Genomic DNA, 72,089 nt, shown 5'->3' on the forward strand with positions numbered 1-72,089 from the left:
GGGTTATGAAGAAAGAATGTTTGATTGTTTACTCTCTAGGAGGTTACTGACAGAACATTCTAGCACAGGATATAAGCAAAGCTTCATAAAACTTCAATCAAAAGTCCTAAAGGTGTGTGTGTGTGTGTGTGGTGTCAACACCATAACTTCTCTCCAATTACAGGCTTCCTTTCCTTAATTTTTGCTTCTGTTTCCCCATTAATTTAGTTACTACTAAAATGTAGACAATCATAATCTCATAATCACAGGCTGACTTTAGAATTTTAATTAATAAATTTTAATTCTAGAAAACTACAAATCAGCCATGGCCAAATGGACACACACACACACACACACACACACACACACACACGTGACCAAACTCTAACAGTTACTTCAGTCTTCCATAAATGAGACTATGCTTGGCTTTCTGATCCGAATCTGGCCTGATATTCTCCTTTCTGCTGCTCTTTTGGCCATCAGAGGGGACGCTCACTCTCAGAGGTGAGCTCCTGCAATGAGTGTGAAACACAAGTGTAGGGCTCTCTCACTCCATGGCCAGATGTCCTTCAAATGAGCTTTTCACAGCATAGCACTGGACTCCATCAGCCAGTATGCACAGCATAGCACACAGCTCCAATCGACTAGGAAGGAGCATCCGCGCCTCATCTGGTGTTCAGCCATATGCTTCCTAACTTCATCATCTGCTCGAGGCATCCAAACTGCCCATTTAGAAAGGAAACGCTGCAGTCTGTCTGGAGTTTGCCCGGTTCACTTACAGGACTTTCCATCCTTTCGCCCACAGACTGATATGAATATCCCAAGGTTCTGATTTTATCAACTACAAGGACTTGGTTTCCAGATCCTTCATGAAAAATGCAACATTGCTTTCAGCGTTTAAGCTTAAAAACCTCACATTCCTCAAATTATCTATGCAAAATGCCTGACTCAAAGCATAAATATTTTAGGGTAAGTGGTTTTTAATAATCCACAACCAAACCTTGGGATTTAGCAGTAACTTCTACTTCTGAACTTCACAATGGAATCAGACAATCATTGCTCTTCTTAAAGAATCCTGTCTTTCAGTCACATGGTGGTGGCGTATGGCCTTTAATCCCAGCACTCAGGAGGCAGAGGCAGGTGAATAGATGTTTGAGCAGAGGTCAAACTTGGTCTACATAGTGAATTCCAGGACAGCCAGAGCTACACAAAGACACCCTGTCTTGAAAACCAAGAAAAGAAAAGAAACAGAAAATTCTCCCTCTCTGTTTCTTTCATTGAGTAATGTCTATGTTAGCATTTTATCTCAGGACTTCAATTTTTCTATTATTATTTTGATTAATTTATGAAAATCAAAATTTTACTTATTTTTATCATCATCATCATCATTTTGGCAGAGTCTCCTGCATCTTAGCATTCTTAAACTTGTTACATAGCTGTGGATGACTCTGAACTTCTGATCTTACTGCCTTCTTCCCCTGAGGGCTGAGGTTACAGTCATACAACCACAGCTAATAAAGACAGAGTTGGGGATCAAAAGCAAGGCTTTGTGAATACTATGCAGAAATGTTGTTTCAATAGAGATTTATTTCCACTGTGTATGGAAAATTATAAGGAAAGAGGATTTTTTTTCTGTATTTATAATTGAAATCTTATATTTTACAATTATAAAAAAATCAATATAGTTGTCTGCCAAAGAAATCATTTGGACCAATTCTCTTTTTTCCATGCTAAGTAGAACATTCACTTCCACAGGATAACCGGAGTCCTTGAAAACCTAGCGTAGGTGAAAGCGTACTGCATTTCTGCTGGCCCTGTACAAGAATCACTAATAGTTAATGCAATGTATGACTTATATTCTGGCATGCCGTTTTTATGAAACAAAGCGAGCAGAGGTGACTCGCTGATTCCCAGAAAATGCTGTCTGAAACCCTCTTTATTGTCACCTTGACACATTCAGCCTTCAGATGTGTTCATCTGCAGTCACTGCAAAGGTGATGAGGAAAGAGGAGCCTTCCTCTCACCGGCAGAACCCAGCCCCCGCCTGCAGACTTGTGGTAGACTTTATAAACTCTAATCCACCAGCCACCGGTTCTAAGAAGTGTTTCTGAGCTATAAATGAGATTCTCCCGTCAACATTGCTTTGGCCACATTTCCATCCCGACTCAGTTGAGATTCGGTTTAGCTCAAGATGAGTCGAAATGGATACATTTCTCATAGTTTGCTGTTGTTTGACCCTTCCCAAATGACCCGAGAGTCATCTTTCTTAACTCTCAATGAAATTATTCCCCTATAAAGATTATAATTCCCTGTAACCTTTTCCTCCACAATCCACATAATAATTTCCTCTCTATTGACCATTTTTAAACCCTGACTTCACGATAATATAATAACTCTGCTACCAGCAGCTTCTAACTTTATGCCAAAAGTAGTAAAAAATAATAATAATCTGAAAATACTGGAATTATGATAAACCCTTGGGTCATAAGGGATTGTAGAGCCATGTAGACTTTCTTCTAAAGTGCTCACTGCACGTGAGTCAGCACACCAAGGTTTATTAAATGCCTGTGGTGCTTTGCTGTTGGGCAGACATTAAAAATAACAGTGATACACAAACAGAACGCAGCTGCTGTATTCAAATTTATGTTTCAAGTCATGGGGAGGGCAACTGAAAAGGAGGAAAACAGAGAAGGTGGTGGGAAGTGAGTAAAGAAGGCAGCGTGCTGCTGTTTTCCCAGGGGCTCTAGAGCAGGCAATCGGGAAGTATTAGCTTCCTAGGACTCGCAAAGCAAATATCTCCCTGGGAGCTTAACCCAGAATAAATGTATTGAGTCATAGCTCCAGGGGTCAAAGTTCAAAGTCAAGTTCCCAGGGAGCTTATGCTCCCCAGAGCCTGACCTTCTACTGGCTTCCTGAGTTTCCTCTGTGCCCTTCATTCATGAATTAAAGGGACATTTGTTAATTTAGAGAAATCACAACATGCCTAATTGTTTCCTCAAACACTTCTGCCAAATAGGGTTAGAGGTACAAATTTCGAAGGTTAGGAAATGGACTTACTTTCTGTAGACCATCAGTGTTTATGGTACAAAAGGACACTCTAGAGAAAATGGAAGAGAGATGGGCACATGACTGAGCAGGTGAAGCCCTTCCTTATAAGCCCGAGAGCCTGAGTTTGGTTCCTCAGAGCTCACATAAAGTGAAAGGGAGCCTCAGTTCCATGGAGTAGTCCTATGACCTTCATACCCAAACTGTGCCCTCCTCCACAACACACACACATACACACACACACACACCAAGCATACATACACAACAATAATTCCTTAATTAGCAAGTAACAATAAAAGGATGGATCTGTAAACATATTTTAGAAAGAAACCAGACTTATGAAGATCAGAGAAAGATCAAAAGCAGCCAGCCAATACGAGGCTCCTGAATAATACAGTGTGATGTGTTTTCAGAAGTAAGCAAGAGTACGGTAAGGTAGAAAGTGTCCTGTGACTAGAGCAAAAAGTGCTAGGTTGGCCCTAGCTGCTTGAGCAGGTATTTAAACTTGGGCCAATCTGGAGTATACAGTTTGCACAGTTTAGTGAGAAAGGAGTCAGTGTATAGTTGTGTAAGCAGGATGACATGATCTAAGTTTTCATCTGAGAGAGTAGACATTACAGGGATCTGGAAAGAAAAGGAAAGAGACAAGGAATTAAGATGTTTAAATAAGTAGACTGAGAAAAGGCAAATGTAGACGTGGTAGGTTTAGTAAGGGGGAAAACATATATGCTTATGCATATGCATATGCATATATGAGGTATACATGTATGTCTATGTGTGTGCATATTTGCATATGGTGTATATGCTTATATGTATGTGTATGTGTATGCATATGATATAAATGTGTATGTGTACATATGTATATGTATACATATGTTGAAGTTTGACCTTGCTATGTGTTGTAATGCTAAGTCTGCACCCTCATGACTGGGAGTCTGCACACAGACATAAATGACACTATGTAACCCGACCCTCCCCCAAGTTATTTCTGATTGGTAAATAAAGATGCCAACAGTCAATAGCTGGTCAGAAGAGTCATAAATGGGGTTTAGGTGTTATGGGCTTAGGTTTGGAGAGGAAGCACGAAAGGAAGAGTGCAAGAGGAGGAAGGAGAAGCCAGGATGGGTTAGGAGTCAAGAGAACATGGCCCTGAGGGCTGGGTAACTGGAGGTAAGTTCAGCCCAGATGAAACATAGTAAATAATAACTCAGGGTATCTACAGGAAAGTAGATTCGAATACATAGAAGGGAGGCAGCTGCCCAGCTATTGTTCTCTTTAAGGCTTATTGTAAATGTAAAGGTTGTGTCTTTCATCCAGGAACTAAAATAGCTAAGAAAAGGTAGATCCCTGACCAAGAGTTAAGTAAATTTCTAAAACATATACATGGATATGTATTTTAATGTGTCTTGCAAATGCTATTTGTAGGATTTGCTGGCTGGCTGCATATAAAAAGATAAAAACAGAAGCCAAAATTGACCTTTGGGCTTTTAGTAGATTATGTTGCTATTTCCTGAGCTAAGATGAAAGACTGGAAAGGAGCTATTTTCAGGCAGAAAAAAACAAGGGTTTGAATTTTGGCTGTCATTCCCACAGAAATGTTCAATATTTGGATGTAGGGATGTAGTAGTAGAGACAAAAAAAAAAAAAAAAAAAAAAAACCACAGACTATGATGGTTTCTATATTCTGGCCCAGGGAGTAGCACTATTAGAAGGTGTGGCCCTGTTGGAGTAGGTGTGTCACTGTGGGCGTGGGCTTTAAGAACCTAAGCCTAAGCACTCATGACTTTGATGACTGCATGTCTCCTATCTTATACTGTCATCATCAACAAGGACATCAAAGGAGCACTAAATTCATGTGTATAATTTATTCACTGTCTTAAGCTCAGTTTTCATCTAAATAGCAAGTGTCCTGAAACTCTAAAAGTTGGACTTGCATTAATGCAGCAATACTGATGCATACAGTTTCTCCAGGCACGAAAATGCTCTGATGTTACTCACTTTAACATTTGTCAACTTGTGGGATTTCCTTGTAGATCTTTCTGTGGTCATATCTTATAAGAACTTAAGTCCACATATCTATATTTACAAATATGCAAACATATATGAATATGTGATATAGGAAAAGGAGATGAAGAGCCAAGTGAAATAAATATAGACACACATGTAAGCTCAGATCTAAAAGTATTCATGATGGATAAATCATACAAGTAGACATGCAAACCAGCAGTGCTTTAAATAAGTATATCACAAGAAGCACGTGAAAGTCTTAGTATGCCCATAAACAAACTTTGAAAATTCCATGTAAATTACCTACTATATTAGACTGCTACCCATTTTGGTTCAACTTCATTCAAAGCCAGCTACACAATATGTAGCACTACACAAGCTCTTCCAGTGCCAGGGAGCAAAAATTCAAAGACACACTTTAGACTTGCATCAGGCACTTTTGATGTAAGGAACAATTCTGTCATACAGACTAATCCTAGGAATTTCACTGGCTGGTTGTGTAGATGATGGAAGTATTCTATGACCCAAAACTACTGCAAGGGAAAGAAAACAACCCTCCCCAAAGAAAAATTGCACAGATTGGAGATGTTCTTGGAAGACATAATGCCCTAGGCCTTCAAAGCAGAGAACCAACCAAGCAACTGCAAAACCTAACTTGAGCATCTTCCTTGGACTCTTCAGGGGACTGAGAAGATGACTTTATCACAGTTTAATAATAGGAGACCACACTTGGGGCTTCTGGATCTTTCACTGACCAATCACTTTGCTACCTACTCGTTTCCTTACCTAAATTCAGAGCTCAGGTTGTAAATAGTATTGTGTGTGCTTAAAATTTTTAATATGCAGGTGCTTCAAATGCATTGCACTTGTGGTGTAGAGCATGTCATGAGTCAAAAAAGCTACATCACATGCGGAAGGCCAGATAAGACTTCAAGTGTTCTGATGGTCACAGGGGAAGCTATGAGGTTGATGCTCTTCAAAGATTGGTTTTTAAATATTATCAACAAATTCAGGATGCTGAATTGTAAATCAACTGGCTCACTTACAGCTAATACTTTCCATGCTCTTGATGAAAGTATAAAGTTGTTCATTCATTGTCCTAAGAGCTAACACACTGTAAAAAGTGTCTATGGTGCATCAGCCTCATTATATCATCGGTTGAGTTATACTTTTAGCATCTAGAACTATAACCTTCCGTAGAGGTCATGGCTGCTTAAGACGTTTTTGTCAAACCCATTGTAAACCTTAAGTCTTTTCTGAGAATAAAAAACTTGTTCTTCTTGCCTGAGTCTTCATCTTGGTCTTGGGTACAACAGGATGCACAGAAGGCATCCATCTTTTCCTGGGGTGTGTTCAAGCTCATCGATCATATGTGACACTGTCTCCCAAGTCCTACATTCCAAAGTTACTTGAGTGCAGTGTTCCAGATTTTTCTGTTGGCTGTCATTGAATTTTATTTCCCTGGATAGAACATGGCCTCTCATGCATTCTCCAACTCAACTGGATTCTAACTTCTATCCTTTGATTATATATCTTCCTGAATCTCTCTGTGTAAACCAGCCTGGCTTCAAACTCATATTGATCAGCTTCTGTGATCAAAGGTGTGGGCCTCTATACCCTGCCTATTACTCAATTTTTACCTTGGAATAAATCATTAAGTGACCATTGTCAGGCATGTTGTATGTCCCTCTCACCAAAGTGTTAGTGACTCTTTTTTATGTGAAACAAACAAACAAATAAACAAGCATTGCTATCAACTGGGTAGTAAGAAAGAAGAAAAGTATCTTCTAGGGGAAGTTGTGAACGAAGGTTTTGACAGGTTGACCTTGAATATAAGTAACTGTGATAGTTAGGTAAATATATTTGTGTCTTTATTCATATCTGAAACTTAACTGAGGATTTAAAACAGAATTCTATAAGTGATATGGTTATTCCTGGAGCTTGCAACTTACAAATTGGTTTAAAATTCTCCATTTTATTTTATTTTATTTTAGACTAATGTCTAACTAAGGTATGAAATGTAACACTACTTACATTCTACATGTGTAATGATGATCTGGTGTGGCCTCTGCCCTGCTAGAGATGAAAGTACAAAATGGGTAATACTAAAAGGGGCACGGCAAGCAAATGAAATAGAATCGTCCTTGGGAATTCAAAAGAGCAGTCTTGGAAAGGGCTCATCTCATCCCTTTAGAACAATGATACAATTTCACACTTGACTTTGTCAAATAAGAGTCTTCCATGTCTGGAATATGTAGCTCCTCATTTTGGAACCTTTCCAGGTGCCAAGCATTCCTAGGTTTAGATCTAAACCCCTGCTTGGGAGTAGGTTTTCTTTCTTCTATACTCAATTCAGTGAGAAAGAAATTAATTAAATACATGTATAACAATCTTTCATGTACGTTCCTATTATTAGAAGAGTCTTACTCATCTGGTGTTATTTTTCATAAGCAAAATTTTGCAAACTCTTATCTATTTAGGCTCTATTACTAATGTAACATTTTTTAAATGTTTTAGTAGAAGCACTTCTTTTTTATGTGAACTTCCTATCAAATTCTAAGCCACTCTCACTCTCAAATTCTAAGCCATTTCACACACTCGGCATATAAGCAACAACAAAAGCAGTAACTACATGTTATAATATGACTGAAGACGTCTGTTCATGACATAGGAAAGATCACCAAAAGACATCCCACACCTCAGATTGTCCTGTTTGTTTATCAGCTGTACCTCAGTAAAGGCAAGCTCTACTTCCTTAAGAGCAGACCTCACATCTCACTGGAATACAGAATCAATGTGCACAGCTTTGTCTAAGAGCTACCTTCTCGTAAGTAAAACGTTATCTGTGGGAGACTCGTGATGGTATGAAATTAGTCTTTTTCATTCATATTCCCATGTTTATTTCAATCCCACTAACTGCATCTATTTTTCTTTTTATAACATATTCATTACACATTTTAAGAAAATAACCTCTGGCTGGAATGAGACTTACCAACCCTAAGAGGTATAGCTTAGTCGAATGTTCGTTTATTGTTATAACATTGTATAAATAACTGGAAAATTTTTCATAAAATCCAGACTTCTCTCCTTTCCAGCCAAGTGTAAATGGTTTTATTTGGACCTTTTATGTGTTCATTTCTCTCAGTGTATTTGTGAGCACTACTCAAAACAGAGTTTGGTGTGAAGCAAAAAGGGGATTTGGTTAGTATGGGTGGGGGAGGTCTTTATATAGTTTTTTTTTTCTCTCCTGTTAGACCTAAAAGAAGAAATATACATTGTACTACAAAGAACAAGTAATGCATAATAAAAGCTTTATTAATTATGATGATTAAAAAAAGAGAAAATAGCATCTGGCCTTGTTTTGAAGTCTTGGTTTCTGTAGCATTCAAGTGCCCATGGCATATAACAACATTGTGAATGTTATCTTTATTGTTTAAAATCATATTATTTTAAAATTCTTTGTGAGATCTTTATGTACTGTTTAAGAAAATAGGAATCTTTCCTGAAAAGAATCATTTCATTTTTCACCCATTAACAACAGAGATTTTTGCAGATCAATTCAGTAACTGTGGAAATGTATTAATATTGGAAATGTATATGTGTGTGTGTAAGTTCGTGTATGTGTATGTGTTTGAGTAACTGTGTGAGTTTGTGTATGTGTGAGCATAAATGTGCATGTGTATACATGTGTGAGTGTGTATGTGTGTGTGAATGTGTTTAAATGTATATGTGTATTGTGACTGTGTGTGCACGTGTGACTGTGTATGTTTGTATGTGTATTTGTGTATGTGTCTATAAGTGTATGCATGTGTGTATGAGTGTATATGTGTGTAACTGTGCACATTTGAGTTTGTGTGTGAGTGTATAGGTATATGTGTGAGTGTGTGTATGTGTGTGTGCATGTGTGAGTATGTGAGTGTGTGTTTCATCATTACTTTGGCTTTACAGGCTTCTGCATCTACTCTTAAAATATTGACCCTGAATTTATTTTAAAATGATTTACATTACAACATAGTCATTGCATCTTTGGCATGGTATAGACTTCCGATACTTTCTTTACAGTGGCACAAATCAATAAGGAAATGCAAGTTAGCAAAGCTACCACAAGGCCCAGTTGTCTCAGGACAATATGTGATAAGAGCCTCTGGCTTTTGCTTATGTGGACTTCTGGGAGCCCACCCGTTTGCCCTGAGGCAAACAAATCTCAAGCCAAGGAGGGATGCACCCTTCATATTCTGTTAATTGATTGAAAGGGCAAATGATCTATAGGAAAAGTTGCATCATTAACTTAATTGAGGGCAAAGCCTAATTAGAGGGGAAATGGAGTAGACGGAGCCAGAGACACAGCAGGCCTTCATCTGGGACGTCAACAAACAGACCTTGTAACTAGAACCAGACAGAGACTGCAGCCTTCATTTACAGTTTCAGTTTCAATGTGAAAACATCCTCTCTCTCTGTCTCTCTGTCTGTCTCTCTGTCTGTCTGTCTGTCTGTCTGTCTCTCTCTCTCATGTGTTTGTGTGTGTGTGTGTGTGTGTGTGTGTGTGTGTGTGTGTGTGTGTGTGTGTGTGTGTGTGTACAGGGGAAAAGCAAAAGCAAAAGTTTACATACTTACAAAGAAATCCATTTTCCCAGGTGGGGCTGTCTAGTGGGAATCAACATATTTTAAACAAGTTAGCTGAATTGTATATATTTGAAAGCATAATCTGAAACACATTTAAGCTGTAAATTTGGGAAGCATCTGGGCTGATTTCACTCTCATGTATAGACAAGATTTAGAAGTAAACCAACCAAATCAAGTATATTTTACGAGTGTAGCATCATCACAGTGGGGCTTTCTTTGGGCTTCAGTTAAATCGCTAGAAACGGAAGTAAAGCACTGAGCATAGCCCGGCTGCCAGCCCATTTGTGTCATATTTAGATAGCCATTCTGAATTGGGTATAAAGTTATGTCAGGTGGGGGATCCCCATTCTACTGCAGTGGTGGTTGGCTGGTCCTCTGTAAGTGAACTCTAGCAACTCCTGGCTTCCTAGATGTCTTCTCAGAATCAGAAGCTGCTGTGTCCAAAGCAGCAACCTAAGTTTTAAACACGCTCAGCATCTTGACCATCAGGTTGAATAGTGCTGAGAGTGCAGTGTTGGTTAGAACGTGTGCTTTCGTTCTCTCAGATAAACTGTCCAGTTCAGCAGCCAGTGCATTTCTCTCTGACTGCAGCAACACAAATAAAACCTTTCACAAGAAACGCTGCTTAGGAGAAATAAAGAACACAGGCAGACATGTTTTGGCTACAGCACTGGTCGTTAAAACACACGACTATTCTTTCATCATCCGCCGTAGTCACTGACTTTATAAAAACTCGACTTCACTTCTTATGTCTTATGCATACACAGACTTCTAAACTCAAGTAAGAAAACTATAACAATGCTAACAAATGGAACAGTCAGCTAGTAAAATCTTTCACTAGGAAAGACAAAAGTCACCTGTCAATTAAAATTTTATTCAACGCACCAACTAGGTGCTATGCTTGAGCAATAAATCAGCAACCTTGGAAGGAAGGGCACTTCTGAAGACATTGCAGAGCAAACAAGTACAATCGAGTTTGCTATGAGTTTGCAGTTGTGTTAACGTTGTCTCATTAGAAGTTTGGCTTTCCACTTCGAGCAAGGAAAGTCTTCTATCATTTACTTTTCCTAATATTTATATTCCTGCTTTTTAAGTTCGATTTATGTGCAAACTACCAAATATATACTATTTTATTTTATGCATATTGGTGGTTGGTTTGCATGTATAAAACACATTTGTGCAGGGGGAGAGACAGTCAAGAAAGGGTGTTAGATCCCCTGGGATGTTAGTTATGGACCCAAATGCTAGAAATCCAACCCTGGTCCTCTGGAAGAGCAATCAGAACTCCGAACTTCTGAGCCATCTCTCCAACCTCCAATAAATATATTTGAACCTTCAAGTCACACTGTCAAAACCTTGGTAGGAGAAAGGGAAAAACAAATCACAAAATGTCTTTCTGTGATCATGTCATTTATCTAGGAATAAATACAGCTGCAGCCTCCAATCTCCCGAAGAAACACGGAGGCTCTCTATTTTCCAGAGAAATTTGTCTTTTTAATAATTTATTTATTTATTTATTTACTTATTTATCTTTAGTTTATGTACATTAGTGTTTTCATAGCATGTATGTTTGGGTGAGGGTGCTGGATCCTCCAGAGCTGGAGTTACAGTTTTGAACTTCCATGTGAGTGCTGGGATTTGAACTCAGGACCTCTGGAAGAGCAGCCAGTGCTCTTAACCACTGAGCCATCTCTCCAGCCCCCTCAGAGAAATTTTCTTTGAAGTGATAAGATCATAAACTTCCTCAAAAAAAAAAAAGAAGAAGAAGAAGAAGAAGAAGAAGAAGAAGAAGCAGTCTGATGCTCAATGGAGACTGAGAAGCATCTGGACTGATTTTAACAACTGAATAATGAATGTTTGAGTAAATAGTAAATAATCTCTACATTTCTGAAAAGAGATCAGGAGCCAACACAGCCTGTAACCTTTACTATATAATAACATACTCACTTTCTCCATGCATAGCCCATGAAATGGCTGGCTTGTTGTATGTAACGATTTTCTTACTGCATTTTATAAAAAGAAAATGCAGCAGGTGGATCTCTGTAGGTTTGAGGCCCGTCCTGCTGTGTACATATTTCCAGGGCTGCAAAGACAGACCCTGTTTAATAATAATAATAATAATAATAATAATAATAATAATAATAATAATAATAATAATAATGGAAATCAAAGATACCAAGCAAGAATGAATGAATGAGTGGATGGATGAATGAATTTCAGTTAACTTCTAGCTTTAACTAACGGTAGTTTGGTTATGGCTCACATTGGTTCTGCATTTACATGCCTATGTTTCAAGAGAACAGGGCTGAGAGCTTTGCCTACAAAGGATCCATGAGATGAAAGGAAACTTGTTCTGTTTGTGGTCTAGATCCTAACAGCAGGACAAGTCATGAACGCTGGCCGGAGCTGATTAATGTGAACACACAGCACTGCGTGCTCAAAGCTGAGGACCTAAAATCCTCCCAGCCAAGGGCTCCATTATTACAGAACCCAAATATCCTCAACAGTACTTCAAAACAAACAAGCCTTTCTTCACATTTAAACATTTTTTAGAAAACAGTCCTAGACTTCTTAGCATCGAGATCCATGTGATTGACAAGCCATTTCTTTTTAAGTATTTATAATGTTCTTTCTCACATTTCATCCCCAGCGATCAGTCTTAGGATTTTGGGAGTTCTGTTAATTTTAATTAGCCAAAAAACCTGGATTTGAATATTGGTGTTCATTGCTTACTGTTCCAAGGACTTGAAACTTTCCCTTTTTTCTTTTCAGAATGTAAGCACGCAAAAACAGTATTGCCTTCTTCTTAGCAACCGTTCATGTAAATTCAGTGGGACAGAGGTGGGAGGGTTGGTGGGGGGGCTAATGTTTTATTTTAAACTCAAATATGTCTCTCCTAAGTCACCACTCTGCCCCCAGGGCACTCTGAAAAGGCTGAAAGGAAGTAAAGAGGACTAAGCTGATAATAAGGAAAGGAAGGTAGGCGGGGTGTAGACCACAACCTGATAAGAGATCCGTACACATTCCTGCTAGGAACGTCTGAAAAGGGCAGCCGCGGGCCGGGGAGACAAGGGGAGGCGTCCACATTCCACAGATGCCCACTTAGGCCAGTCTCCCGACGCGTCCCAGAGTGACAAGGGCAGGCAGGGGGTGGGGGTGGGGTAGAAAGGAAGCCAACGTGGGGAGATAAGAACAACTTCAACCTAGAGCTTTCTCCACTTCACAGGCTCCGCTCCCCATCCCTGCAGCAGGCAGAAAAACTGGAATTGCAAGCTGGCGTTTCCCTTCAGGCTAACCACTGTAGGGCTTTATCTTAAAAAAAAAAAAAAAAGTGAACAAGCTTCCTGTTTGAAGCCAGTGCTTCCAGTACGGAAGAGGAGGCTAAGCCTCTCCTCACCCTGGCATCTGAGTGCCCAGCTGACCTCTGGCTCTCTGCCTGCCTAGCATTGGAAAGTCAGCCAGGTGAGCAGGGCTAATGCTTCTGTGTTGAGCCGCCCTCCTCTCTCTGGGTTAAGTCTGTTGTGGGGGGTGGGAGGGAGGTCTTGCTTGCTTTCACCTGTACTCACACCTATTCACACTTACTCACACCGTATTCACACTTTGCACCTGGAATTTGGGCGGCTTTCTCCCACCTCAAAGAAGAGCAGGCAACCACATGATTATCCACAACAATCCCCAACACACACTGCTCTGTGTCCTTACATTTTTAAATGGATTAAATCTCCCTCAAGGAGGTACTATTATACTGGCTGTTTTACAACTCAGGAAACTAGGAGGCATGGAAATTTAACTACTTGCTCAAAGCCATCTAGTTAATAAGTGTTAGGGCTGAGATTGAAAGCCAAAAATCTCTGGCCCCTAGAATCGACATTCCTAAAAGCTACGCAACACCACTTAACTTTGTTATCTACAAGGGGGGGGGGGGGGGAGGTAGAAAAGGCCATTGAACTTTTAGTTATTTCAGAGCTTATTTAATGAAACTATGAAAACAGGAGCATCCCAGGAAAAGGAACATGAGTTCTTAGAAGTTGAAGATAGGATTCATACCTATGTAAATCAAGCAGCTAGCATGGGTGACTCATGGCTGTAACACAAATACTGGGTGGCAGAGGTAGGTGGATCAGAAGGTCAAATTACAGAATTAGTTGCAGGGCAGCCTGGGCTACATGAGGCCCTGTCTCGAGAACAATAAAATAAAAATAAATAAATAAAAGAGTCTTTGGAAAGGGAGGCAAGGCAGAGGAGAGCTTTCAAAGGGTAGCGCTGTGAACAGTTTTATTGAAAGAAAAGACAAACACAGATCGTGCCAGAGAGCTCAAAATTCGGTAGGTTAGTTTTCAGTGCTGAGGGTCAAACCCGGGTCTTTATGCATGCTGAGCCAGTATCACTACCATGAAGCTACCTATTCCTAGATGGTTCACATCCAATAATAGTAGTTTTAAAAATATAGAAACAAGGGCTGGAGAGATGACAACCACATAGGCCAGTGCACAAGAGCCTGGAACTCTAGTTCCAGGGGATTCAATACTCTCTTCCTCCCTTCTCAGACACCTACACACACACACACACACACACACACACACACACACACACACACACGGTGCAAATACATAGAGGCAGGCACAGTCGTGCACATACATGCACACACACATGCATACACACACATGCATGCACACATATAATGATGATGATGATGATGATAATAAGATATACGAAATAGAAAATAAGCAGAATGAAATTAGAATCCATGTGTTAAAGTTTCCCAGTACTGGACATACAACACTAGATTGAAAGAGTTCATCGTATGTCCGAGGACATGCCGGAGGAAAGACCCAGAGTCAGAAACATATTTCTGTGAGATTCTCAACACATCATGGCTGGAGACAAGTGCTAAGGATTCCTGGGGAAAGGAGGAAAGCATTAGTTTGTTAGAGATGGAAAAGTGCACGGCAACAGAGAAGATTGTTGTCAGCAATACCCAGTGCCAGGAAGTCCTTGGCTCTAGGATTTCCTGTGTAGAGCAGAAGGCTGGGATGCACTAGTGTTCAACAGTAATTAAACCTGAAAGGAAAAGAGAGGCATTTTCATGCAAACATTAAGCAAGATCTAGCACTGCAAACATTTATATGTATGTATGTGTCTATAAGCAAAACGGAAATGATCAGTGCTTGAAAGTGTTTAACTCTGTGAGCATAAAGCATGAATCAGAAAACTCTATTTTTATAGCATGCTACTTTGAACCTTTGGTTCGTTGTTTCTACATCACTATGGCAAAGTGCCTGAGAGGAACAAGGGAACCAATTACAAACCAATTGCTCTTTGCCCCTATACTAACATAGTTAGAATGCACTAGGGCCAAAGCCATGCCTTAGAAGGCAATGATGCTTGCTGAACAAGCCTAGTAATCTGAGTTCAATCCTTGGAACCCACATAAAGGTGAAAGAAAAGAAGCAAATCCACAAAGTTGTTCTCTGACATCCACATGTGATCTATGGCATGTGTGCATACATCATGTGCATACAACAATATTATTATAATATTTTTAATTATAAATAAAAGTTCTGAGATAAAGATATAAGTATCTTTGGGGACACATTTTGTCTGTCAAACTGAACTATGAATGTTAACTCAGTAACATAATCATCTAAGAACAAATAATCATATCCTTGAAAGACAGTGATACTTTTAAACACAGTGAATAAGCCAACGATACACAATGAAGCTGGCTTCTGCTATGACTAACAGCAAGCAGAAAAAAAATAGCTCTTACATTTGATTGGCATAGTGACTCAGGAGTTCATGTTTTTCAAAAGTACTTTCACCCTCATGGGTGCAATGTGTTAATGAATATGTGGGAAGTGGGAGGAGGAGGAGCCTGGGGAAGAAGAGAATAAAAAATGTAACTCATTTATCATTTTGTGTCAAAATGACTCATGAAAGTCATAAAGTAGGAACTATGTTAGCCATTGAATTTGATGCACACCAGCCAAAAGAAAAGGTAAGGAGGGCATTTCCCCCCTCAAGATTCTTACTTTATTTTTGAGAAACCAAATGTTGTTTTTATTTTTATTTTTATTTGTTTTCTTTTGAGGCATAGTTTTGGTTGTCCTAAAACTCACTATGTAGGCCAGGTTGACCTCAAACTCACAAAGAACTCCCTGCTTTGCCTCCTGAGTGCTAGGGTTGAAGGTGTGCAATCACTCCAGCTTGAGAAAGCAGATTTTTACCAACATATAGTAGAAAAAAAAAAAAGAGCTTGGATTCATGTTCCATCTCATATCACATGGCATTAATCAAGTAACTTCACCTCTGAAAGCATTTCTAGAACGGGGAGCACCAACATCTGCCTCTCGGGTACACATGCTGGAAATATGTCTGTCAGCCTCACGCTAAACACAGTCAGGTGTGCACATAACTTATCAGACTACTCCAGTGCAGGAGACACTGGAAAGCCTTAGAGGTTTTTATTCAGTGCCACTGATTTTCTGCAGAAATTTCTGAGGTAAAGGCTGACCATTGTCCCAAGATGAATGCAGCAGCCTGATGGGGGTGAGACTCTTTCAGTGTCTCTGTCTGCACTGGTTACATCCAGATTTAGGGATAAGTAATCTTAAGTAGCTGTCAGACTATCACCAGAATCAAGTTACTTACACCCATACTTACAATAACAGGATTAAAAAAATATAGACATCTAACATAATCTAACGTGTACACTCTCTACTGAGAATCTGTTATCCATTCTTATTTTGCAGATAAATATTTTTCTTCTATATTCCACAATTGAATATTGCTTGGTCTATATCACAGAGCTGGACTATACAACCTCAATGTATGTATACCTGTATGTATGTATGTATGCATTTATGTAGATGTGTATATGTGTGTGCATGTATGTATGCATGTATGTATTGCATGCATGTATGTATGCATGTGTGTATATGTGCATGTATGTATACATGTATGTGTATATGTGTGTGTATACGTGTGTGTATGTTATGTATGCTTTGTGTGTGTGTGTGTGTGTGTGTGTGTGTGTGTGTGTGTGTTTGGAAATAGAATCAGCATAAGAAATGCCCTGGCAGCCACTTTGCTTTCTCAGTACATTTAGATCTTCTTTGTGACCACAGTGTAATCAGAATATCCATTTCCCTAGGAGATGCATGGAATCAAGGCTGGCTTCAGACAAGACCTCCCAGCTCTGTTACATCACACACATAAAAGTGTAGCGCTTCATACATGCTAACATAGCATTTGTATGCACATTCAAAACACAATTGTAATTTGAATTAATTTTTGTGAGTGAATGTGTGCACATGCGTATGGTAGCTAGATGTCCACCTCAGGTATTCATGTACTATTTTCTTTTTAAAAGAAATGTTTCTCACTGGCCTGAAACTCATCAAGTAGGCTAGGCTGGCTGTTTGGTGTACCACTGGGATCTACATGTCTCTGCCTCCTTAATGTTAGGATTACAAGTTTGGGTTCCCAGGGTTAAATACATACCAGGAAAAACCCTATAATTGATTTTAAGAAACAAAAACTAGACGAGAATAAGAGTTGGCTCAATCATGCCACATGACCTGAAATGATTCTTTATACCACAAACCTTCAGACATGGGATTGTGATCCTTAAAGTTTGGTAGATGGCCCTTAACTACCAATGGGAAGGTGGCAAGTACTTGCCTGGGTTAAAGGAAATTGGTGAGCGGTCACGGTTTAAGTCGTTTTTGTCATCAGTCTTTAAACACACACACACACACACACACACACGCACACAGTTTTCTGACCAGAAATACCACTTCATTAAGTCTAGTGACTCCTAACTTTCTGTTGAAAAAGTAATTTCATGACTAAATAGGATTTTCCTTTATCAAAACTGAAAAATAATTAAAAGACACTGAACCTGAAGCTTGCTTCCTTGAGAACGAATTTAAATGTATTTAAGGTAGAAATGTATGAAAGCTTTTTCCATAGGTTTGAACCAAAGATTACCACCATCAGAGGGCCAATACTGTTTGTTAAGAAAGAAATGGAAGCTACCAAACGTATTAAAACAAATTAGAGGAACTTGGAGTAAAATAAAATTTCATTTTTATTTCATGTATTATTATTACTATTACTATTTATTTTTATTGTTGTTTTTGTTATATTTTCTCAGAGACAGAGCCTTGATACATTGCCTACACTGACCTTGAACTCCCAAAGCAAACATTCTTCTGCCTGGGCTTCCTGAATACTGCATACCACTATCGGACCTCAATGTGGTTGGCCTCCTATGTGCTATGTGCACTGTCAGACTATGGCCCATGTATGCTATATAACCTGAAAACCTGAAGATGTTGTATTTTACTGCTTGGAAAAAGAAATCAAAATAATATTCTCGTGATACATAAAAGTTACACAAAAATTAAAGTGTAGTGCCCGCAAATGAAATCTTATTAGAAAATAGCCAGACTTGGTGTCTTCGGCTGTGTGTTTGCCTCACTGGCAGAGCTGAGGGGCTGGGCAGAGTCTGACTGTGGAGGATTGCAGCAAGTAGAGGTGAAAACAATGGAGTTAGCATACAAGTGTCAGCCAGATCGCTGGACGGTAGCTCTATGCCTTTATGTTCAGTTAAGTATTGTTGCAAAAAATCATGTCAATACAAGAAAACATAATCAACTTTGAACGTCATACTTTCAGACAAAATTGAGTGAATAATTTTCTTATGAAAATAGAATGTTTACTGTGTGAAGGTGTTTTGTACGCAAAATGAATACAGTCTAATTACCTCAATATAACCAGATCTAACAGTTGTCACCACATCCTCAACTTGTTAAAGAAGGGTACCTCTTTCTACAAAGTGAAAAAAACATCAAGGAGAGTTTGTTACACAGGGTTGCAAATACTACCCCTATTCTTGCTGTGTAGCTGAGGTTGTCTTCAACTCCTTGCCCTCATGGATCTAAATGAGTTCAAGGATTACAGGTGTATACCACCACACCAGATTTATACAACAAAATATCTTACTATAGAAAAATAATTTTATCACAAAATAAATAAGATAAACTAGACACTACCACAAAATTTCCCTGCTTTAGCCCTCTCAGAAAATGTGCTTACCAGTGGTGAGGTGATCAAATTGGTACAATAGCCAAAGAAACGTGCCCAGAGAAAATCATCTTAAGATCATTGGCCTCAAAAAAAAAAAAAAAAAAAAAAAAAAAAAAAAAAAAAAAAAAACAGTATTGGCCTCTTGCTGAAAATAAATACTTAGATTTGTAGACATAGAGCACAGCACTGAAAATATGAGGTGTCCTTTTGAGCTGAGTGCCAGCTCAGCATAGCTGATAGTCACCTAGGAAGAGTGAACTTCAGCTGAATTGCCCCAGAAGAAAGCCTTACGATAATGTCAGTGTTTGTAGGCTTAGCCAATGTGGGATGGTACTATAGGAGGTGTGGCCTTGTTGGAGGAAATGTGTCACTGTGAATGTGGGCTTTTACGTCTCCTATATTTAAGCAAGGCTTAGTGTGACTCCATTTCTGCTGGCTACAGATCAATATGTAGAACTCTCAGCTCCTTGTCTAGCACCGTGTCTCCTGTCGTCATGATCATGGAAACAGCGAACCTCTGAAGCAAATTAGATGTTTTTCTTTATGACAGTTACTGTGGTTACGATGTCTCTTCACAGCAATAGAAACCCCAACTAAGAGATAGCATACAAGAGCAATGGATTGTAGACTGTTCCAAGGTAATTTGTAAGAAAAAGCATTTACTAGGGGCTTACAGTTTCAGAGGGTCATAGTTCACAAAGGTGAAGTAGAGGTAGTAGAAAGCAGGCATCAGGAGCTGCACCTGAAAGCTCGGATGTTGAACCACAAAGAAGAGGCAGAGAGCAAACAGAGAAGGACTCAAGATTTTTGAAACCTTAAATCCAGTCCTCAGGGACACATCTTCTCCAACAAGGCCATAGCATCTCATCCCTCCCAAACAGTTCCACCAACTGGGGACCAGTTACTCAAACACGTGAACCTAGGGCAATACTCAAGCTCTTCCCAAATCACCAGGTCAAACAGAAGCTTATAATTTAATGAAGTCAGTTTGATAAAAGTTACCACAGTTTAATCAAGCAAGCTTTATATCTTCCCCTTTGTGTCAAAAAGCAAGACTTTGGTGACCAAGCAAGTGTTGCCATCAATAGCTGAGAACGGCACTTCACAAACAGACAAAGCTGTCCAGTCATTCCAGAAAGTACATTTTATGGTTATAACAATGGTGATAAAATTTTTTTTCTCCACTTAAATTTTTTCTTGGTAACATACTTATGAGAAATATCTTAAACACCCTCAAAATGGAGGGGATAGCCATCTTACAGCTAATGCATGGGAAAAGTTTTAATCACCTGATCTTGGTATAACCAGGACACCCAGGATAAGTGAGGACTTACTTGCTTGGGAATGGCTTTGGTCCTTCTTCACAACCTTAATCACCTTGTAAAGACCCAACTCCCCAATATCACAACAACAGCAGCCTAATTTCAACGTGCATTTAAGAAAGGATTAACCACATCTAAACCATGATATTTATTCCCAATGTCAGGAGATGCTCACATACTGCTGTTGTTGAACTTGAAATGTCTACCAAAGGCACATGTGTTAAGGACTTGGTCCCTAACTTGGTGCTAACAGGGGGGTGTGATTTGGAAAGGGCAATGGGCCCTAGCCTCTCCTCTTTGTTTCTTGCCTGTTGAGTGAGCACTTTGTTTCCTCACAGCAGACTATTTTACCACAGTAGTGAAGCTAACAGATCCTAAAGTTCAACCTGTAAAGCAATGAGCTGAATAGACCACTGTCTATATAAGTTGGCTATCTGAGGTACTTGTTATAGTAATGGAGAGCCAAACACCTACCCTCAGAGGTTCATACTGTTTGCTTCTGTGACATACTTCCAATGGTGCTGGAATACTTCTCATTTAAAATTAAAAATAGGGAATTATGCATTATCAACAAGTTTCCACAGAATATCCAGAGAGGTAAGACATCCCCAGAACATACTCTCTTAAAAATTTATAATACAAAGGAATCAAAGCCTCACAGAAAATGAAAATTTTTCTGACACAATAGATAAATTTCATAGGTTGGCCCTGCCCCCTACACACACACACACACACACACACACACAGCCTTTTGTTGTATTGAGTTATTTAACATAGTAAATGATCAGTGTTCAATAGAGGAAAAATAACATCAAGCCAGATTTAAGGCCAAGAGTGTCAAAGTCTCCATGACCCTCTTTTCTCTTCTGTCCTCTATCACGTCTCCAGGGAGGGGTGCTCTTTGCCTCCTGACATAGAACTCTCTAGAACTTTTATAGACGTTTACAAGCATAAAAAGGTTTTCTTTCAATTATTCTGTTCTACACATGCCGTTTGATATTTGCTTTTCTTTCAATAAATTATCACCAATACCTAATATGGTGGACTGAATAAAATTAGCCTCCACATAGGATTTGGCTCCACTGGGACGTGTGTTCTTGTTGGAGGATGTGTGTCACTGGAGCTTTTAAGTTTCAGATGCTTTAGCCAAGCCCAGTGGTGCACTTTCTTTTCCTGCTGCCTGACAATCCAGATGTCTAACTCTCAGCTCCTCTTCTAGCACCATGTTTGCCTAGGTGCCATTATGCATCCTGACCTGACAATAATGGACTAAGCCTCTGTTGTAGATTTGGTTTATTGATTTTGTTATGTTAATTGGATCCCCAAAATTATATGGAAATTCGTGTGTCTGCATGTAAGACACTGAGAGTCCCTGCCCCTAGTTAGCTTTGATTGGTAAAGTTGCTGGCAGCCAGTAGCTGGGCAGAGAGTCACAGGTGGGATGTTTAGGATTTCTGGGCAAGAAATGCAGGCGAGAAAGGCAGAACTGCCATGCTGAAAGAGGAATAAAAACCAGGCTTGAGAGCTGCAGAAGAGAGAGTGTACAATCATGTAAGAGCCAGGGAAGAGTGGCCCCAGGGGGCCCTCCCTTCGTTATCTAGGATAACAAAGATAGAATATAGATTTTACTAAGTAATAACTAAATATCAGAGGGGAGACATTAGCAATGTGGAAATTTAGGAGTGGCCCAGCTATTGAGCTGATTAAAGCATATTAAGGGCTGGAGAGATGGTTAAGAACACTGACTGCTCTTCGAGAAGTCCTGAGTTCAAACCCCAGCAACCACAAGGTGGCTCACAACCATCTGTAATGAGATCTGATGCCCTCTTCTGGTGTGTCTGAAGACAGCTACTTATATATAATAAATAAATGCTTATATATAATAAATAAATAAAACTTTTTAAAAAGCATATTAAATATAAAGCTGTGTGTGTGTGTGTGTGTGTGTGTGTGTGTGTGTGTGTGTGTGTGTGTGTCTTTCATTCAACAATCCACAACTTTGGGGTGTAGCAAGGAACTTGGGCAGCCACCACCGCTGCTGTGGGGACTAGAGCACTTAATAAACTACAGCAACAAGGCTCTGAACCTGTAAGCCAGCCCCAGTTAAATCTTTTTCTTATTTGAATTCCCTTGTGTCTCTTCACAGCTATAGAAACCCTAAGATATCCATGGTGGACACCTCCTTTTTCCTACTTTCTTCCACTTTTCCTCTAATGTGCTATGTGGTTGTTTTTGTTACTTTTCTATTGCTGTGAGAAAGGCCAAGGCAATATATAAAGGGAAAATTTTTAGCTGAGTTTGTGGTTCCGAGGGTTAGAGTCCATGATGTCAGAACAAGGATGTGGTGCCAGGAACAGCTCAGCTATGAGCCCACATTTTGATTAACATGCAAGAGGAAGAAAGGGCATACAGGAGTGACACAAATCTTTCGAAACCTCAGAGCCTGCCCCACCAGTGACACACCTGCTCTAACAATGCCACAACTCCCAAACAGTTCCACCAAGTGGGGACCAAGTATTCAAACATATGGATCTATGGGGAGCAATCCCCATCAAACTACCATATTCCACTCCGTGGTTCCATAGGCCTCTGGCCATATCACAATGCAAAATATCCCTAATCCAACCTCAAAAGTTCCCATCTGTCAGATTCAGCACTGTTTTCAAGTTCAAAGTCTCTTCTTTGGACTCACAGCAATCTCTTAATTACAACTCTTTGTAAAATCAAAAAGCAAATTACAGACTTTGAACATACAATGGCATAGAATATACCATTTCAAAAGAGAAGAATCAGGACATAGTGAGGAAATACAGGACCAAAACAAGACTGAAACCCAACAGGGCAAACTCCAAATCACATAGCTCCATTTCTGATAACAAAGAGTTTAGATGGCTCTGTCCTTCTAGCTTTAGTGACTTCGACACATTTCTTCCTCTTGAGAAGAGGCTAGCTTCACTCTGTAGACACAGTTCTACTAGGCAGATGCCTCACAGTTCTGGTGTCTCAAAAATCTCAGTGTCCCCAAAACAATGCATGCTTCACTTCATCCAGTGTCCTCTCAGGGCATCCATACAAGGACTTCCATGCCACGCATTGGGCTCAGTGGCTCTCTTTGGCTTCAGAGGAAGACTCCCTCTTGCTCTCTTTATCCTCATGACTCTAAGGCCTAGACCATGAGGCTGACAATGGCACATTTGGCTACTGAGCTGGGGATGGGCCTTGATTCACATATATGGAAGCTTTGATTTGTTTGTTTTTTGTTGTTGTTGTTTTGTTTTGATTTTTGTTTTTTGTTTTCCTTTCTAGGAACAAGAGAATCTTTAGTCCTTTCCTTTTCACAGTTTGGAAGCTGAGATGAGCTGAGTTTTGCCCTGAGGACACTTCCCCCTTACGTCAATGCTAGGACTCTCTCTAAGCTCCTGATCCTTTCAGCACAAGCTTTGGCTCTCTCATTAAGTGTTTGCTTCCATTTTTCCCTTTAGACTGTGCATTTCTTCTTGCCATGTTGGCTATTTTTTATTGTAGTCCTGCATAAGAGTGATTACTATTAACCACATGATACAGTGATCATTAGGCTATCTAGAAATTTCCTTGGCCAGAAAAACTAGTCTGTTCATTTTTAATTCAGTTTCATGAAACTCTAAGGATGAAGATAAAGTGGCCACACCATCCTTTGCCAAATACGATCAGTGTGGTCACATTTCCCAGCTGCTGGTATCTGTTCCCTCTAGAACCTCGTGAACTGGACCTCCACAGTTCATATAACTCTCAGTGTTGTCTTCACAGCTTCTACTGGGATGACCCATTAAGCTCGACTTATAGCATTCAACTGCTTTCCCTGGTCAAAGTCCCAAAGACCTGCACATTCTTCCCAAAAGACCACAGTGAGGTTTGTCACACAATAGCCACGTGATAGTACCAACTTCTGACTTAGCTAGTTTTTCTATAGCTTTGACAAAACATTATAATCAAGACAACCTATACAAGAAAGTATTTATTTGGACTTATGGTTTTTGGAGGGTTAGAATTTATGATGGTAGAGCAAGACATGATGTAAGCATAGCTGAGAGCCCCCCTCCCCACACACACACATCTTGATCTATCTACAAGCATGCTGAGAATAACGGGTCTTTTGGAACCTCAAGGCTGTCCCCAAGCAACACACCTCCTCTAATAAGGCCAAGCCTCCTAATCCTTCTTGAATAGTTCCACTAAGAAAGAATCAACTATTCAAGCATACGAGCCTACAAAGGCCATTCTCATCTAAGACAACACCATTAGTGTTCCATAGTCTGGTTAATGTAACTAATTTAACTACCTATACTAATGTCTATTTTATAATTTAAATGCATCTGAGCAGAACGCATATCAATATATCTGAGTGTTTCTAAATGAACATTTCTTATAGGACTTACTGTAGAAAAAATGGCTAAACAAGATTTACAGTTGATTGAAATAAGATTTTCAAAGACTTAAATAATAACTGTTTATGTGAGTATTAAGAAGAAAATCTGTGAGAGAGAAACTTAAAGACTATGGTTTTACTACTGTAAATATTCATAGCTATAATGTGATAGGGTTTTAAAACATCCACGCCAATAACACAGGTGTATATATAAAACCACTGGAAACAAAATAATGGAATATTTAAGCTAAAATAGAAGCCTCTAACATTGTCTTATTGTTATTTATCACAATTTTATGGCTTTTAAATACAGAGGCATATGTTTGCAGCTAATCATTGAACTGAGAATGGTGCCCTTAATAGAAGAGTTAGAAAAAGAATTGAAGAAGTTGAAGGGGTTTGCAACCCCATAAGAACAACAATGACAAATAACCAGAGCTCCCAGGGACTAAACCACTATCCAAAGAGTACACATGGATGGACATGTAGCAGAGAATGGCCTTATGGGGCATCAGTGGGAGGAGAAGTCTTTGGTCCTGCCAAGGCTCAATGCCCCAGTGTAGGGGAATGTCAGGGTAGGGAGGCAGGAGCGGGTAGGTGGATAAACACCCTCATAGAAGCAGGAGGAGGGGGATGGGATGGAGCATATGGAAGGGAACCTGGGAAAGGAGATAACACTTGAAATGTAAATAAAATGTATCCAATAAAAAAGGAAAAATGATAATTTTTTATATTTAATATTTAAATCTGAGATACTCATAAACATGGTAGTAATATTCTCATTATAATAGTATCATAATGTAAAACATTACAATATATTTTAAAGATTTAGAATACTATACATTTTATTAAAGAAACAATACTTATGTAAGTTGATGTCTAAATGCAGGTGAGAGCTCACACTAGTTACCAGTTACATTAAGGTGATAAATGATTGGATGGTAGAGAGTAGGATGGAGACAAAGTTTTGGTAAGGTGGGAGAGAAGAAGAAAAATCAAGACGGAGCAGGAGGAGGTTCTAGATCTAGGTGGTCTTAATTGGCAATAGGTAGATATGATTATTTCTAAGACTTTCTATGGGTCAATTTTTTTTATCTTGGTGACCCATTTACATTTTTGTGTGGATGTATCATGGATTGAGAACTTAACATATAAATCTGTTTGATTAAGTATTGACTGTTGAGTCATGATTTTTCCTGACTGTGGGGAATGTTAGCAAAGTTCTCAGGGAGACAGCTGGGAGAGGACAGCCTGCGGTCCTCCTGAGTCTGAGAATGCGTGCAGGCAATGTGGAGCACAGAGATAAAGTGTGGCCCTAATGGTGCCAGCACTAGTGCAGGATAAAAGGTTACCACCATTTTTGATATTTACTGCAACTACTTGTGTTAATTTTACTTAAAGGAAAAGTTGTGCTTAAGATGATACCGCATTTGGTTAAAGGGCTCAAGAACTAGTCTAGAAAATTCTCAGCTGGATTTTGTAGGGAATATTAGCTTTTCCCACAGCTATTTGAGCAGTTTGCACATCATATTTGTTTAAAATTATTATAAAATATAAATTCTTTAATAATAGAATAAAATGAAGACCTCAAATGTGGTTCTACATATTTTGGCGAGGAAGAAGAGTGGAAATTGGGTGTAATGATTGATTTTACCTACTGTTTGAAAGGGAAATGAAATTGTGTGTTTTTTTTAAGTGAATATGTATGCATGTTCTCTCTCTCTCATACACACACACACATACATACCCACACCCACACCCACACCCACACACACACACACACACACACACACACACACACACAGTGGAGTTAAAAGGAGAAAAAAAAAAGAGTAAAAGTTCACTGGAACCTGGTGATTTATTGGGGAAGGCTCAGCAAGCTCACATAAAAACCGAAGCAGGGAAGTGGTCGGACATTGGGTCAAATCCCCATTCACATGTTGCGTAATAAAAGGCTGACTGCAGCCTTTCAGCCTTGCTTCTACTCATAGACAATGGCAACCACCGAGCAAGAGTAATAACAGGACTTAGCATAAATCCACCACAGGAAGTGAACAGTGGTAGTGGCAAATGATTAGCCAGGAAGCATTCATTCTACAGCAGCATCGGGTGCGTCCGTGAGCTCTCCAACGCTCAGCGCATTTTTGATCATGAAAATATCATTAGTTCTCAGCGATCGTATTTTTTGTGTATTTGTTGTAAGATGCCCACCCCCTTTTTTTCTTTTCACAGAAGGCCTGATTTTTTCCTGTCCTAATTTAGCAGCCATGGTGAGGGTTTTGGAGTCCCAAGGGAAGGGTTTAGAATGTTCTCTTTTTCCTCCTGCTGATGCTTTTTTTATTGCAAGGTAGATGGTGTTTATTTTGCACGGCTAACAAGTGAGTTCAAAGCAGTAACACTCCTCTTGAACTCCTGCCAGAATCGCAGAGCTGAGGCTCCCCTGCATGGCAGAGTCGACCTGTGCTATCAAAGCCTGATTAATTGGCAGAGGAATGTCAAAATGACAGGTCTGCTGTGTTTTCTGCCACCTGCTTCACTTGACACTTAAAAGGAAAGCTAAGCGGGAGTGTAAAAGGAAGGAAAGAAGGTCCAAAGCTGCTCTCCTGTGTGTGCCCTGATTTCTGAGACCCTGAAGCACATTGCTAGGTATTTCCATTTCTACCTTCTGAACCCTTCGTTTCTGTCAGTGTTTTTAGAAAGTGCTAATAACCGTTCATGTAGGGCCAGTGCTGCCGTGAGATGTGGCTTTGAAGTTCTTCCTGTTGAATATCGACTTGACGTGGAACCATCTGACTTTGTCATAGAACAGCCAACATGAACTTTTGTTTTCTACCTTTAACACCTTAAAGACCCACTTTCTCAAAAGCTGAGAGACCTACACTGGTGAACAAACATGAACTGTGGTTGGAGACCAACTGGCATATCAAAGTCTAAAAATGAATATTGAAAAATACAATTTTGGACATTCGATCCAACTAATCTGAGAGTGTTAAATGAAGTCGCAAAGTCAGGAAAAAGCAGATGAGAGTCTCCATCATCATATTGTCCAGTTTCAATCTGTGTCCTGATTTAAGTCAGAGTCAAGAACTTTAAAACATAACTCTGGATCTGGTATGGTGGCCCATAGTCGTAACTGGGGGTCTGAGGCTGTGGGAAGTAGGAGGGTCAGAAGACCAAGTTTAATTTCAGCTTGAGCCACATAGCAGAATCCGATCACAAAGAAAATAACCCACTTCATTAATTACTTAAGTGGCATTGGTATATTCCTTATGGTAAGTCATCTACAAGTCAGATCCCCAGGTGTGGACCTTGGATCTTTAGTATTACTCCTAAATACTTTCCCCAGGAGCTTGTCTCTTAGGTAAGTTAACTCCTTCATACTCTGGTGAACAGGAATCATGTCTTCAAACACTGGCTTCCTTTTATTCATTTTGATTGTACATATCTTTCATGCTACTCTTCACGTTGAAGTCTATAATTCAACATACTACTGGTATTGAAAGGACCCCTTCTTCAGTAGGAAGGGGACTGGAGAGATGGATTCGTGGTTGAGAGCACTAGAAAAGGACCTTATCTGAGTTTTTTTTTTTTTTTTTAATTAATTGGTTATTTTATTTATTTACATGTCAAATATTATCCTCCTTCCCTATCACCCCTCCACAAACCTGCCATCCCATCCCCCTTCCCATTTGCCTCTAAGAGAATGTTACCCCACTTACCCACCCACTTCTACTTCACCAAATGTAGAACCCCCGTATGGGGACAATAAGCCTCCACAAGACCAATGCTCTCCCCTCCCAGATAGCTCTTAGTAGTGTTAGTCTCTGGGAGCTCTGGGATTCGGTTAGTTGGTATTCCTATGGGGTTTCAAATCCCTTCAGCTCCTTCAGTCCTTCCCCTAGCCCTTCCATTAATCACTAATAATTAATAAACTAAAGGCTCAACTTCCTCTTGTGTACAGTGAGGATACTTTTGGCACCTCATTCATACTTTGTTACACTTTGAACTATGGCTATCACACAGTCGTGTTATCATCTATTACAAAAACATATTTTAAAAAAACAGGTGGAAAATGATATGCAGCCGAGAAGAAGAATCCCATCAAACAGGGTCCTGTACTAGCCACCCTTGTTTATGGGCAGGAATCTGGGATGGTGTGATCTTTGTCTTCAGTGTTCCTTGTCGTCTTTTCTAGGTTATCTTTGTCTTCAGACTGGTTCCCCGAATGTTTGCAAAACAGACGCAAGTCACAGCTGAGACAAGCAACTTCTTTGTTCAAGACTTGCAGAAGAGAGGAAAATGCTTCTTTAGCTGGGAAACAATCTGACTAGAACAAATTCAGCTTTGTGGCCATTTCAGACAATGTAACGGTCAGTAGAAAAATGTTTTGTCCTGATTGTCCTCCAGCCTCCGTTCTTGTGATAGTTTCTAATATGCAGGAAGAGAATGTTTATAATAGTACGCACCATATACTACAGTTAACTACATCAACCATTTTTCCCTGATTCGCACACATTGATACAGAAATGTCAGTACCTAGAGAGATGAGGTTCTCTTCGGAAGGCTGAAAGGACTGTTAGGGTCTGCCAAGGACCCAATGGTGTATCAATTTGATGGGTTCGGTATAATTCCAACCACAAGAAATCATCAGGAGCCATCTCCTAAAACCTAACTGGACAGAAAACAAGCAAACAGAAGGAAATTGTAAATAGGGCTACTTGACAAGGAGTGTAACCTTTGTCTAGGGACACAGGCACTACCCTTAAACAGCTTCTTGGGAAGAAGGACTGGAGAGATTGCTCAGCGGTCCTCCAGAAGATTCAGGGTGAGTTTCCAGCACATACATAGGGCAGTTCACAACAGTCCGTAATTCCTTCGGTGGATCTAGTGCCCTCTCCTGTCCTCCATGAGCTCCTGCACAAATACAGTTCACAAAGACTTATGCCGATGCACACAATTACACTCAATAAATATACTTATAAAATTATAATGGATCAGGGATATATGAAGGTTGTTCTGTGACTGAACAACAATTTTGAGGTGAGATTTATGTTGGTAGTTTAAACTGGGAAACCAGGTGACGAAGATTTATTCAAGCAATACTAGGGATGGAACAATCAATATTTTGGTAACAGAACTGGATGACAGTGAAGAGGGTTTTAAAATGAGGAAAGAACAGGATTGAGAAAAACACCAAAATACTAGTTTTGAGCACGTAGGAATTTAGATATCTTTTGAAAACTGAGAAGATAATAAATAGTTGGTGGTAACACATAAATCAACATGAAGTAAGAAGTCTGAAATGAAGAGAAGAGGTTTGAGTCAGAAAATAAGTATTTATGGCTTAACTGTATCGGCGGAAGTTAACTTCATAATGCCTAGAGGAAGCAGAAAAGAGGAAGCCACCTCCACAGATGGATTCAAACATTCAGGGGAAAGCAGAGAAGGATGACCTCACACGGGGGTTGCACAAAGGTCAGCTGGGCGGCTGTGACAGGACTGGACTCAGGCAGATATGGACAGCCAGAAAGATGAGGCTGAGCAATCACTACAGAAAGAAAAGACCACAGAGAATATTAAGAGAATGCACCCGAAAAGCAACGGGAAGCAGGGGCAAGAGGCCTGAAAGAAGAATATTCCAGAAAGCAAGAAAAGAAAGAATTTCAAAAAGAATGAGTTGGGTCAAAGGATTTCTAAAAGTAAGGGTGTTGGAGAAGGCTTACTTGGTAAAAAGACTGCTGCGAAAGTCTGAGAGCCTGAGTTCGGATCCCCAGTACCTACTCCCATAAAAACCCCGGGACTGTGGCGTACCCTTAACCCCAGTACTGAGAATACAGCGGGGCAAAGACAAGCTAAGCCCTAAAGCTCATTGGCCACTCTGCTTAGCTGAATAGATAATGTTTGGTTTCAGTGGGAGACTTTGTCTCAAAAACAAATGTATAACTAAATTTATAGATAAAATACAGATATAGACAAAGCGAACAGCAAAAGAGGGAGGGACCTCTAACCTCCACATGACCCTTGACCTTCACTTAAACATGCATATATGCACAGGTACACATGCACACACAAGAATGTATATATAACACAAACAGAAATATGCAACCCTACACACACACACACACACACACACACACACACACACACACACACAGTTTTTTAAAAGCAGCCTGTGCAGGCCATAAGTGAAGCTCCTAGTTCTGTCCTTGATGCTACCACCCAACAATAATAAGATTCTACTGGTATTCTTTGAAGCTTTTTAGATGCACAGTTGACCTGATTCTTCAGTCATCCTGTTTGTGCGTGTCACATCTATAAACATAGAGAACTGAAATCTTGCTTCTAAATGGGAAGGACAGAATTGGTACCCAAACGCACTAAGGTTGTGATTTTCCTGGAGTTGCAAAGAGTCCTCTGATTTTCATTATCAGGAGGTCATGATTGCTGAGAGTTCCTTTGGAGTGTTTGAAGCAGAGCCCTAGAGTTACTCCAAAGAGTACAGGCAGCAAGGAAACAGAGGCAGGAAAGCGATCTCAGTAAGGAACAAATAGGAAGAAGATGAGTGTTCAGAAGGCAAGGACTGAACCTGTTGGGAACTGACCATGTGATAAAAGATGGCTCAGCCATGAGAGTTGGTGTTGATGAAGAACGTTTCCTGAATCGACATACTTACTCTCTAACAGACAAAACAAAACAACATAGACTGCCCACACGTCATCATTTAAAAGAAATACACAAAGATTTCCATGGAAAGGAGATTCTAAGACCTATTAATAAATAACCATTCTAGATGGTAGAGTCTGTCTTGTATCTTTTCTTATTATCTTAAATTTTTAAATACCCAGAGCCTCATACATACCAGCATCCATCACTGAACTACATGTGGATCTTGTCACCTTGTACTGGCTGGTTTTGTGTCAAATTGACAGAGCCGGAGTTATCACAGAAAAAGGAGCCTCCAATGAGGAAAGGTCTCCATGAGATCCAGCTGTAAGGCATTTTCTCAACTAGTGATCAAGGGGGAGGGCCCAGCCCATTGTGGGTGGTGCCATCCCTGGGCTGGTAGACCTGGGGTCTATAAGAAAGCAGGCTGAGCAAGCCAGAGGAAGCAAGTCAGTAAGTGACATCCCTCCATGGCCTCTGCATCAGCTCCTGCTTCCTGACCTGCTTGAGTTCCAGTCTTGACTTCCTCTGGTGATGAACATTGATATGAAAGTATAAGATAAATAAACCCTTTCCTCCCCAACTTGCTTCTTGGTCATGATGTTTTGTGCAGGAATAGAAATCTTGACTAAGACACACCTTTAGACACATTTAAATTTTTTAATTTTTTAATAAATATGCATGATGCATAAAACAGAAAGTAATGATAGTTACTCTGCAGTTAACATTTTTTAATTTTAGTCTATTTTCTATAAAATGATATATGTATGCACATGGTAAGGTGTATTTAATACTTAAAAGGTTATTTTTAAGGAAATATTTTTCTATGCAACCTATTGAAATGATCAGTTCTGGTGCTTTTGTAAGGGATATTGATTTCAGGAAATGGTTAACAATACGTTAGGATGCATTACTATTTTATTCTCAATGACATTTACAATTCGCATAGGTACAGTGGTTCATCTTCAAGACGAAAGATAATACAGCCGTGCATATAAAGTAAAACATGACCCATAGACTCCCATAAATTAATTTTACTTGGTTCAGTTTCACACAGTAATAAAGATGCTTCTGTTCACTCCTGTCCAGCTACTTCCCTTTGACCACTGTGAGACCTGATTCTTGGTTCTTGGGTAGGATTAACAGTTTCACACCGGCATCTAATAACCCAACACGGGGTTTAAATTTATCTCCTCACGGTCATCAAATATCTAATCTAGTGTGATTTTTTCCCCCATCTACAGTCATCTGAAGAATTTCGCTGAATTCATATCTGCCACGTCCAAATTGTTTGTGAACAAATACAGACATTTCAGCAGCTGCTGGACACGCCCAACACACATTTCTAGGTACCCACTCAGCTGAGTTTGGAAGGGAATGAGAATTCAGGAGTTAGGGAAATTTCCAGAACACAGAACGGTAAGTAAGTGGTACTTCAAGGCTGGGCAGCAGCTTAAAGTGCAAACAAGGTAAAGAGGAATAGTCTAGTAAGAGCCCAGAGCTTGAGCGATGGATTACCTAAGGGAGGAAGATGTTGCCTGTGTGGAGGAGAAGAGAGCAGCCTTGGTAAGGACAAGGGCAGGTGGGAGGGGCGTAATTTGAGATGCGTTCTGTTTGTGGTAGGTAAATTCCTAATCTCTAAGTCGACTGCTGGTGTGGTTTGATTTTTGTCAGAATCGGGAATTCTTGGCAGTGCTGGAGAAAGAAACTAGGAGTCAAGAAAGTTGTCAGAAGGGGCTCAGAGATAAAAATGCTCGCTCGACCGAGAAACCTGATGGGGAATAAACACAAGCCCTACGGGAAAGATGGCTCCTGACAAACAGATCTGATGGCCACAAGCCAGAGAAAGTGGATCCTGCTATAACGCCGAGATTCAGGAAGTCTAGGAAAAAGGATGATGACTTTGACTTCAAGACCAGCTGTTGCTACAGATTGAGCTCCAAGAAAGAGGCAAGGATCACACTGTCATCCGGTATTTCTCTGAGCAGGCAAGTCTCCCGAGATTGTCTCCACTCCTGAAGTCATCTGTCACATACGGCATCCACCTTCAAGACAGACACACATCATAACTGTAAATGCTATAAGTACCTAGCTTCCCCACAAGCACTTGAAAGTGTTTAAGTTAGAAACAGAAATTAAAATCCCCTCTCAAATACATTTCTTATCTATCCTGCTATTCAAAATGTCACCTTTAGGTAGGTATTGTAATATACCCCTTTAATCATAGCACTCTGGATACAGACATATGTGGATCTCTTGAGTTTGAGGCCAGCTTGGTCCACATATGAGTTCCAGGCCAGCCAGGACTACATAGTGAGTCCTTGCCTCCAAAAGAAAAAGAACGCTATAATATACTCCAATTTGTTTTTCTTTTTTGAAGGGTAATCCTTAAGTACCTCTACTTGCTTACCCATCCACTCAGTCACCAAGTACATTCCATTTAATACTTGAGTTTTTTTTTGCCAGATATGCCCCCCCTTCAGTTTCTCTTCATGCTGCCATTTCTTCTGGGTTATCTGTTTTCCCAGACAATGCCTTTCATCAGGAACATCTGTCTGTTTTATCTCCTGAGGATTCATTTCATTGCTGGGCAGTCTCCACCCAGGTCAGTGTCTCCGGATTCTCACTGGGCACATTAAGCCTTCCTTCACTGGGGTGACTGCTTCTTTAAGATCACCTTCCACCTGTTCCCCAAAGTGGTCACTGAAACTTGCAAGCCACACCCCTGCTTAAAACTTTCATTGTCTTTCACCCAGGAGATGAAAGTCAAGCTCTATAGAAGGACTGCAGGGCGAATGTCTCCTAAGCTTCCATTCTTTCTCTCCTTCTCCATTCCCACCACTTCAGGTTCCACTGAGTAGCTTCTAATTATATATAGTAGCGCAACCATAAATACAAGTTACCCAAATCAAGGCTATTTAGTCATTTCCTGCTCTTTTATGCACAACCTGTGGTTCTTCAATACCTCTAATTATTGAATTAGAATATATTACAACATTCTCTAAAGTGCACACGGTAGTCAGGCAGTCTTGAATAATGATAATTACGAATGTACTTCTAGACCTTTGTATTAGACATGGAAACCCTCAGAGCATTTACACTATTGAATTAGAAAATGATTACTATAGCTCAAACTTAGCTTTTGTCCTTGTAAGTGATAGAAACGCTGCTGGTGTTAGCCCCCGTGTATGGGGAATTATACTGCCAGATATTGAGAGATACCTCATCTCCGCAGTCCTCTGAGAGCGTACCACTGCCTCCTTTACACACACGAGTAGACTGAGTCTCACTGGGAATCAGACACAAGTTCTTCACCGAAACCGGAAGTTAAGGTGTAGAATCTGTTCAAACCTCCATCATCTAAAGGCTTATTTTCTCATGAATCTGAAGGACACTACATCACTTAACAAAAGTTTGTTAAACATATCAATAAATATATTGTGTAGTATAATGACCAGTGTTAAGTATCGAGGTGACAGGATCTACATTTACCGGGAAGGCTGGACTCTGGCCATGTCTATGAGACTTTATCTCATGTATGTTAATTGAAAGAACCACCTTCACTATGAGTAAGACTGTTTCCTCTTCAGGCTACCCTAGACTGTGTGAGCTGAGCTAGCAAGGAGTCATTGCTCTGGTTTCTGATTGTGGACATGATGTGGTGAGGCTGGTCCAAGCTCTTCCTGCCTTGACTTCCTCCCCATGACGGAACGTAACTTGCACTATAAGCCCAAATAAACCTTTAATTACCTTCAGTTTGCTTTTGTCAGGGTATCTTATCATAGCAACAGGAGAAGAGACTAAGAGAGAAACCATAAAAACGCATATAAGGTTATATTCAATTCTGTGCTTAAATTCTCCTTTATGTTTACTTAGTAGGTAAAAGCAGTTAGTCAAAGTTTATAACACCTATGTCAAAATCATGTTCAAAGGTAGTAACATAAATATTGTTAACTTCGAACTTAGCTATAGAACTTCGATCTAATTTAATTTTATATAAAAACAATCTTAGGAATAGCTGCGTATATACTCTTAGACCATGATTCATGCAAACCACAGGCAACTAAAACTCATTATTAGAAGATGTTGGTAACTTTATTGTCTGTCTACACATAAGATCAGATGTCTCCTTTCTGTACAACATGGTGACATTCCGTCTTCTTCCTATGCATAATTTTCAACAACTTAACATAAATTTCAACTATCAGTTCTTCAAGAATATCTTCCACAGAAAGATTCCATAGACCTTTAGGTCTAAGCATGTAGATAAAGTCTTGTCTCACCTCCTGCCATCTAGCCCTGTGCTTAGCACGGTGTGGTGTTTGCTCTGAATCCATCTGATAAATGAACGAAGGCTGGAAAGCAAGGACCACATTTACGTGGAAATATTTTCAGTTAGGAATTTTCAAGTGGGGAACACAGGATCTGAGGAATGGCAGCTGTGGAGAAAGGCACAATTCTAGTTCCAAAAGGTAATGGAGGTTGTGTGACAGAGTTTTAAATACTTGTTATCAGGAAATACAGTGAGTAGAATATGGAGTCTCATGGATAAAAAGAGGAACAAGTTATGGGGGCACATTCCTGAGATCCCAGCACTAGAAAAGCAGAGAAATGAAAATTGGTACAAGTTTGAGGCCACTCTGTTCCACATAGTAATTCCCAGACCAGTCAATAGAAGGAAGTTTGTCTCAAAGAAATAACATAACAAGCTGAGCAGTGGTGGCTCAGGTCTTTAATCCTAGCCCTCAGGAGACAAAAGTCTTAGTTCAAGGCCTGCCTGGTCTACAGAACAAGTTCCAGGACAGCCAAGGCTACACAGAGAAATCCCTAGCTCAAATAAACAATGTTTAGGGTTTACTGCTGTGAACAGATACCATGACCAAGACAACTCTGATAAGGACAACATTTAATTGGGGCTGGCTTATACATTCAGAGGTTCAGCCCAGTATCATTATCGAGGTGGAAACATGGCAACACGATTTGATCACTGTAAGTTCTCAATCATAAGGTCTTTAAAAAGTAGCTTCACTAAATGATTTGCAATGTTCTCCTGATCCTTACCATAAGTGTCTGTACTTAGGCTTTTCGATGTACAGTGTTAATATATTGGAGCTCATTGTAAAATACCACTTGCATTGCTCTCATCTAACATTCTTGGTCTCCATGCTCACATAGAAAAGGCCTCCGCACTCTCATCTCTCGGCTTATAATTCCTGGTTTGGGTGTTTGTGACCACACTACGGAAAAGCATTGTGCAAAAATCACTCAGATGGCTGAGGCAGGCAGACTGTGGATTCCAAGTTAGTCTGGTCTTCAGAATAAGACCATGCCTTGAAAAGCCCATGTAGAGAGAAAGGCAAACTCTGGATGTATGATTGATGGGGACAGTTCACATACAATGGACTGTATTTTCTTTCCTTCAAAAACCAGATTTGGGTCAAGCATGGTGACACATGTGCTTAATCTCAGCACTTGGGAAGCAAAGTCTGGTAGATCTCTGTGAGTTCTAAGCCAGCTTGCTCTTCATAATGAATTCCAGGCCAGCAAGAGCTACATAGTGAGACCCCATCTAAAAGAAAAGGTAGGTAAGTAGGTAGGTAGGTAGGTGGATAGGTAGGTAGGTAGGTAGGTAGGTAGGTAGATAGATAGATAGATAGATAGATAGATAGATAGATAGATAGATAGATAGATAGATAGGCAGACATAGTTACATAGAGATACATAAATAGTTTCATAGAGATAGAGTCATGACTTGAAAAATATGGACTTTAGTAACAATTAGCCTTGCTTTTGTTTGCTATTACAATGTTGGAGTCAGTGATTATAGAAAACACATTTTGGAGAAAATTACCTTCTGGCATAATAGGAAATTTACTGCCAAGTTCAAACCACTGAATAACATATATGAGAGACAGCAACCAGTAGCTCCTCGGGTTTTCAGTGTACTTATAAAGCCCAATTGCCTTTTGTGATAACCAGACTCTGAGGTGGCCCTTGGGCATCTTTTCCTTTTGATGTCCATGTCCTTATTTGGTCCCCTCCCCCATTATACCATGGTGGTCTCGTCACAGAACGACATACCACAGAAGTAATGGCTTGTTACTTTGGGATTAGGTCATGAAAAGACAAGCTTCTGCTTTGCATTTTTTTTTTCTGTTTCTTCCTCCTCCTCTCCCTCCTCCCCCACACTCATTCTACTACAACTCTCTCTCCCCCTCTGTCTCTCTCTTCCTCCCTCCATCCCTTTCTCCTTCTCTCCACCTTCCCCCTCTTTCCTCTCCCCCTCATCCTTTTTCATACCATGTGTTCCCCACCCCACACGGGGCTACCAAGTCAGTCAATGTGAGGCACACATGGCAAATAACTTTGGTCATACAACAGATGATGATAAAATGCCAAGTTTAGTAATCAGCTGTACCCCTGGTCTTGCAAGCAGATCTCCTGTCCCCATCAAATCTTGACAGTATTATAGCCCTTCCTTGTGGTATCTCTAACCTGTTTGGAGACCCTAAGCCCTAACAAGATGTTCCCAGTTTCCCAACTCTCAGAAACTACAAAAAAAATAAACATCTGAAGCTAATTAATGTGGTGGTAATTTTCAAGAACTACGGTATCTCTCTCAGAAAATTCTTAAAAAGGAAAACAAAAGAAAATGTCTAGAAAAAAATGTGTTGTTTTTTAAAGGTCAAGTTATTGAGACTCTCCAGTGTCTAAAGAAGAATTTCATCATCATAAATTAAGCTATGAAAATATCATTCCCTAATTTCAGTGTTGCTCAGGATTTCAAGAGCAGGTACACATACCAATGCAAATACACAGTAATTAAATGCATAAATAAATAATATTTTTAAAAGCCCTCTGCAATATCTCAAGTCTTGGATATCACTAGGTACAGCTCAATAAAAGTTACACTAGTAGTAAATTACATTGCAAGAAAATTTAAAGACATTGTGTGTTTCCCTGACAGCCAAGGTCTTCAACTTTACCACTAGCTAAGAAGGTAATGATCATGATGGTGTGGTGATGGTTGATGTTAATTCATAATTTAATTCCATTTAAAATAGATCTGAAATACGAGCATCACATATGTGCAGCCAGAAATACTTTTAAAGTAGCCAGCATCTTAGGATTGTGACTGGTAATATCTTTAACAATTACTCTGTGGGAAATACAAATCAAAAACATGCCATTATTTGGTACAACTGTAGGAAGAAATGCTATGGCACCAGTTTGTCCTCTGTAGCTTGCAACTCCTGTATTAATATGTTTCAGAAGGGATTCAGACTTCAGGATTAATATGGTTGTGAAAAACAGAAGAAAGGCATTTCTGGTAACCGTCTACAGATTTCAGTCTACAGATATATGCCTCATTGACTGGTCAGAAAAGAAGTTTTGACAAACATATTCAAAAGAAACAAAACGTAATAAACAAACCAAAGAAACCAAAGTGCTTTATAAAGCCATAAAGCATCATATAAACAACAGGTATTACAACATTGGAATGCTGGCTGGGAAAGCAAACCATAAAATGGCATTTGAAGAAAAAATACGCACGACGAGAGAAGAAAGGCTTCACGGGAGGAAGAGGGAGGAAATGGAGACTCAGAAATGTCAAGAGCAATGTCCTTCATAACCACAGAAAACCAACATTTCCATTAAAAAGAGCAAGTAGTTTAACATCAGAACATGACAGTATTCCAAAAGAAAGAAAAATCTATGAAAAACAGGTCTGCGAATAATAAAGGGAAGGAAAGGAGAAAAGGCGGCGCGGGAGGATAAAGTAGCCTGTCCGAGGATGCCTCTCCTAACAATATGATTTGAATTTAAAGCCGTCCACATCTGCTTTTTATAACTCTCTGCGTGTATTAGCTCACATAAAGAACCATGTTGATGTGCATTGTAAGAAAGAAATAAGAAGCTTATTAGAGAAGAAAAAAAAATCTACCATCTCCAGGATAATAAAGATTTCCTGCACTGACGACGGGAACATTGTCTACAGCAGTCACAGCTGTACATACACTGGTCAAAGGCCTTTCTTGTAAAACAATCCAAAGCACTTAGTCCATCCATCGCTGGTAACGTAAAAGTGACTTTATCTGTTAAATGATGGTTGCTCTACATTTGATCTTTTATTTTCAATCCTATTGTTTCTGAACTTTATACAACAAGAACAACTCTAGGCATCTGGAGGTTTTTTTTTTTTTTAGCTTATCTTTCCAAATGCATTATTAGAAATACTAAGTCCTTAATACACTGGAGAAGAGAAAAAGGAAAGAAATCTAGATTGCGAAGTTGAAACTGGCATAGAGGCACACGCCTGTGATCCCAGGTGCTCAAGAAGCTAGCTGGAAGATTATAAAGTTCAGGTCACTCTGTGAAGTATGGTCTGAAAGTGGGGGGAGGGGATACAAACAGAGGGGTGGGAAGGAAGGAGTTAGGGAGGAAAGGAGGGAGGAAGGGAGGGAGGGAGAGAAGGAGGAAGGGGAAAAGGGAGAGAAGGAGGGACAGAGGGAGGAAGGAAGAGAGAAAAGGAGGGGGAAGAGAGGGAAGGAGGGAGGAAAGGAGAGAAGAAAGGGGAAAAGGGGGAAAGGAGGTAGGGAAGGAGGGAGGGAGGGAAGGAGAGAGGGAAGGAAGGAGGGAAAGAGGGAGGGAGGGAAGGAGGGAGGGAAATAAAGGAAGGAAAGAAGAAAGGAAGGGAGAAGGAAAGAAGGAAGTAAGGAAAAAGGAAGGAGGAAAGAAAAAAAGGAATGAAAGAAGGAAGGAAGGAAGGAAGGAAGGAAGGAAGGAAGGAAGGAAGGAAGGAGGAAATTTCATGATCTCCTTTTCTTCAGTGCAGGCAGTGAGGTTTTCTTTCAGAAATCATTGTTAAAAAGAGTTGTTTCTTTTCTGTGCCAGGATTAAGCTACATTTACTGAGAATTTCTAACTTATTTTTATGAGTTTCTGTGGAATAGATACATTTCTATAAACTTGGGATTTGGAGAAGAATTTCCTGCTGTAATGTTTATTCCCTGTGAATGTGGTTTCCCTGCTTCTCAACATAGCAGAACTCTATTGTCCTCGAAGACTGACTGGCTTCCCTACATCTGGTTATATTTACGTTTGATTTCGCATGTAGCAACATTATTATTTTCAAATTTGTTTTAACAAATCACTGTTTATGTTACATCTGAATCCTCCCTCCCTCTCTCTCTCTCTCTCTCTCTCTCTCTCTCTCTCTCTCTCTCTCTCTCTCTCTCTCTCTCTCTCTCTCTCTCGTATCTCACATGACTTGGAAAAGTTTCCTGGGTTATGAGTAACTTGTGACCACATGATACTTCACATACAACAAGTTCATGGCACCTGGAAGAAAAATAAAATGATCTTCCTAGAAAGGATTGCACAGAAGAAAGTAGTTAGATGGAGTAATAGCATTCGCCAACTGCAGGTGCGTGGATGATTGGTGGAGCTTCCCTGGCGACGTTCCAGCCTGGCCTACTGCTCTCTCCAGAGATCCCAAGTACTGGAGACCACTTGAAATGTCTCTTTTACTGTCCCAATGATTGGCAACTTTCCAGACTCCAACTTCGCTTTAGAAAGAACTTCTCCAGTTAAATGGAGAGTTAAGACAAGTATGGAGATAATTCAGTCTAACACAAATACATTGAGGAAAACCCCTGGCTTGCTGAAGTCTCTCTGAATGGTAATGAATATGCGGATGAAATTCTCTATGCCTTGTCTTTCTTTGGGTGTGTGAGAACTGACTTTCACCCTGCTGTGGAATATCAACCACTTCTCAGCTTCATTATCTCCCAACACCCCGCTCCCCAGGCTTGCCTGTTCTATTATCCATACAATCTCTTGTGAAGCATTTGAAGTAACTGTTTGAGGGGGGTTGTTCCTGTTTTTGTTTTTAAGGGGATCTCATATACTCCAGGCTGGCCTCAAATTCACTCTGTGCAGTTGAACGTGACTTTGAACTTCTGATCTTTCTGTTTTCTCATGTTTCCCTCTCCTGAGTGCTGTGAGATTGAAACCGTGTGTGTGTGTGTGTGTGTGTGTGTGTGTGTGTGTGTGTGTGTGTGTGTGTGCCTTGCCTATTTTACATGGTGCTGCAGAGCAACCCCAGGGCACTCTAGGCAAGTATCTGACCATTTAAGTTACATCCCCGGCCTCAACTACCAATTTCAATACAGCAACAATCCCAGTGATCCTTTTAAAATGAAGTGACATTGTGTCCCCTATTTTCTCAAAATCCCTTAGCTCTTCCCATTCTACCAAATAGTCACAGGTCTATAAGGCACCTACATAAACAGCAGCATGACATAGAATCTGCTGACTCTTAGTCATCAGAAATATATAACCCTTACTCATTAAACATGTGTTGATTGCATATAAATGTTTTATATTCATATTTGATATAAAATATTTATATAAGACATATTTAATATCTTTATATTGGATATAATATTTAATACCTTTATATTGAATATAAATGTTTTATAGCTAGCCCCTTATCATACATTTCTTAATGTCTTATTTCTATAGATTTATATCTTCATTATCAGTGTTTTGTGTGCACTGATTTGAGTTTTCACTGAGAGTCCACTTTATTATCTTTCTTTTAACGTTTAGTTTCTGGAAAAAAAACAAATTTTCCTTCACACCCATTATATTTTCCCAAATGTTTTCAAGTGTGTAATACTTCCTCCTCCTTATCATTGAGATGCACAGAAATACTTACACATGTAACTATACTGTGGCTAAGATTTGCATGAAAGCAATATGGGGCAGGGGTGTGTGTAAAAGAACTAGCTCAGTGTTTGTTCCTTTGCCAGGCAAGCGAGTTTGCCTCCCAGAAATCATAGAAAGTAGCTCCCAACCATCCAACACTCCATCCGGCTCCAGAGGCTCCAACAAGTCATCTGGCTTCGTTGAATGTCATCCCACAAGTGGCATGCATTTACACACGTGAGTGAAAATAAAAAGTAAGTCTTCATAGTAACTGGAGAGGAAGCAAAAGAGGCCTTGAACCACAAAGAGTGAGATCAACCACGTGGCAGTGGGGTTATGGGACCATTGCTTAAGCAACCAGTTGGTGTATGTTAGAGATTTATTATAATTTTCTAATTATTCTACAGTTTGCGACTAAAACTATTTTCAAATGCACACATGTGTTTTGAAAGTTTTTCATTTCGTGTTTGATGTTTTAATAATTTTGATACCCTGATTTGTCTTTGATGGTAACAGGAGATTAATATGCCAGACTTTTCGGTCCTTGCTGTCCTCGGTACCTATGTGGTGGTTAATTTCCTTCCTCTTTCCACACCACATATCTTTGATTAAGACTGCTCCTATTAGCTTTCTAAAGGCAGGTCATTTTATAAGGAAGCCATGTTCCTCACAAGATTTAAAGAAATAAATTCAGACCTGGATGGTTTCTTTGACTGAGATGGTGACACTTCATTCAAGCAGATCTTGTTCATGGGAGAGTATAGATGAGAAAACCAGAACTTCACACCTTAAACAAAACTTGTCTTGAAATATTTCAAATAGTTGGCACATGGATAAAGGAGACAAGTTAACTCTATTGCATCAAGAGACGCTGCATACTTCATTAGACTTAAATTCATGCCAGGGAGCAGTTTTAATGACATGCAATGAAACGGATTCAAAGTAGAATCTAACACAGTCTGTCTCCACCTTCAAGTTCAACTCAGCCCTACTCTGGGGAAAAGCCATCAGTGTGGGCAGGGCATGTGGCTAGGTAGTAGCAGTGTATGTGTTTAGCATTTTCAAAACCCTAGGTCTAAAGAAGGAAGATGAAAAGGAAGAGGAAAAAAGAGGCTAAAGGAAATTCCTTGTATATTCTCTTAGAAAGTTTCCTTGTATTCAGAAATAAAAGTATTTTTCAAGACCTAATTGGGGGTTAGATTATAAAAATGGTTTTAACCTGTTTTCTTTCACTAAACTATACATATGGTGAGCATTTGTTTATGTAAACTCTATTATAGGCAATTTATTTCTCTATTTAGCTACTTGCATATTTACTTTTAAGACATAGTTTCTCTATGCAGTATAGACCAGGACATCCAACTATCCTGCCTTGGCTTCCAAAGAGCTGGGATTCTGCACACCTGGCCCCAGCTTCTTAATTCCATATGGAACTCTCTCCTATAATTAGACCTACAGTTTGATTTAGTTCACTTTGAGGTCACTATTCTTGTAAACCATCTTGTTCCATGTCTCCTTCTCAGTGTGTTAATGTGGATTTAGGCTAAGCACAGAGATAAAATGAGAACAAAAACAAAGCTCTAAGACAAGCTGCATTTTCAATTTAATAAATTTAATAGTTTCAACAAAACTGTTGTTTCAGGAAATTTTAATTTATTCTCTGCCCTCTTGACTTTTTATTTGTTCACACACATCATATTTTCCCCCAAAAAAAAATCTAAAGATTTTTTGTCAGTTTGGTAGGTGAATTTTTTTTTTTCGACATTTTAAGACAAGGTTTCTCTATGTAGCTCTGGCTGCTGCCCTGGAACTCTCTCAATAGAGCAGGGACAGGCCTCAGAGGTCCATCTGCCTCTGCCTCGTGTGCTGGGATGAAAGGTGTGTACCACTACTGCCCAGACAGCAACTCAAATATTTTGCTCAATGTTTTCTAGTGTTTTACTTATGAATGACATTGAAAGTTGATCCCCATATTTTTAAATCACTAATTTGGTGCTTTTTTTTTTTTTTTATCTCAACTTTGTGTTTGAGTTGTCCTGTTTATCTCAGAGATAATCACCTTTCTCACTGATAGGATACAAATGTTTTTACCTATTTCTCCATATTAAATGTTTTAAACTCATCCATATTCACTTGATTAACCTCTTATTGCTTCTGGATTTCAGAAACATTGTTTAAAAGCATTTCCTCCCAATCAAAATAAGTGGATGATACTTTAATTCTTAAGTATAAAATATTGATGTAGGAGAGAGACAGAAAACAGAGTCTCCAAAGTTGTACTCTGACTCCACATGTGTGTCCTAACATGTACAAACCAACACTCACATACATACACCACATATACATTTAAGATAAATAAAATAATTGTGATTAAAGTATTAGAATGTACTAGAAGGAATTAGTAACTTTTCTTCCCCTCAAATAAATAGTCCAATTGTGAATTAATTTTATCATTGTTACTGAAATAAAGTCCCTAACTGAAATTATCTGGGGGCGGGGGGGGGTGGTAAAGGTATTATTTGGCTCACCCTTCCAGTTCACAGTCCTTCACTGATAGAAGTCACTGCAGGAACTCATGGCAGGAACCTGAAAGCAGGAACTTCGGAGGAGGATTACTGGCTCCGTGGTTGGCTTGCTCAATGGCTCATGCTCACTAGCTTTCTACAGCTGAAGGCAATGTCCATAGTAGGCCTGCCCCTTCAATTACATCAGGTTTGGCAGCACGCTCCTTAACCCCGCTGAGCTGCCTCACCAGCCCTGTAAAACTGTCTCCAAGAACAGTTCCTAGACCTAGAATTTCTATCTCAGGGATTATCATTATTTAAGGGGACGCCAGCATTACTTTTGCTTTGTTTATTCTACTCTTACCTGAATCAATGTAAGGAAGCATACACGACCAATGAGAAGGTCTGTTTCCCACATCCTTAGAGATGGTTAGCATCATCTTGTGATTTGAGTTGCGCTTGAAAGTAGTGAGATCCAGTTTTGTTTTGTTTAAGATGTGTTTATTTATTATAGGAGTACACTGCAGCTATCTTCAGGCATGCCAGAAGAGGGCATCAGATCTTATTACAGAGGGTTGTGAGCCACATGTGGTTTCTGGAATTCGAACTCAGGACCTCTGGAAGAACAGTCAGTGCTCCTAACCACTGAGCCATCTCTCCAGCCCTGACATCCAGTTTTTTTTTTTTGTGTGTGTGTGCACATATAGACATACACATACCGTCTACCATGACTTGCTTGTTCATCCCTTTAACTCTTGATTTTTACCTTTTATAAGAGATTGTAACATTTATATCACATCTCCCATCCCCTTCCCTCCTCTAAACCCTCCTATGTACACCACCCCTCTGAGCTACTTCAAATTCATGGCCTCTCTTTTGTTAATGGTTGTTGTACACATGTAACATATATATGAATGTGTGTATCCGTGTGCTTCTATATAAATATAACATGGACTATATTTCACTTGCACGTGTGCTATCAAGGCTGACCATTTGGAATTCTCCTTCGGGAAGACTGTTTCTCCCACTCCCAGCATCCCTTACTGGCCCATACTTCTTTGTGTAGAGCTGAGACCTTGTAAGTTTTCTCTTGTCCACATTACCATGTTTATTGATGTTGTTGTTTAGGTCATGTTTGGGTGGCCATAAGTATGACTTCTGACATTTTTAGGAAACACAATTTCACAGCAAACTCCCTCTAACCCACTGGCTCTTCTAGTTGGCTTTCAATCCCATCCTCTGGGATAATATCTGAGTCTTAGGCTCAGCGGTTCTTTTTCTCTGAGGATGGCTATCATGATACCAGAAATTGCTGCGCAAGCTTCCAAAGGAGGGGTGCATCCAACAGCCCTACACAGCTATAACACTTATGAACAACAACGTCTAGTATTGTCAGATATCTATAAGGATGAAGTAGTAACACCAGCCATGGTCATAACCAACAGCTCTCTACAAGGCGGGTATTAGAAACCCAGCCAACTAATGTTGGTGAGTAAAGCTGTGGATCTTACACTGCTATATTACTAAGCCAGCATTATCCCTTACCAGATTCTAAACACTTGTCCTTACACCCACAGGTAAGTGAAGTCCTCATCTGACATCAAGGAAACTTCCCTTTGCAACAGATGGAGACCATACTGATTAAAATGCACAGCTGTGGAGCCCAGTCCAAACTGATATACCTTTGGCTCTTAAAAAAAAAAAAATCAAGTTTTTATTACTTTCATTTTTGTTCTAAAGGCAAAGATATTGAATCATGTGATGAAATGTAAATTTTTACTTTGTCATTGATCTTTGAATGTTTTTGGTATAGATTTTTTTTCATCTTGTAATATTTTTATTTCGTCAAGTGTGTCTTCCCTTGGATGGGTGGCATTAGTTTTGAGATATGGATATTTTTTTATATGTTTTATTTATAAAATCTCAGATTCTTGTAATTCCCCCACACTTATCAAAAGTAATTCCATAGTGATTAAATTCGAATTACTGTATCTAAATGGACATACTTTTTTTTTCTAGGACTTGTTTAACCTCCAGATAACTATATAGTCATTTACTTTTTTCTGCCTTTTTGGTTAATTGGAGAGAATAATAAACCATAAATCACAAGCTTATATTGATTGTTACTACTGTGTTTGTGCATAAAATGGTATCCCTTACTAAAAATAGGATTCGTTTGTGCCTTGGAAAAAAGATTTGACAATATTAATGGTAAAGGTGGATTCATGAAATTCCTTAAGAATCTCTATTTTTTTACCACAAATTGCACAACAAAAACAAAACATTAATGTATTTGCACTTGCTTTTAAATATGAATAAAGCCTAACACATTATAGAAGTCAGCTTGTATCAACTTATCCTGGAATATGCAGGGTCATGAGTTCAATCTCTAGTACTGTAACAAAAAAATTACAAAAGCCAAAGATTACACTGTGCACAATATATTGAAATAAGCAAAGCCTAGTGTGTTTTACTTAAGCCTATAAACCCTAATGTGTGGTCATTCTATCACAATCTCCTCTTATGTCCCAAAGAAGCTGTCATTTGCAATGTTGCATGCACAGTTGCTTTTGTCCTACAAATTCCAAACATGGAGGTTTTTTATGAGAGATGTATCTCACGCATATCTAATAATAAAGTGGAACAAGCTGACACAGCTGTATTCTCTAAAAACAAAAGATTTTTGTCTTAGTTTAGGGTTTGACTGCTGTGAAGAGACTCCACAACCATGGTAACCCTTAAAAAGAAAAACTTTTAACTGGAGTTAAGTTACAGTTTCAGAGGTTTAGTCCATTGTTATCATGATGGGAAACATGGATGGCACTATGCAGGAGCTGAGAGTTCAACACCTTGATTCACAGGCAGCAGAAGGAGACTGTGAGCCACACTGGGCAAAGCTTGAACACAAATGACCCCAAAGTGTGCCTCCACAGGGACACACTTTCTCCAACAAGGTCACACCTCCTAATAATGCCACTCCCTAGGGATCAAACATTCAAACACATGCGTCTATGGGGAACATTCCTATTCAAACCATCACAGCTTCCAATACTTAATCTTCCTGGTCTTTTCCAATAACTCTTTTTTTATGGATTCTTATTGATCCAAAGAGATTTTAAACATGTATTGAGAAGTACTTCAATACAAAAAAGAAAATTCCACTGTAAACGAGGTAGCTCCCAAATAATAGCTATTTTGCTGTTCTCACTACTGTTCAACCCTGGGGCAGCCATTGTTACTTCTCTTGGGCTTTTGTTAAGGTTGTTAACCAGGAAAAGCTGTTCAAAACCCTCGTTGTTACAAAACATTTACAGAAACATCTACATCTTCTCTGATCTTTAAAGTAATAGTAATAAGTAGTAAGAGAAAACATATGGTGAGATCTAGGAGTACTAACTGTATCAAGAAATGTTCCATCATGTTTTAGATTTGGATGCTCTGCTTAAATGGATACATTTATCTATTTAGAGACAAAGTCTCTCTGTGTACCTTTGTCTTGCATAGAACTCACAAGGCTGAACTCCTAAGCTCCTAGAGATCCACCTGCCTCTACCTCCCCAGTGCTAGAATTGAAAGCGTGAGTCACCCACCTGGCTTTGAGAGAATTTTTATATCTTTAATACAGTGTTTCCTTATACCTAATTCTCATAGAAACCGAGAGAAAAGGTTGATGAAGGGTCATGGTTCTTCAGCAACCTGGTTCCAAAATGGTCTTGGGCACTATCTCTAAACTGAGGATAAAGAATCTGCTGTGAAGACCTAGGATGTTTCCAGGAAATGGCTGACCTCTTGACCTCTTGATATCATGATAAATAGGTCATTTTAAAGTAGTTTCATTATTGCTGTTTCGATTTGGGTTTGTTTGTTTTTGGTTTGGTTCTCTTGTTGGTTTGTGTGTGTGTGTGTGTGTGTGTGTGTGTGTGTGTGTGTATGTGTGCGTGTGAGTGTGTGTGTTGTCTTCCTATTCTGTCACTCAAACGACATCTAAGCTAGACTGCTTTACACTAATTATTAGTCACTGATATTTTTCTTGTTTTTCCGTCTTTCATTTTCAAATGCTGAATCAGACTTCCTTTCCTGGGACAAATACAACTTGGCTCTGATGTATACTTCTATTTTTACTGCTGAATTCTATTGTTTTAAAGATTATTACACTGCTTTCAGTGATAGATACTGATTAATAGTTGTGTGTGTGTGTGTGTGTGTGTGTGTGTGTGTGTGTGTGTGTTGTTTTTGTTTTGTAAAAGCCTTTGGTGGACTGGCTCTTAGGGTACTATTGGATTCAAAGAACAAACCAGAAACTATTCCTTCTCTTCCTGTCTTCTGAGAGAAATTCTACAGAAGTCATATTATTTCTTTTTTCAATGTTCAGCAGAAATTATCAGGTGAACCGAGCAGGTCTGCTGTTTTCTAGCTTAGGATCTCACTGCTTTAGTTGGGGTTTCTATTACTTTGAAGAAAATACCATGAACAAGTCAAGCTTGAGGAAGGAAATATTTATTTCAGCTTACACTTACTCATCACAGTTTATCACTAAGGAAAATTCAGAGCAGGAAGCCAAACAGAGAGAGAACCTGGGAACAGGACTGATGCAAAGGCCATGAAGAAGTACTGCTTGCTACTTGCTCCCCACAGCTTGCTCAGTCTGATTTCCTAAACACCAAGGACCACTAGTCAAGGGAAGATATTACCGGTGATGCTCTGTGCCCTCACAATATGAACCATTAATTAAGAAAATGCTTGCCTACAGCCTTTCTCAATTGAGGCATTTTCTCAACCGAGATTCCCCCCTCTTAGATGACTCTAGCCTGTGTCAAGTTGACATAAAACTGGTTCATTACTTTTAATGGATATAATGTTATTCATATAATCTTTTTATCTAATATGAGTCTAGGCAGATTTGTCTTTCAAAGTATTTACTTTACTATTGTTGACTGTACCTCTTTATTATGCTGATAATATAGTGTCTAAAGCAATATTTCTACTCTCATTTCTAGTGTTATCAAATTTGTTGTCACTTGTCTTAACATATGTGGAGCCATTGGTTTCATTCATTTTTGTTAATTGGCTTTGTGTTTTATTTGACTCTATCGACTTCATGTTTTGAAATATTTACTATTTACTGTCTTACTTTGGACTTGATGCTATATATAACTACTTTTCTAACTTAGTAGTTTAATCAGTAGATTTTTAGAACCTTCTTTTAAAAATCTTTTCTATAGTATATACATTAAATGCTACAGCTTTCCATCTCAATGCTGACTTCATCACAACCTAAAAGCATTGATAGGCTGTAGTTTTGTTTGTTTAAGATTTTTCAACTTGCCTTCAGACATTTGTCTAACCTGGGTGTTATTTTGAAGTATATTATTTAATCTCTTTTGTGTATTTTTTCTTTTTTTTCCCCTTGCTATCAGTTTCTAGTTAACATCTAGAGCGGTTAGAGAACAGACATTGTATAAGTTCTGTTTTTTTTAATTTTGCTAATGTGGCACGATCCAGAATGTGTGGCGTTTCTTAGAGAGCATCCCAAACACACTTGAGAAAGCTGCTCTGTTGTTTGCTGAGACAGCCTGTGAATGTCAATCATACCTATTATGCATAATTTGAACAGTTGATTAATAGTCGACAGAAAAGAAAGCAATAGACTGAGGCCCAGATACAACCTTCATATCCCCAATAACCAAGTCTTACCTCTCAGCTTTCTATAATATCCCACAATAGTGTCACCAGCAAAGAGCAAAGCATTCAGAACTTGTGTTTATAGAAGATATTTCACACTCAGACTATGACATTTTGTTCCTGGTCTCCAAAGGTTTATTCGTCTCTTATAAAACAAACAAACAAACAAACAAACAAACAAACTCATTTCCTTCCTCTAAAAGGTCTCTATAATGTTAACAGTTCCAGCAATTTATCAATAGACTAGCTCAAAATATGAGTCTCTCATTAACTCTATAAATTAAAATCAAATTACATACTTTAAAGATATCATGCCACAGAAAGAAAAGGTATTTCCATTCCATTACTGATCAATGAAACTATAAAAAAGAAAGAGAGAGAGAGAAAGAGAGAGAGAGAGAGAGAGAGAGAGAGAGAGAGAGAGAGAGAGAGAGAGAGGGAGGGAGGGAGGGAGGGAGGGAGGAAGGAAGGAAGGAAGGAAGAAAGGAAAGAAGGAAGGAAGGAAGGAAAAGAAAAAACAGAGGGAAGGAGGGAGGGACTGAGGGATGGAGGGAGAGGGAGGGGGAGGGAAGGAGGGAGGAAGAAAGAAAGGAAGACTAAAAGCCAATAGGCCAAACATGTCCAACATTGAGAACATTGTGAGCTTTGATGGGCCTGTGCAGGACAGTCCTCATGGCCTCTCTCAGCTGGTTTTCCTTGCTTCCTGCAACTTTCCTAGCCACATATTCAGCATCTGGCATCTTTAACATTCTGTGTACTCTGATGTGACTTAAGCTGCACCTTGACAGGACCACACATGTCCTTTCCAGCAGCTTGTTGCAGGGAATCTAACTCTGCCACACACTGCCACCCTCCTCTGCCTTCCTCTCAAATCTCTGGGGAAGCCATGATCATTTCACCCTCAGATCTTTAAGGAAGAAAGATTTAATTGACTCTCGCGTGTTTAGAGGTTTTCATTTATGGTTAATTGGTCCCATGTACTTCAGCAGAGCAACATGGTAGCTGGAACCTTTGGCATTGTAGCTTAGTTAATGTTCTGTGTATAGGAAACAGAGAGAGAAAGACTGGAGACACAGGATAAGCTTCAAAGTCACACTCACCAGTGACCCACCTACTCTAACCTGCCTCTAAAAGTTTCCATTCACTTTCAAAATAACACTTCTAGATGTGGACCAAGAATTGAAGACACAAACCTACGAGGATCATTAATATTTAAATGTAACACAGAAATATGCTGTAATTAAAAAACACAGTCTGAGGAGTAGAAATTCATTGCTTCTGATGGAGAAAGTAGTTGTACTGGTCAAGTCTTGAGAGTCTAGACAAACATTGTGGTGGAAATCTGAAAAGTAGTTGCAGCCAAAGGAAGTGGGCAATTCTTTTCTAGCAGGTCAAGGAACTGAGTAATGAGAGGCTAGTTTCTCTTAGAGGACTACTAGATCTATTCTCTGCAATGTTTCTACTAGAGATCTCTTTATGTGTATAAGTAAGTATAAAAGTAACAGAACTCAAGAAGTGTATATGAGCTCATGTTCCTGCTCTTTGCTCTCCCACCCCTCCTCTCTCCATTCCCTCCCCCGCTCCGTGTGCTCATGGCTGGCCTCTAATTCTCTACTCTTCTTCTTCTTCTTCTTCTTCTTCTTCTTCTTCTTCTTCTTCTTCTTCTTCTTCTTCTTCTTCTTCTTCTTCTTCTTCTCTCTCTCTCTCTCTCTCTCTCTCTCTCTCTCTCTCTCTCTCTCTCTGCTCCTACTACCCTCTTAACTCCCCCCCCCCACGTTGACCTGAATAAACTCTATTCTGTACTGTAAAAAAAAAGTATATATGGATCATAGACTAAATGTGTAGTTACTTTATGTAGAAGACCCCAGAATATCTTACGTCCATTTAATCTTAGAAAAGGGGGTCAGTGAACAGTGCTAGAATTTAGTAGAAGAGTTCAGCATAGAGGATAACCTCAAAATGTTGGATTAGAGTGATATCACTTAAGGATATGTGACTTCATCTGACACGTGAAACTTGATACCTTTGTCAATGGTGTACATTCAAATAGGTATAGTTCTAAATATCTGTCATCTCGGATTGAAACAAGTCTGCCAGTAGGTTTATATCTTTGGCCATACATCAAGAATAACAACCAGACCAACTGTAATTTGACCAACAATCAGCAGACTAGTGTGCAGAGAGGTATCTGGCAGGATTTTGTTTTAGATGGACACCTAAGTTCTAATGGGGCTCATGTTAGGTGACCAATCTGTCATCAATGAATCTTTGGGGACAATCTTAAACTCATCCACCAGGTTTTATAAGTCACAGGATAAGATGGGGCAAACCTGAAAACTTTAGGTATCTTTTGAACTGGAATTGAAGAATTATCGAAGACACCGTTATGTCTCCCATTTGAATCAGTTATTTAGAACCTATCGTTGTGGAAGCACTGCTGAGTGCTGAGTGTTCTTTATAAGAGGGTCTCACTGTGAGGCCCCAGCTGGCCTCAAACCCACAAGATTCACCCATCTCTGCTTCTTGGAAACTGGTATTAAAGGTATGCACCTCCACACTCAGCAGGGTTTACAGTATTTGAATGTAATTGCTTAGAATAGTGTTTGCTTCTATACCTGTAGGTATTCCACACCTGTACTGGGCAGAATTATCAAGGGGAACAGATCTGGAAGGAAGTTAGTTTTTAATTTGGCTTATATGACAGGGGCTGGGTGATGCCTAGGGTTGTCAATTTAACAGGATCTACATCAATTGAAAAATAGACGTTTGGGCATGTCCATGGGAAATTATCTTGATTGTGTTAGTTGAGATGGAAATACCAGTCCACTGTGTATGGTACCATTCCCTGGCTGGATTACAAGACTGTGTGTAGAGGAAGAGAGTTGAACAGCCATGCATATTCTCAAGTCTTGGCTTCCTGACTGTGAGTGGGAGGTGTCTATGGGAGTCCCAGACCTGTAGCTGTGAGCTAGAATAGAGCCTTCCATGCTTAAGTTGATTTTGTCAGGATATTTTATAATTGCAGCAAGGAAATTTACTAATATACTATCTATACCTCGGAAAGGCTAAAGACTCTTCGGAGTTCATGAAGGTGGTTTCTTCAGCCATTCCAATCATTGCCAAAGGCTTGAAAGTTTCCTCCAGAGTCATTGGTCTTTATTGTATGTTGGGAAGCCTAAGAAATTGTAGTCTCTTATAAGCTGAGGATGCCAACAACAGTAACAGCAACAGTAACTGCAGGCATAGGTGTCACTTGCTCAGAAAGAAAAGAAGGAGAGATGGAAGAAATGCTTATTCCTTGTGACTGCTCTCCATCTGGGAAATCCCCATTAGAAAATGCCTCCCATTCTGAAGGAGGGTCTTCCTCATTCAAGTAATACCCCAAACATACACACAGAAATGCATCTTTTGATTGGTTTCAAATTTTATTTAATTAGCAGTCATCAATGGCCACAGTTAGGGTTGTCCATCTATCTTAATTTTATCTCAAGCACTTGGCTGGGGAAAGGTCAGAGAGAGTTCAATAATATTTGGACAAGACATCTTATGTTGTTGAAGATTATAGATGAGTCCTCTGGCTGTAAAGTTTGCAAGAACCATTTAGTTAAATTAAAAAACCCTTTGGGTTATATTTTGTCCCTCTTCCAACCCGAGGATTCCAGATGCAGTGTGATTTTCCTAGAAAAAGTAGGATGGGTTGACTTAGCTTTCACAATCCTCTTATTACACAGCACAAGGCATTATCACTCAAGAAGAGGTTCTGTCCCATCTTTATCGTGGGATCCCTCAGCTCTCCCAGTGAAGACCATGTGTATGGATAGCATAGTACATTCCTTTTGCTTCAACATAAGAGATGTAACTGGATAAATGGGTCATAGCTTTGAACAAACGTGTGTGTTTGTGTGTGTGTGTCCATCAATGTACAACACAAGAATTTTAGATCGACCAGCAACAAGTGTTTGTTCCAAGGGTCTTGTTTAACAGAGCAGGAAACTGTGTTGAAAATGTAAACTCACCAACCAGATCAGAGCTCTCTGGATTCCCAGACTAAGTACTCCTCTCTATTTTTCCCACCTAAGACTTCAGGAAATAAAACTTCAGATGAGAGGATATTGACAAAAGCTGTGAAGAAAGAAATCTATCTTTTCTTTCAAACTTATGCTCTCTGGGAACTTTTCTCTTTTCATTTCTTGCAGCTGAAGGGTTTCTTACTGACTCTTGGGAGTAGGGGGATTAGTGACCTTTGGCTAAAGAGATGATTTTACATGAAGGAATAATTCTGATTTCTATAATGATAAAGCTCTGACACAGTATATTCTGCAGCTTGAAGTTCTCTAGGACTCCCTATATACCACAACATAAGGTACTGAGTCTCTCCCACCCTTAAGGACTTCCTGGGCTCCTAACCTCCAGGAAGTAGTTCACCCAGAGCCCAGCTTTGCATTCTAGATAACCACAAGAAACAGAATGAAGCCTCCTTGTGTTTTTAATTAATTAATGGGATTAAAGGTGGGCACTACCACATGGGTTAGATCAGCCATCCTTAAGCTTCTCCACTGGTGACATTTTCCAAAATGTTGTGATGCAGCCCCAGGTACATGGGCATATAAAATAGACACATTAATCCAGTATTCACTACAACAAACCATTGCAAAATTATTTTAAAACAATTCTTTGATGCACACATAATTTACCATTTACTAACGATTAAAGTAAATTAACATATGAAGATAGGTATGCTTGTTTATTGTTCAATAAAAAATTAAATCCTGGTTGAATATTGGATACTATAGGATATAGAGCGTCCTCATTGTTTTTCAGAGCTTATTGATATTTTGATTCTTTCATTAGTATTGAGCATTCTCCTTTATATAAATATGTAATACAAAATGCAGGACAATATTCAGGGACATATCAAAAGTGTTGGAAATAGTGCCTAAGCACCAAGCCAAAGTTTGTTTAATAACTTTTTTAAAAGCCTCAAATTAAGAATTCAAATAACTATTTAAAAAAAAAAAACTTGTATTCTAACACAATATAGCCCCATGCACATCCAGGAACACTTGGTCGCTAGAATATTGAGCATTGCCACTTTGAGTATTTCATTCAGCAGGTATAGTAGTGTGCTTATATTCCCTGTATATGGGAGATGCCGGGCATTCAAAGTCCTCCCTATCCACATAGCAAAATTCGAGGCCAGCTTGAGCTATTTGCACTTCCTGAAGTAAGAGGTGGAGGAGCAGGGGGAAGAGGAAAAGGAGGAGGGGAGATGGAGAAACAGACATACAGACATAGACAGAAAGAGACAAGAAACCCCAATTCAAAAGCTAATCCAGTCCTAGGCTTCCCCTTGTATAAGGTCCCTAGAAAGAAAAAACTCTACAAAACCCAGGTGAGAGCTTGTCTTCTGCTGTGTCCATTTGTGGACATCACTAGGGCTTGATGACCATCTCCCTCCCCCAAGGCCTCCGCCATCGCCCATATTTGACTAGCCAAGTTATTCCTTATTCAAGCCTGTGACAGGTTTTCTAAAACAGTGTCAGACAGTGCCCAAAGAATTCGAGGTAAACTTAAACTTCTCCTGGCTCCTAATGTTTGTAAAACACAATTGTGATCATCTGGAAAATACCTAAAGCCCGTGTTCCCCAAAGCACCATTTTCCCCAGAAAACGTGACTTCAATAACTCTTAAGATCTTTTTTTTTTCCCCCACTTTCACTAAGCTTCATATTAAAAACAAATGTGAGGCATCTGCCTTTTGATAAATGTGCTTTAGAACTAAGTTTGTTACTTGTGGTGATACATGCTTGTGATACCAGTGCCCAGATGACTAGGCCAGAGGATCAATCCCAGCCTCAACTAAACAGAAAGTACCAGAATAACTTGGACTATATACAAAGGCATCATTTCAGAAAAGGAAAGAAAGAAACATCAGCCATAAATGAATTATTTTTATTCAGCCAGCTTTTAGTTCACTTCCTGACTTATCATGGTCACCCATTTTAACTGATGGCATTTCCCTCCTCAGAATCTTAATGTTGTTTATCAGAATATATATATATATTTTTTCTAAATACATCTTTCTATATTGAGTTAGCAGCATCTATTTTTCTAAGCACATACATAGTAAAACATAAATTCAATATGTTTTTCTAAATACATCTGTCTACACTAGATAGCAATATACCCATGTGGAACAAGGTACTGTCCTTATACTATCTGTTCCAAAAGAAGAAAGAAAAACAAGTTCAGATGGGAAAAGATCTATTGAAAATGGGAAGAAGGGCCCAGAGCCTCTGATGCCAGCACTCAGAACCGCTGACTAGTCTTGAGCTTTATTAGTGAAAAGGAACATGGCTATTCTCCATTTCACAATACAACTGTCAAGGATTCCCGACACATCAGTGCACACAGGCTTCGCTTTCGGACATGTACGATCTAACCCGTTCCTATATTTTGCTGTTGATAAAAAAACAAATGAGTACCTGAATGTGAGCCTCAGACTGTACAAAAATGAGTAAAAGCCGAAGAGCCCGTTTCTATCCATCCCCGCCCCCCTTCCCCAGTGCCCACCAGAAGAAGAGAGGGGGAAAAAAAAAGAAAAGGAAAAAGAAAACCCACAGAGCTGTTTGATTGCTTAAGCCGGGTGGTCAGACAATAGGACCAGAAAGAATGGCTGCTTCCTTCCTTCCTGTTGAGTGTTCTGCCTGAGTGAGCAAATTCAATAGCACTTTGCTTTGCAGCAGAACTAGGCTCTAGCAAGAGAGAAAATCAACAAAGAGCCATTCTAGGGCATTTCCAACCCCACCTAAGGCAAGCCTCTGAGCTATAGAACCAGGGGAGGCAGGTCCTGATTCAGGCCCTCCAAGGGGGTGTGTGCATAGAAGTACACAAACATCCAGGTTATTGTTTATATTAAGGGCTGTTGTTGCATTTGAAGTGGTCTGATTCAGTTACCTCTTTCTACTTCCTAATGTATGGCTCTCTATCGTGGCTCAAACTTTCTTAAAATCTGCCTATTCTACGGCAATTAACGAGTCAAAAACTGTGACACCCTTGCATTCAGAATCAGCGTAAATGTTCTTCCAATTAATCATCTTCCGTGCTGGCTTTTCGATCTGAGTTGAGGAGACACACAGTAGCTTGGCAGTCTGGCAGTTAAAGAGTAGACACCCGAAAAGGGATGAAAGAGAGAAAGTATTAATTTAATTGATATAATCTTGTGTTACACGTAGAAAATGTATGCATTTGGATAGAGAGTATAATTTCAAAATGCCTTTAGAATACCTTGCATTAACACAGAAGAGAAATACAGGAAGGGACATTCTCTGTATTTATCTCAGTGTTTTTCTTAACTCATAATTTGTGCAGATATACCTATAACATTCAAAAACATATGCCTTCAGAAATTACAAAGACTTTACTAAAATGCCGCGTTAGTTTTTCCTACTGAATGTGACACGGGTTTAAAACTGATTGCGTTAACCTAATATCTTCTCTGGGGTGGGTCCCAATATGTCAACAGTCTGTTCCTTGGAATTTTGAACATGATAGCATGTCACTTCTTAGTTGTGCTAAATGAAACCACTGACCTTAAAAAGGGCAGATTATCTTAGCAGGCCTTAACCAGTTATCCACGTTCTTCAAAAGCAAAGAACTTTCTCTCAAGGTGGCAGAACAGGCATTAAGAGACTCAAAGTGTGCAAAGGATTTGACCCTGATTTCTTGGTTTGAAGACGGAAGAGGCTTTGTGAGATGATTAACGTGTAGTCCAGTCTTGAACTAAAGGAGACCTCCAGCCGAGAAAACAGAGACCTCAGCCCTATGTCTGCAACGAACAGCAAACAGCATCCTGAAGGTAGTCTGGAAGAATCTGGAAGGGTGCAGTCTGTCCTCAAGTAAAATTGCAGCTCAGCAAATAACTTTATTTTAGTCTGTTGAGACCCAAAACTCAGAGAGAGCTGAGCCCATCCAGAAAACGGGGTGGCTCTAAGATGTTACAGCATACGGAATTTTGTCATGGCAACACTTAAGAACAAATGTCACAACCTTCATTTTTCTTCCTCATAATGGAATTTCCCAATTGCAAACTGCAGCCTCGTGGAATTGGCAAATTTGTCAATTTCGTTATTGTTGTGGATCTGATACAGAGTCTCTCTCACTCTGATAGCCATGTTTGACTCTTTCTTCCAGGAAAAATTAATTTGTACTTGAATGCTTCTATGGTCAGAGCTTGTTGGCACCAGGTATTGTTATAGTAGAAGCATTAGTGTACATAATACACTTTTATTGCGTTTCTCCTCTGATGGAGTTTTCATAAGAACACCTCATTCAGAATTAATATAATCAATAGACAATAGTATTAAATAATTGAAGAGCTTTAAGTACTTCATTTTTCAGTATAAAAACCAATCTACATACCTTCTACTTTGTGTCCATTTATACGATGTCATTATAATTGAACATTTTATTACAGTTAGGAAAATAAAAAATAAATCCACAAAATGTGGAAGGAAAGTGGCCTCTAATAAAATTTTCTAATAGCTAGAGATTATGTGACGTATTTTACATATCTTTAAGTTGTCATTTATTCTTTGTGTTCGAGTATGTGCACGTGTGTGTTTGTGTGTGTGTCTGTATGTACATGTGTGTGTGTGCATGTGCATGTGCGTGCATGTGTATGTGCGCATGTGTGCATGTGAGTGTGTGTGTCTGTATGAAGGTCAGCAGACAACTTTGTGACATCAGCTGGTCCTCTCTTACTTTTTCTTGGTCCCAGAGATGAAACTTGGCTCAACAGCCAGGTAAGTGCCTTTACTCAGTGAGTGAGCCATCTCTCTGGCTCATGAAGTTCTTTTTTACTTTCATTTTGAAATGTTCTTTGTAGGCATAACTGCCATCATGAGGTCTTCCACAGGGGACGGGGCAGATGTGAGCTTATTCACAGTAGTTTACTCAGCAAGAGCTCCTGGAGCTTGAGCCAAGGCCCAGCCACAGATCTTCGGTCCTTTTCATTTTTAGGAATATAAAATATGGCATGGGGCAGGGGGTCGAGATTAATGGTAGAGTATATGAAGTCTTTGGTCTAATTCCCAACATCACAAACTAAGTAAGTAAAGTATTCTTCTACCTTCAAAAGATCTCAAAATAAGTCAGAGTAGCCGATGCAGAAAAACATATCTCGCAGAAGAACGTAGCTTGCTAGCCAGTGGTTGCTCGCCTTTCCTGACCCTTCCGAGAGTAACTTAGCCCATAGTTTTCTACTAGAACAGAATATCATAGATGGAGCAACTTATATACACGTGAGATTTGTTTGCTATAGTTCTGAAGCTTGCGAAGACCATGATCAAGGCACTGGCATCTTGCAAGGGTCTTTATGCTTTGTCATATGGTTCGAGGCAGAAGCGTAGGAGGTGGCACTGGGAAGCTGGAAAGCACCGTTTTCTGAGAGGGTTCACACTCAAGTTAGCCTGACGCTGGTATCAGGTCAGTCTTAGATCTCTTAAAGTTTGTTCACTAGGATAAAAATGTTTAATTTCTTTCTTTCTCTCTCTTTTCTTCTTCCTTCCTTCTTTTCTTTTCTTTTTTTTTTTTTTTTTTCTTTTTTCTTTTTTTTTTCCTTTTTTTTTTTTTTTTGAGACAAGGTTTCGCTTCAAAGCCCTGGCTGTCCTGGAATCTGCTAAGTAGATCAGACTGGCTTTGAAATCATGGAGCTCTGCCCGCACCTCTGTCTTTTCCTGTAGATGCTAGGATTAAAGGGCACGCCCTTTCTTTCTACTTTCTTCACGCTGCTCTCAACCTTTGCTTAATTTTCAACATTTTGATATTGAACATTACAAAATCCGGTCTCAGGGTTTGTGCCTATAATTCTGCAATTGAGAGTTCAAGACAGAAAGATGTGTACTTGAGTCCAGCCTTTAGATAAGTGAGTTCCTGGTCAGCTAGCCCATGAGATCTTCATTCAAAAATACAACAAATACCACTTAAAAATAAAGTCATTTTGTACAATATTTTTTATTTCAATTTTTGATCATTTCTTCTTGTTGAGAATTATGTTACTTATCTTCTATAAGCATATTATAAACACAAAGGTGTGTTCTCTCTGTCACACCCAATATCTCCTAATGGTGCTCACCTCCTGATTAAAATGGTGTCTAACAAGCTTCCCTGCTATGGGTTTACCTTGTTTCTTTGTAGTTAAAAGAGTTTGTAGAGGAAGTTTTTTGAGGTATGAAATTCGAGTATTTTCTTAGACTTTCAATTTTATTCATTTATAGTGTATGTGTGCCATCTCATAGATCTCTACTTTATTGAACAATTTATAAGCCATCACTGTCTTAGTGGGGCTCGTAAGCTGACTTTCCTGATTCTGCCCGAAGGCCAGGGTCTGGCCATTGCTCCTGTTTTCCACTGCAAGAACTAACACTGATCACTCTACTGTTTTATTATTTATTCTGCTATTCTCTCATGTTTGTAAATATATCGTGTGCCAGATTCTATGTCAGAAACAGCTATGCCTTTTGGGCACTGCATTCTAGAAAAGCAGGCACACTGGTTAGAGGTGGAGCCTTGGTGTCAGAGTAAGGTCCCACCGTCACCATCAGGATACCAACCAGAAGTTTTAACAAAAGCAAGGTGAGATTAGAAAAAATAGCCCACTGAGTAAATGCTTATTGTACAAATGGGGGTGTTTAGTTTAGAATCCTTCACCCATGTAACTCCAATTTCTGAGATACTCTTGTAACTTTAATTTTTTTTCAAAACCTTATTTTTAATGATGGTTCTTAAATGCTTTAACCTCCCTGATAGCACACCACCCGTCAGAGATAGTGGGAAAGAAAGGATACAGGAGGGGTGAGGAGGGGGAGGGGGCAGCTCCCATCTGTGTTGTCTGGTAACCATCAATTCAGTTCTCAGGTTTGCAGGCGGCAGCAGCTTGATTCACTCACAAACACTTCACAGATACACCAGAAGCCCAGTTCGGTAGACTCGTGTTAGGGACAGTGGTGACTTGGCAGGAGGGGCCAACTGGAACACCAGGAGTTGCTCTTGGCTGTGTCTTTCTCAGGGAACCAAAGATCAGAGAAGACTCAAGACCCACAAGCGTTGCACAGCTAGCTGTACCGGCGAGGCAAGCTCTGTCTCCTTCACTCTGTGGAGTCCTCACAGGTCTTGCCTCAGCACGTGCATCCAATTAGCTCAAGTCCTCAGAAGCAGCAAGAAACTGTAGTACACCACCACAAGATTTTTGGTGCATTTCTCTCTATGGAGTCCCGACAAATGCAGTTCAACTAAGCAGTGTAAGGCGGGCTAATAACACGTGTGTCCTTAGCAAAGAATCCTTTATCACATGTCCTTTCATGTGCTTGCTTTAGCAGAACAACCTCCCTCCTGTGTCTGTGTTAGTGAAACGTTCCTTCATGAGTCGGCCTTAGCCTTGCACACCAGTGTCCAATTGAACAAAATGTTTCTTCACGTGTTGGCCCCAGCAAAACATCATCCAACGGACTTTCCAAAGACCCCTTAAGTTTCCACTTTATACTCTAAGAAAAATAAGCCAAGCAGGTTATTTTTTTCCCAGTCACCTCTCTTCTGCAGCATGACACCTTTCCTTTGAATAGCTCTGTGAAGCTTCAGGCAAGGTCACAGAACGTGCATAGGCATTCGCTATGGCTCGTCTACATGGTACAGTTAACATAAAGATGCAGTCCTTCTTGGATAAGCTCTCCTCTTACACAGAGACAAACAAACCCATCACCAAACCACCATATTAGCTTATCATTCCATTTATTCCAATAGTGTTCTCAGCTAACTTGGTTGTTTCATGGTCACATCAAATTCATCTCTGAACAATTTTAGTACCTACAACAAGATAGCTTCCCAACAGACTTTTAGCAAATGATTTAATAACTGTGTGGACAGGAGTGGCCGCACATAGAAACTCCTTTCAATTTTTATAGTGATACAAAACAAATAATAGAGACTTTGTGGTCCAATTTTCACTTAGTGTGTGTGATGGTTTGTATATGCTTGGCCCAGAGATTGGCACTATTATGAGGTGTGGCCTTGTTGGAGTAGACATGTTAATGTGGATGTGGGCGTAAGACCCTCACCCAAGCTGTCTGGAAGTAGTAGGTATTCTGCTAGCAGACTTCAGATGATGATGTAGAACTCTCAGTAACTCCTGCACCATGCCTGCCTGGATGCTGCCATGTTCCTGCCTTGATGATACTGGACTGAACCTCTGAACCTGTGAGCCAGCCCCAATTAAATGTTGTCCTTATTAGAGTTGCCTTGGTTTACCTATTGTTATATAAGACAAGCATTCCCATATTCATCACAAAGTCACCAAAGCTGATTGATACACAATCATTGTACTTTCAAAACCTTTCCATGTATGTTAAAGTCTAGTGATGTTTATGACTGGTAGACTTTTGTTATATTTTTCTCTGCTACTTCTATAGCACACACTGGAGTATAAATCATCCCTGAGATAAGGAAGTGCAAGTGAGGAAAGCATATATGCATACATACATACATACATACATACACAAAATGCTTTTGTTACTATATTAGATCTTGTGATTTTTTATATATGTTCAAAACATATGCCTTTCTAGACAAAGTAATTAAGCCTATATCAAATTGAATAATTTTAATACTCTAACCCAAATTTCACTGATTGGTCATAATTTATATAGATATACAGTAAATGGATATTGAATAGGACATCTTATAAAGACTATTATCATGAAGACCCAAATATATTTTCACTATGCCTTAATTAACAGTTTGGATGGTTTCTGAAAAGGAAACAAAAGCCACTATTTCTATTATGAAATTTTTCTTATTTTGATATAGGGTCTTGATATGGTACCCCAGGTGGGCCTTGAATTCATGACTTCCTTGGCTCAGCTTCCTACAGGCCTGGATTGGATTATAGTTATGTACCAGCACACATACCATGAAGAAATACATTTATATATATTTCAGGTAAACTACTTATAGGGGCTGATATGATGGCTTAGGATATAAAGGCACTTGTCACCAAGCCTGAGAAACTAAGTTGGGTCATCTCCTACTCGGTAGAAAGAGTGACCTGACTCCTGTAAACTGTCCTCAGACCTCTACACGCTTTTCATTACACACAGGTGTTCACACATATACAACACACACACACACACACACACATTAAATAAGTAAATAAATATAATATGATTGCTGTAAGATTGAGGCCAAACATCGTGAGTTCCACACCCTGTCTCAAAACAAACAAAAATTCTTCAGCTGAACAATGGTTCTTTAATTCCCAATAAAATTAGAAATCAGATTTTTAAAAATATAAATAACTATAATTCATCAAAGAGATATAGCAAGTATTTTTTTAATAGTATATACTACCCAGCATGAGGCTTTTGTAAAGACATATCACACCTAAACCTTAGCTTCCCACACCAGTCTCAAAAGGCTCATGTACATCTTACAATCTGAAATGCAGCCACTCCATCTCTGCGTTATCTCCATAGACGAAATGGCTAGTGAGATATTCAATATCACACAAAAGTGTGCAGTCAAGCCTTACTAAGACTCAAACCAAACATTTAGCTGTGAACTCCTATAAATTCAGAAAGCAAGTGGCAGGCTTCAAAGACATGGTAACACATATCTCCATTCCAAAACGAGGAATGACATATAATATCAAGGAAGGATCAGAACACTCTGAGAACAAAATCATCACAGCAAACGTGAAGCATTGTAGATCCTTGTCCAGCCTCTGTCACATGGGGTGTGAAGCTATGAGCTCCAGTGTACAAGGATAATTCTGCCCCTAGGACCTTGCTGTTGGCATCTCCTATTGGCATCCCCTATGACCTTGCTGTTGGCACCCTCTGTGGCCTCTCGCTCTGGTTTCACTCATTGTCTGCCATCTGACATTGTCAACCTCCTGGTGTCTCTGCTGAAGCTGAGACTTCATCCTCACAGCCTCACGGGTCAGCCTTTCCATGTTCCACAGACATTCTCTGATCACGCTTCCTTAAAGATCAGGCCATAGAGATACTGGAGAACATCCCAGACTATGTTACTTCAATTCTGACCAAGCGATGTGCGTGCGCGTAAGCAAGGGAAGTGAGATTGCTCATTTTCACAAACACTAACGAAGTCTCCTTGGATGATGAAACATTACTCAATTTCCTAAATTTTCTCCTGGGATGTTTCATTGCAGCATCCTGGAAGTATAAAAAGTTCCAGGCCAGCCAGGGTTACCCATAGTGAGACTCTGTCTTAATTAATTAATTTATTAACTATTGAATAAAATTAAATTTAGAACTATTCGCCATGGCCCATAATAGTTCGGCACAACTGGAAGATGTACAGGAAATTTGAGGATTTGAGATCACGTAGGCTCTCCGCAGTGACCAAGTTCACAAAGTCTTTACCCAAACATCTACACATTCAGAGATCAGACGTTTCATTCTGATAGAACCTCCAACAAAGTTTATTAACAAGCTTTCGAGGAGAAAATAACAGTATGGAATAAAAGAATGAAAAGATAGGTCTCAGTTCCTGCAGTGAGACACAGGAGCAAAGGCCAGACCTGCGGAAGACCAAAAAAGAAGCTCTGCTTTTGCGGTTGTGGGGCAAGGACTCTGCCCTTGAGCTGTAAGTACACATTCATTGAGTACTCCAGAAGACTGAAGGTTAACAGAGACTTCAGCCTTCAGTATTGTTCTCTCGGCGGAAAAGTTCCGGGTTTTGTTGTTGTTTACGACGTGGTTGCTGTTGTGTATTTGGCTGACTTGAATGAACTTATCAAGGACATTCTTAAGATAAAAATGAATTTAGTTTAGGAAAACAGATAGTCTATGTCACTTTAGAAGTCCTTAGGTTTCAAACTCTGGACAAAAGGCTGAGGTGCCTAGTTAACATATCAAAGGGGACTTTGCCCGATTGATTTCTCCTTGTCCTCCTCCTCAGTCCCTACCAGACCCTGGGTCCTCCCGACTGGCATACCTCACCCTTTCCCGTAAACGCTTCAGCGCTGGGGGCTGGGTTGCTCTTCTCTGTGCAATCCGTGTTTGGTTACCGAAAGTCTGCATCTTGGCTGTGGCACCTGGTCCCCACCCCCACCCCCCTTTCACACAGCTCAGCTCAAGGTCACGTGCACTCTGGGCTTTCCCAGGGGTCCCTGCCTCTGGCTAAGCTCTCCCTGGAGTCTATAAAGAACGTTCTCCTCCACCGTACCTAAGAACACTCAGATTTCCTTTCCTTTGTATTTCTTTTTTCATTCACTAAGCGCCGAAGCCCTGGACTAGCCATGTTCCTTTCCTTTTTATTTCTCTCTTAAAATTATTATTCAGTAATATTGAGAAGATTGGGAGCAAATTAAACAATTTTTGTGCTAGCAATAACATAAAATAATCCTCCCTTCTTAAAAAAAAAATTAAAGTTACTTAAGGCATGTAAAAAGCTTGTTACTACAAGCCTTAGAATTAGCCCGGTATTAGAAACAAAAGAACCCCACCAGAGTTTATCTGAGCCAGCCCTCTGTATCAAGTGAACGGATGCAGACTTTGAACACTGACCTCAGATTTCTAACCTTTTATTCCAGGACTGCTGGCTAACGGGCAGCATCCTGACTGACTGCCCGCTTCTGGAGTTTCTTCTGCACTCTATCAGAACTCAAAGAAGTGTGCGTCTTAATCAGTTTCTGTAGAATTATAGAATTGTAGAGTGTTCTAACCACTACTGCCTGGGCAAGGCCAGTGATATTTTATCCTTTATTAGAAGGTTGAATTTGGGTAAAGCTTGGAGAAAAAAATAAATAAAAATTTCCTCCAGCTCTCTGGTAAATGTATAACACTCCCAAGAATGAATCTTTTTTTTTTTTTTTTTTTTTTTTTTGCCAGCAGGTCTTTTGAAGCTCTCTTAAAATAAAGGATAGACTACAAGTACCATTTATAATGGTGCTGTGTGAAGCTCCTGAAGAATGTGAGAACACAATGTATGTTGCCTTACGAAGGGAAGATCAGACGCGGTCTACTCGTTTTGCTGGGTTGAGTTCTGTGCCCTCAGAAACAGAACAAAGCAGAGGGTGGAGCAGAGTAAAGGCATTACTACTACTTGTAAACCACAAAGATTTCCCAATAAGAGAATTGCAGTTAAAATAATTTTTCTGCGAACATTTCTGATTCACTAATTCTATTAATGTTGGAGAAAAGAATACTCTATTGTGATAAAATATCCTGCTTTTCTCCTCTTTCCTCTCTAGCCCTAAACATGGAAAATTTGTGTCATTGAAGACTTAAAAGGTTCACCTTCAAGCATCCAGTGTGTATGAGTGTATGTGTGTGTGTAAGAGTGTGAGTGTGAGAATGAGGGTATGTGTGTGTGAGAGTGGATGTGAGTGTGTGTGAGTGAGAATGAGTGTGAGAGTGTGTGAGAGTATGGGTGTGTGAGAATGAGTGTGTGAGTGTGGGTGTGAGTGTGGGTGTGGGTGTGTATTGAGGATGGAACTCAATACCTCACTCAAGCTAGGCAAGCACTCTATCACAAGTCACAGATCCACAGATTGTCCTGTTTATCATTATCGCAAAGTCTTTTCAGATGCTTTGCAAAGGTCATTCAAAGTTAAAATTCAGCAAGGCCGCCTAGGTTGACCCTTTCCCCAGATCCCCACCCGGGGAGTTTCCTTTCCTGCTCCCCTAGGGAGCAGGAAGCTGGTCAACAGCAACACACAGGTGTGAGATAATCAGCTCAGCTCCTCCCAGGGGTGTAGAGCTGGGACACATGCTTAGAAAGCTGCTGTCCAGTGCAAGCTCACCAGAGTAAGGGAGGGTTAACCTGGGAGAGGTGGTTCCGCTTTTGTCATTGAAAAAAAAAAAAGGACATCTTTAACCCTTTACCCTCCAGGTACTATCTGTCTCTTTCACTAAGACATAAATGTAGCAGAGTCTTTGTGACACTGAATCCTTTATCAGACCTTTTTTTTTTTTTTTTTTTTTTTTTTTAATGTAGGTCACATTGACTTCTAGTGCATTTTCTTCTTTCTTTTAGTCATGATTTAACCTAGTTGTCAACTTGGGTTTCCAGTGATTCTACAATTTTAATACTCTTCAACAAAGCAGCCTTACCGTATCTTTCCCTAGTACTGTTGACATCGACAGCCAAACAAAAGTCCTAGATTGCTGGTGGTTTGGATGTGTAGTTTTGATACCTAGGAAGTACTATCGCAGGCAGAAGCGGCGAATATACTTTCTGAAGCCAAAATTCGGATATTTAATGATGCCCCAGTGATTAAAAGGAGAAGCTCAGTGACCCAAAGATCGGAGTGAGAAATACAGGAGATAATCTTCCATAGGCAGCTTAGGGGTGGGTTCTTGCATTTGTGTCCTCAGTCAGTAACTAAAGATGCACTTCCTCCTGTCCTGGCTGAAGGTGGGAAATGCAAAGATTGTTTTAATTCTGGTTCTTAGATGACTTTAGGGTCTCCATTCCTGAGATCGGAATGTCAGAATAGTCTTGAGGTTGACCTCCTGCTCGGCGTTGGCTTTCGAACAGGCCTCCTGCCTCCCTGGTAATCCCAACAAGCTAAAATCAGCCTCTCTCTAAACCTCTAGCCTGAAAGAATAGGCCACAGCTCTCCCAGAGTGGAAACAAAACATTCCGATCTGCTCCATAGATTAAAATACTACGGGGCCATTGTCTCCTCCCTGAAGAGAGATTGCATCTAGGTGTGTCAGTCACCTGGTCAGGACTCCACGCCACCAAGGGAGGTGACTCACATGAAGGTCTGTTGAGGAGATGGAAGAGATAATTGCAGAGTTGGTGACATAGTGAGCTGGTCTTTCCCTAAAACCCTGCCCCTGTGAGGCATGAAAGAGCCTCCCTCTTGTAGCACCGTTGTAGCACCGAGCGGCCTGAAACATAACTTCCTTTTCCTTCATTTCGTTTCTATCTCCCTTTCTTTGGGATACCTGCTGAAGGCTGGGAATGCTTTTGCTGGTACCCTGGGCCGTTTCCTTCCTTCTCCAAGGGTCTCCCCACTCCCACCGCCTTTTTCCAAGAGGCTGCCTGCCTGCCTGCCTGCCCTGTGGCTGTTTGTCTGCTTAACTCTGTTGCTGGGCCTGCCTGTTTTCTCGGACCCTAACTCCACAAAAATGGCTCTCCCCCCACTTCTTTCCCTTTTCCCAGGGTTTGCCAAGATTAATAGTTTTTCTGTTCTGTTGGTTTTTTTGAGAAGTTTAGTAATATTATCGTCCCTGAGCTTCCTTCCGAGTCTGTTTTTAAGTTCTTTTACTAACAAAGCTAAGAACTCCAAACAGAAAACTCTGACTTCCCCGGTAACAGGCTTCTGCTACTGTAGTGTATTTTATTAGACCTGAAACTTTCCTGCGATACAACGGTGAACATTTAAAACTTGTTCTCACGCATGCTAGGCAAGGGCTCTGTCAGTGAACAACATCTCTGGTCCTTGATTTGATTTGCTTTTGATGATGATGATGTAAGAGTCCAGTTCCTGGCCTGCTGTTTCAGCAACTCAGAAAGGATAGAAGGATCATTTGGACCCAGATATTTGAGACCACTTTGGGCAACATAGCAAGACCCCCCTGCCCCAAATTTTGGGTGAGGTGATGCAAAAACCACATTTTCTAATTTTGAAAGATCAGTCCTAGCTTTAAAGACAATATGCTATTATTGGTCAATAATGACCTTCCATTTACCCTTCAACCTGATTTTTTAAAAATCTCTTTAAGTTTTGGTACAACTGGTTTGGACAAATTATAGTTATTGAGGAGAATATGGAAGCAAAGAAAAGGATGCACAGGAAGTAATCCCTCATGCATCCAAAGCTGTGGCTTCGAGCCAGTGGCTCCAGAGACTGGGGAGATGGAGAAGCTCAGGAAGATGCTGGCAGCTATATGTGATGTGTAGTAGGTATCTCTACATGGCATTGCAGTACTTCGCTTATGAAGGAAGTCCAGAGTGGGGGATCCTTGTTTGGTTTTCACGTGTGAGTTGCATCTACTGATCATGAGCACATTATGTCAAATGCCTTTTTCTTATTTCTCTTGTAAGACACTATATATTTTTTTAAGGACAACTAATCTTTCTTAGTGGTTTCAGTAGTGTTGTTTACAGTATTAGTGATCATAAACCTACTTACTGGTGTAGGAGGCACTGTAACAGACTTTTGTGCTCCTCGTCTCTGGTAGGATGGTATTTATCTAACCTGTGCCTGCTTCGGCTCATCACACAGGTTATATGAGTTTCTCCTCTGAAACCTATCAAGAGTGATATGTACACAGGAGGCAATCATTACTATCAGTCACCTTCTAGAAAAGCTCTCTTGCTCTTGAAACCCCTGAAACTGCTCGCCGAAGTCCTCTCTCCCTGGTAACGTAAGAGGAGTAAACATTCCCAACTTCTTTTGCTATATTTATTTTTTAATGTTAAGAAACAAAACCTGCCACAATGCTCCGGAGACTGAGGTTGGCAGATCTCTGTGAGTTCGAGACAAGCCTGTTCCTCTACATCACTATGTAGAGTTCCAGGCCGACCAAGGATACTTAGTGAGATCCTGTCTCAAAGACAAACCATCATCCAGGCATGGTTGCTCACACCTTTAATTTCAGCTGAGGCAGGCAGATCTCCGAGTTCAAGGCCAGTCTGGTCTTCAGATTGAGTTCAGGGACAGCTATACAGAGAAACCCCTATATAAAAACAAACCTAAACAGCCCGTAAAAACACGGCAAATATAGAGGTAGTAAGATGTAAAGATGTAAGTATGTCTTAGCTACAAATATATGATAATAACATCTGCCTACTGTGAGAACTCAAGGAGATTCTTGATGCAGATCAACCGCAGGACTGTGACCAGGCTTATAGCGGCTTCTCAAGCCACAGAGACTTAACTTTCTTCCAGTGTCTGAGCAGAGTTTGCTTATTTTGTACTGGGTTAGTCGAAAAGAGGATGGCCTTGGAAAGGCGAGCTGAGGGCTTCAGATGGGTATCAGTGAGATGATAATCTGGGTTCTAAAGAGGCAAGGCTCCAGGATAGATCTGTGTGAAAAAGAGGATCCCTTCTTCACCCTAGCTACAGGCATACTCACAGAGGATCTACCTCATGCTTGGATCCTGAACCATTCTTTCTGAGATTTTTTTTAAAGATTTCATTTATTTTATGTATATGAGTACACTGTAGCTGTCTTCAGACACACCAGAAAAGGGCATCTATCCCATTACAGATGGTTGTGAGCCACCATGTGGTTGCTGGAATTTGAACTCAGGACCTCTAGAACAGTAGCCAGTTCTCTTAACCTCTGAGCCATCTCTCCTGCCCCCCCCCCCCCAAACCTGGAGATTGCACATAATGTTTCCAGCCAATCACGTCAAAAACTGTGAGAAACAGAAATGAACTTCCCCATCCAAATCAACCAGGCATCTTGCATTTCTTATCTTCCTGACTGGTGTTACTATCTATCCTGAAAACTAGTTTCTTTTATTTGCTTTGTTTCTCAGGAACATCAAGTCAGCAAGTCATGTGAGCTCATTCGAAAGTCATTGCTTCATCTCTAATTCTTGTCATTTCCCCTAAACTCAGATGTTCATCTTCCCATTCTGCTAGATTCAGTTCTCACCTGAAATGCCATTGTCCTTTCCCAACCAGAGTTTGCAAGATACAGCTCTTCTATGCACTACGGTGAGGATGTTTAGCCCTTAGTGGACAACAGTTCCCACAATGCTGCTGTCCCTTGTCTATTCATTTTTCTTAGGTAAGTCCTTTGGACAGGATCATTAGAACTATCCCTAGTAAGTTTGCCTTTGGTAGCACTCAAAAGAGTATTTACATGCGTAGATGGTTGGGTTGACACTGTGTTGCTGGCCTCCTGTAGACAGATCTACAAGGAATAAGTTTTGTTTCTTTTTTTAATTAGATACTCTCTGTATTTACATTTTAAATGTTACCCCCTTTCTCCCCACTCCCATCCCCCTCCTCCTTCCCATTGCCTCCATGAAGGTGCTCCCTCTCCCAACCTCCCTCTCTACCTCAGCGTCTTGGCATTCCCCTACACTGGGAAACTGAGCCTTCAGTGGACCAAAGGCCTCTTCTCCCACTGATGCCAGAGAATGCCATCCTCTGCTACATATGCACCTGGGGCCATGGGTCTCTCCATGTGAACTCATTGGTTGATGCTTTAGTCCCTGAGAGCTCTGGAGGGCTTGGTTGGTTGATAATGTTGTTCTTCCTATGAAGTTGCAAACTCTTTCAGCTCCTTCAGTCCTTTCCCTATCTCCTTCATTGAGGACCCCATGTTCAGTCCAAAGGTTAGCTGCAAGCATCCTCAACTGTATCTGTGTGACTCTGGCAGAGCCCAGGAGTCATCCATATCTGGCTTCTGTCAGTAAGCACTTCTTGGCATCAGGAGTAGTGCTTGGGTTAGGGAACAAGTTATTAAGGGAAGTTCCAGGGCCCAGTGTGTTTGGACCAAAACCCTGTTGATATATAGACTTCGGAGTCTAAAGAAGAATGTTATCATTAAGCTCTGAATTCTTGTCCTGGCCCTAACCCCAAGATATTTACCATTTCCATCCTTGGTTTTTCAGATTCTAATTATGGACTAGGTAAAAAACTTGACAATCCCACCTCTTCCCGCTCCTCGTTTTTCCCGGATCACCTTCTCCTGTCCTTGGGAATCCCTCACCCTCTCTCATGATGTGCTCTAAAATCCTTCCAAAGTTCCCTTCCTGAGAGCACAAGTGTGGCTCTTTTCTCTCTTATATCCTCATTATCAGTATTCGTAGTAATAGATTCATATTCCACCAAGACCCTTCTAGGCAGGGTTAAGAAGGCGCAGAGTCTCAGCCACCAGAAACAATGACTTAACCAAATTCTTAAGAAAATGGCTGCATCTAGAGAATATCATCCTGAGTGAGATAACCCAGTCACAAAAGAACAGACATAATATGCAGTCACTGATAGTGGGATGCTAACCCCAGAGGCTTGCACTCCCCCAGAAACAACTCACAGACTGTATGAAGTCCAAGAAATAAAG

Source organism: Micromys minutus (genome assembly GCF_963924665.1).
Source record: "Micromys minutus genome assembly, chromosome: 5".
Classification (NCBI taxonomy): Eukaryota; Metazoa; Chordata; class Mammalia; order Rodentia; family Muridae; genus Micromys; species Micromys minutus.